This window comes from Oryzias latipes, chromosome 1 (assembly GCF_002234675.1).
Source record: "Oryzias latipes chromosome 1, ASM223467v1".
NCBI lineage: Eukaryota > Metazoa > Chordata > Actinopteri > Beloniformes > Adrianichthyidae > Oryzias > Oryzias latipes.
The window spans coordinates 8,607,328-8,679,416 of record NC_019859.2 but is presented as its reverse complement, the minus strand read 5'-3'; the positions used below and the strand labels follow the sequence as shown (position 1 = coordinate 8,679,416).

Below are 72,089 nucleotides of genomic sequence, written 5' to 3'. Positions count from 1 at the left end.
ACTCTGTCCACCCAACTATGTTTCCTCCCTCCAGGCACCTTCTTCCTTTATGTTGCCTTTATGTTACTTCTCTGCTGACAAAGACAGGAGACCGAGTTCCCTTCGGGGTGAGACGCAACACAAAAACAGAGAGTCAAAGACAGACAAAGTTGGGATGGAAGTAAAAGATGTGCATAAAGGGAGAAAAAAGAGGTGAAACAAAACCCCTGGAAATTATGGAACACAAATTGGGGTTACATGTGAAGAGAGCAACACCACAGAGAGGTTTTAAAGCCACAAAATCAACACAAAGACTGCAGGACAAAAAAAAAATGACTCAGCTCTAAGTATCACACACACAGTGTTGTGTTGGAGTTTGGATTAAATCAGTGGATGATTACAGATCATCCAAAAAAAGTTGCAGTTTCCAAGTCTTTTCCTAGTCTTGTAGACAGTTCCATTAATCGATCAGATTAACTGTTGGAAATAGTGTCCTAACTATATTGCAAATGTTAGGGACGTTTTAGCTGGAGGTCCATTTCCAAATGTCTTTTATTCATCGGTGTCCTGTAAAAATGTTCAAAAGACTGTTGGCCTTAGTCACGACTGCCCTTATGGATGGAGACAGGCAGTCTGTAGGCGAAAAATGGGCAAACCTGTATGTTGTAAAACGCTTGTTGAGCCCATAGAGCAAAATTGTTCATGAACAGTGATGAACAGTGCAGGTGAATTAAATATGTGGGCAAACAAATAAGTAAACAAGAATACATGTCAAATTCATTCACATTTAAGTTTCCTGAAGTTCAGCCCAGTTTTATTTCCACATCCAAATAATCTAAACGGAACATTATTAGAACATTCTACCACACTGGTCACATGTCTTTGCAAAATTCAAAGTGTTTCCACACATCGGACTGGAACGATGGCTTGATCTTTTTTCCTGCCATCCAATGTGTGCTGTCTTCTTTGATGCACTTTGTTTTTTTTTTTGTTTTTTTTTGTTTTTTGTTTTTTGTTTTTTTGTTTTTACGTTATAGTAACATAAACCTATGACGTCTTAATCCAAATAGTGTTTTCCAATATCGATTATTGATTTATCTCGTCTTGTAAGGATTTTTTTATGGTTTAGGTGGGTTTGATTTAATGCTGCCTCAGACAGATTGATCTGGTTGAATCTTGTGAATAGAAATTGATTTGTTGATTAATTATAATAATGGATTGGATTTATCTGCGCTTGTCCAGACGCTCAAAGTCCTCACAATGTGACTCCATTATTCATTTACTCCTCATTCATTTTTTGGTGATGGTAAGCTATTGATGTAGCCACAGCTGCCCTGGCTAACTACTTATTTTGATATTCCATTCCTGACTGAAACAGCAGAAAATGAAAACACCTGTGCATATTCTATATGATATGATGTGGAGCCATTACTAAAGCACAATAATTATCTCCATTTGTATCTTCAGTGTCTAAAGTAAAAAATTCTGCTGCATCTTGAACTCTAGTTGAAAGATTTGACACTTTATTTGGTCTTAGGAGTAAAGCTGTTGGACTTGACTTGTATTTTGCTTTCAAAATGCTGATATTTCGCTTCAACTGAACTTGACATGGTCTTCCCTGCTGTACGATTTTAAACTGGACTTCTGACTGAAGAGTCAAGACAAGTCTTGTACTTTTCCATCTGAGATCTGGCCTGGGATTCAGTTCTGAAAATTCTGGTTTCTGACCCGAGTATATCACGTCCCTCTTCAGTAAATCATTTTAAAGAAAAGTGTCATCATAAATAAGTCAACCTAATGTTTGTCCTCACATCTGCTGGCACACAGAACATGCTTTTCTTAAACCTTGATGGCTAAATGATGAGGAGCGGCCGTCTGCATCGGTCAGGGTTCAGGAGCTGAAGGAGAGCAGGTTAGGAACAAGAAATTAACCCTGTTTAATGGAGGCCAGGATGAAAAGAGGAACAGCAAACTGCTTGGTATAATGAATACATAAAGGCATCTTTTGGATCCCTGGCTGTCCGGGCTTTATGATGGCTGTGGTACGGCTTTGTTCTTTGCAGCTGAAGAGCGACGGTGAAAGCAATCTGTCCTGTAGCAGAGCTGCATCCAACAGCAGAGCGCTGATAAGGAGACCCCCCGGCCTCCCTGCTAGTGTCTGGTCCAGTGGGCTTAGCTATTCTAATCCCCCTTGGTGGAGAATAAACTGCTTTGATTATTTTTTAAACAAACCAGTAGAAGACGTTTGTTTCGCAGGTTATAAAGAAGGCTGGAGCTGCGATTGTCACATTTATTGGATGGCGTTTATCACTTTCTGTGATCTGTCTGTCCTCTATAGAATTGTGGAGAGATTTCTGCTTTTTGTGCGCCTCGTTTACCTTCACTTTCTCTTCTATCGGCGTAAAAACAACTACTTTGGGGTACAGAGAGCCTCTGAAAGAGGTTAATCTCGCCGCGTGGAGGGGCCTGGTTCAATGGGCCACGAGGTGCCACTCAGGCTGGGGAGGGCCATGATGGCAGCCACACTGTCCGGTCCAAATCTCAACTACAAAGGCCTAATTGCTGCGTACACCCATCCTGCCGAGTCCCACAAACCCCCTGCATAAACCCTTCACGATGCAAATGAAGCGCGTGGGTTTGGGTGAGATAGCAGCCACGCTTTAAGCTATGCAAAAATATTCTAAGCTAGAGAATGAAGAGAAAATAATAAGATATGAAAAGTAGGAGAGAAAAAAATTATATTTTGCTTTGCTGGTTGTATTTTTAGGCTGTCTGGAGTGTGCCGGGGATTTGTTACCGTCTATCACCTTTCCCTCCCGCCCCTTCCCTGCATCATCTCTCTCTAATTAAAGTGTTTGTTGTCACCCTCAGATCCAGGGTGTGAAATCAAGTTAGCAGTTTATGTAAGAGCCGTGGTGAAAATCAAACACTTGGTTCATCAGAAAGACAGCGACTTCAATCACTCAGAGCTGGGATATATGTTCCCATTGTTGACTTTGCTATCTGCATGCTAAGCCAATTTTCTACTTAGAGCTCCCAGCTTTTAAAAACGTTATTTGGTTCCCTATGTGGTCTTAATTCTTACCCCTCGCTGATAGCGCCGCTGTGGCGGGCCGGAAAAATATAGGGCCAATTACTGAGGACTTTAAATTCCAAATCATTCCAGGCTGAATGGAAAAATAACATTTTAATGAAAAAGTCAAGGAGATATATTCTGAAGTCCAACGGTCCATTTCAACAGGCTCAGCAGCCCCCCCTTCACTGCCAGAAGAGACCCAGTGCGGTCAAAATTCTCATACAAAAAGGCACAGGATGCACAGGGAGGCAAATAAAAAGTGAAATACCCAAATACCCCCACAACCTGGCCTTAAGCTTTTTGCTCTAAACTCTGATTTAGCTCCAAAATCTTTCAAAAGGATTGTTTTAAAACGCCTGTTTACACATCTGTTGGACAATTGGGCTATCTGGAAAAGCTGCATCTGCAACTGGATTCTTTAAGATCTAACATTTTATGTTTTTAAGCAAACATATTTATAGAAAAGTCTATTTAAAGTTTGCATGAGATACACTTTTGTTTTTGCCTCTCTGAACCTGTAAAGTTTATTTGTAATAAAGTTTTTTTTTCTCTCGCCTGCATCCGCAATCAACCGTTTGTTCTGTTTGTTCCAGGGGATGAGGTTCAAATCCACAGCACTGAAGGAACACTTGAAGAAACAACTGCTTCTTCCTCTTCTATCAGTCATTTCTGTTATTTCTCTTTCTGAGGTTATTTAGGTGGTTATCATGAATCTACACTAATCATCTAAGTCTGTAATCACTGGCTGTTCAAGTTCATCAAGGAGCTGCACGGGCTGCAGGAAAATGCTGGGTGGGGTGACAATGGAGGAAAAAACGGAATCCCCGTAAAGAAAAGTAGTCAAAAAATAGGAAAAGAACACTAAGAAAATCACTAGAAAAAAATTAAGTGAATAAATTATCTTTTTACTTATCAAGAAATCTTTAATAAGATACAAAAATCTATGAACAAGGAGTGAAACACAAGCATTTAAAAGAGAAAAAAAGGCTAAAAAAGCTCAGGCGGTTGAGCAGATCATCCAATGATCAACGGGTCGGCGGTTCAATCCCCGCTGCCCCAGTCAACTGTCCTTGGGCAAGACAATTCACCGTCTCTACCTCAAGTGTAGCTCCACTGGGGTGTGAATGTGCATGAATGTCCCGATGATGGTCAGAGGGACCATAGGCGCGAATCTAATCCATTATTGTTATTTTGTTTTTGAAATAATGACAATAGCAGATATAATAATGAGAGTCTAACTTTTTTGAACTTTAAAGTAACATCCTAAAGACCAAATAAAAAATTACAGTAATCTGAGTTTTTTAAATCCGAAATCACGTTTTTATACTGTCAAGAGTTTAGAGAGAAAAAAATTGTACACATTTTTGACCCAATTTCCTTAATTCTAGATCTTATTAAAGTGACGAAACATTCTCCAAATATTCTGATTTTGGCTGCTCTGATTTGTGACTGTTCGGATTTTGAGAAAAGCTTGGAAAAGTGTGAAGCAACTTAAAACAAACCAAAGAGTTTGCAGTGTGGTATGACAACCTTTGATGTCCTAAATGAAAATGTGCAGGGAAAAATGTTTCTTATTGTTCCATAAATTCACTTTGCAAATGATAAATAAAGAAAAAGATTCAGACTGGCTGCTTTTTAAAAAGATTTTGGCTTTAAAAGATGTTTTCTTGTCCACAATGTCTACGCCTCTTAAATTTGGGGTGCAGTCCTCTGAATTTCTCCTGTCATTGTGGAGACCCTAAACTAAGACAGACAAGACACAAACTGATGGAACACATTAAGTAACCTAAAACGGGACTTCAAAAAACCAAACATCTACTCAAACATGACTTAACCAATGACAAAAACGTGACTAGGAAAACCCAGAAACACTAAGATGACCGAGCAACAAGCAATGTGTGTGGGTGTGCTGGGTGGGGGCTTAGTAACCCTTGTGCTATCCTAGGCACCTTAACGTTGGGAGTAGGGTCATCTAGACCCACTAGACAGTGCTCTGAACCTTTTTTCTTCAATGATTTGTGATCTTCACTGGTGTCCATGGATTACATTACAAATCTTTCCACCTTTATCCACCTTTGTCATGGTAGAAATAACACGTCAATGCAAGGGTGGGGTCATCTAAGATAGCACAAGGGTTAAGTGAAACAGAAACATCTGCAATGATGAAGTCAATGGAACCGGAAGAAAGAACTGCAATAAAACGTAAAACCTAAAGCACCACACCAAAAATGCCTTGAACCGAAGGAAGAAAACAAAGGCCTGTGCTCACTTGCAGGTGAACCCTGCTGTGGTTTGCTGCAGCATGAATGAAGACAGACTGTATAGTGAACCAAACAGAGGAATTGACGTGAGAATCGTGTATTTTGAGTAAGAACGAAAACAGGCTGAACATGAGGTTAAACATCCAACTCGGATGAAAATCACGTTTTTTTACATGTTTAATTTTCTTATGACAGAGGACATATGTTGAGAAAATTTTGTTATTTATAGTTTTTATTAGTATTTCTTTATTCAAATTGTTGCGAATCAGGAGCAGACAAAAAAAGGCTGTTTGAAAAAGATCATATTTGCAACGTAGAAAACACGCAGGGCGAGCCACAAGCTCCTTGTGTTGAGCTCTTAGCAATGGGGAGGGAAGGGGGGTGGGATTGCTCCTCGCCAACAGTCCCATCCACAAATCAGAGGTGAATTTTTAATGAACTACAGCCACTCTGTAAAAACTATGTCCCAGAAAATGACACAGGTTTTGTGATTTTGCTAAAAACAGCATAATCATGGTTGAAAGACCAAGGGAAGCACTTCTACAATAAAAAAGATGATCGAAGTGGGACTTTGTTGATCAGTTTATAATAGTCAGAGTGCGAGAGAAGACAATTTTTCATCCTACTTTCTCACTTCTGTTTTTTCAGGCAAAACAGCCTACAAAATAATAACACCTAACACAGTTCGATCCAGTTCAGATTTTTGTTTTCTTTAAAGAATCTTGAAGCAGATTTTAAACTGAATCCACTGGAGTTTAATGACTCCTGAAACTGAGATGGCAACTCTTTATAGTCAGTCTGAAGCTACGTTGGCACCACCCTCGGCAAAGCGTGTTCAAGAAACCACTTCCTTTTTTTTTTTTTTTTTTTTTTTTAACTTGTCCTGTCCAACAGCTAGGCAAACAGATGAGAGCTGAGGGCCTCTTGTGTTGGACATATTTTATTCTAACAAGAGGGGTTATTCATCTTCAGACAAACCAAAGGTATGTCTGAATAAACCCCTTTTGTAATTGAGGCCAAACTTTATTAATTTCAATCATGTTTGAAAATCTTTGGTGTTGGACCGGACGGAAAAGGAAAGAGGGGAACAAGAGAGAGGGACGTTAGAGAGAGGGGGGGGTAGGAGGGTGATAATAGGAGGGGAAGGGGGGTAAGACCATGAAGCAGCATAGAGCAGGCAGGTTTACTGGTTGTTTATCGTTACGGTACGGTTCAAATGTAGTACAAAAAGGGCGGGGCCTGTTCACACACACTCAAATATTATCAACACACCTGCTAGCCGCAGAAATGTCCACATGTCAACATGCACACAAAACAGATAGTGTTCACGAACGCATACTTATGCCTTTAAACCAACTAGTGTGAAATCTTTCATTCATTCAATCATGCAAACTATTAGTGCAAAGGTGAGCTAACACCTGTGCTCAGGTGAGTGTTTATGTTCTTCTAAAATGGATGGTGGAATGTGAAAAGAAGGAGGAGGAGCGCCCAGCCACCCCCACACCCATACCCCCGCCGCAGCAGCAGCGGCAGCCGGAATTCCCCCAGCGCCACACGGGAACAGGCAGGGAACAACCGCCCCCCGGGCGACCAAGACCGCCACCCAGGCCAGGGCCAGCAGGACCGCCGCGAGGCCCCCAGAGCCAGAGAGCAGGGAGGCGCAGAGGGAAAGAGAGCGCCGCCCCAGCCCAGCCAGGAAAGCAGCCCCCCGCCGCGCCGGAAGAGCCCAACGCAGGGCCCCACCGGAGAGGGACGCCCACAGCCCCAGACGAGCACCCCACCACCACCCAGGAGTTCCGGGCATCCCCCCGCCCCGACCCCAGGTACGAGCCAGGACCCCCCAAGGGAGACCCGCTCCGCACTCCAGGCAGCCACCCACCCGGCCCACGGTTGGTCCTGGTAGGAGCAAGGCAGGGGCCCGCCGCCCCCGCCCAGGAGGGGGGAACCCCGGGGAAAAAAGGGCGGCCCATAAGGGATGTTATAAATATGGCCCGACCAGGCTCGGCCATGTTGGAAGTTTGGCGGGGCCCAGCGCCCAGGGGCAAGGACCAGGACCCACCCCCCAGGGACACGAACACCCCCGGCTCAGGTGTAATATGAACCCCCCCACCGTGCGGAGAGAGCACCGCCGGGCCCAGGGAGCCGGCACCCAAGGGACACGGCCGCCATCGCCAAGGGGCCCGCACCCCCCACCAGGGACGGGGTAGGGGACAGATGGACCCAGGTCCCACCTTCCTTGTAAAATGTGTGTGCGTGTATGGGTGTTTGAGAGGGTGTTTGTGTGCATGTGTGTGTTTTTATGTTTGAATGTATATATTGAAGGGGGAGGGGTGTGTGTACTAAGGGGGGTGCAGTTAAAATTGGCGAGTAGGGCACTAAGGGGACATCTCCTGATTACTCACAGTGATGTCCCCTCACCCTCCACACCAAGGGGCCCTAAATGTCTAAGGTGCGGTTAAAATTGGCGGGTAGGGTGCCAGGAGGACATCTGCTGCTTGCTGGCAGTGATGTCCAAGCACCCCCCCTACCAAGGACCCTACGTGTCTAAGGTGCAAATAAAACCGAAAGAGGGGGGGCCCACTCCATACGGCAACCATAGGAGGGGGGCCACTCCCAAGTAGCCCCCCCCCCAAGGCGCATCGCAGGCTAAACCCCCCACCCCCTCACCCTAATATGAGGTTATATAAGGAAGGGGGTAAGTTGGGGACAGCTGGTAGACTGTCCCCCGGTGGTCAAACAGCCGTCCCCCAGCCCACCCCCAGCAAAGGGGCCAGGGCCACCCAGCCCAGGGGCCCACCCCCGGAGGCGCCGACACCCCAGGCCCGGCACCACCCACCCCACACAGAGAGAGAGGAGCCAGAAAGCGTCGCCCCCCCCCGGAGCAAGCCCAGGCCCCCACCCCCAGACGCCGGCCCTAGAAGAGCTCTGGTCAGGCCTCGACGGGACCGAGGAGGCCAACCGGCCGAGGCAACCACTGATTGCCTCAGCGGAGACCCCGACCCGCTAGCCCCCCCGACCCGTACTAATAATGGGCCCCCCCCCTCCCCCCCAGAACGCCCCCCCACAGGACAGAGCCCCCCACCCCACCCCACCCCAGACCCCGCAGCCGAAGCGGGTGACACCCAGAGCGACCGGGGGCCCCGAGAGGGTTGTCCCGTCCCGTCCCAGAGCCAGGGAAGGGCCGATCCCAGCCCCAGGTGCAGATGGGCAGCCCATCCGGCGCCGCTGGGCCCCCCCCACCCGAGCAGGGCCCCCCGCCAACCCCCCCCAGCACAGGCAAAGGGACCACCCCCCCAAGCCAAGCCAGACCACCACCCCACCCCCCCACCACGCACCCCCACACCCAAGCCCAGAGGACCACGCAGCGCCCCAGCCCGCCCCACCCAGGCACCGGACCCGACCCCCCGACCAACGGAGCCCCCCACCGCCCCCGCCAGGCACCGGAAGCCCCGACCCCCACCCCAAACCACGGCAGAAGGGCAAGGAGCAGCGACGACCAAGCCCTCCACCCCCTAAGTCATGGAGTCAACCACAGGAGACCAGAGAGACTGAATTCTTTCAAAGTTACTTGAGCTTTGGGCTGACATTTTTTCCAAGCTGATATGATCAAACAGCAGATTTCTGTGTTGACTTATGTTTATATTTTTCTTGTTTTTCCAATTTATTAAAATAGTTTTTTTGGCAATACAAAGAGTTATGAAAATGATAGATGCTAATCCTTCTTCTATATCGATGGCACTCATGTCACCAAGCACACAAAGTGACGGTGAGGCAGTGATTGAAACCTTAAGCCAGACTGATAAATCGGCACATACCTGCTGCCAGAGAGCCCTGACAGGAGTGCAGAACCACAGTGCGTGCATGTAGCTGTCGGGTAGATTATTATCACAGTGCTCGCAAATGTCTGAGTTACTGAGACCCATCTTGAACATCCTCTGTCCAGTGTAGTAAATTCTGTGAAGAGTTTTGAGATGGATTAGCTGCAGATTTGGACTTTTTGTCAGTTTAAAGGTGTTTAGACAAAGTTCTGACCAGAAGCTTTCATCTGTGCTGATGCTCAAATCTGCATCCCATTTTTTTGTTGGAAGGGCAATATTGTTATCTAAATTACATAAAAGTTTGTATATTTTGGAGAGAGTTCTATTCATTGAAAAATTAATCAGAGTGGTAACTACATCTGGTAGCTTTAAATCGTCGTCTTTAATTTTATACTTTTTAGTAATACTTGATTTAAGTTGCTGATATTCCAAGAAGTTATTTATTCCATGTTTGTCTTGAAGTTCCTGGGGGGTTATGAATCTTCTATCAATAATTACGTGCTCTAGTTGTTTTATGCCCCCTGCTTGCCAAGCTGGGAAGTGAATCATTTTTTTGTTAATAAGGATGTCCGGGTTGTTCCAGATGGGTGTCATTTTGCACGGTTGAATTGATGATTTTGATATTTTGAGAAATTCCCACCAGGCTGTTAAGGTGGCATTTATATTAATGCTTTTGAAACAATCTTGTTTTTTAACTGTTTGGCTAATAAATGGTAGCTGTGACAGGTTGATCTTTCCACATAACACCTGTTCCAAGTCTAACCATGAGTTGGTTTCTGGATTATTTTTTAACCATTTTAAGATATATTGTAATCTATTTGCAAGAAAGTATTTGTGGAAATTAGGTAGTTCTAATCCTCCACAGCTTTTTGCAGATTTTAAAGTTTTTAGACTAATTCTTGCAGGTTTGTTGTTCCATAGAAAGCTTGATATGGATGAGTCTAATGTTTTGAACCATTTTAATGGCGGTTGTGTGGGAATCATTGAGAAGAGATAATTAACTTTGGGTAAGATTTTCATTTTAACCGTGGCTACCTTGCCCATAAGGGACAGAGGCAGGTTGGTCCAGCGTGTTAGATCGTCCTGTATGCTTTTCAGTAATGGGGTGTGGTTTAGCTGCACCAGTTCTGATAGTTTGGGGGAAAAGTAGATACCCAGATATTTGATATTTCCTGTTTTAACTGGAATTGTGAGTCTTTGTTCCATATTCCTGTTGAGTGGTAATAAAACAGACTTATTCCAATTAATGGAATAGTCTGATATGGAGGAGAATTCATTTATGATCATTGCTGTTTCATTTACAGAATGTAAATTCCTTAAAAACAGTAATATGTCATCCGCATAAAGACTAATTTTATGATGGCTGTGTTTGGTTTTTATTCCTATAATGCTCTCATTCTGTCTTATTGCTGCAGCTAAAGGCTCAATGAATATAGCAAAAAGAGAAGGAGAGAGTGGGCAGCCCTGTCTGGTTCCTCTTCCAAGAAAAAACCTGTTTGAAGTCTGTTTATTAGTTCTAACTGATGCATTGGGGTTGTGATATAATATTTTGATCCAATTGATGAATGCTTCTCCAAAACCAAACTTATGGAGGGCAGCAATAAGGAACTTCCAATTAACTCTGTCAAAGGCTTTTTCAGCATCCAGCGATAGTACCGTCATTTCCTGTTTTTTAATGGTGGCAAAGTCTATTATATTAACTAGTCTACGGACATTATCATCCGAGTGTCTGCCTTTGATGAATCCAGTCTGGTCGAAGTGAATTATGTGAGGAGTGATTTTTTCTATTCTCTGTGCTAGTGCTTTGCAGATAATTTTTACATCTGCATTGATTAAAGAAATGGGGCGATAGCTTGAAGGACTAGTGGGATCTTTGTCTGGTTTTAGAAGAAGAATTATGTTGGCTGAGTTCATGTTAGGTGGCATTGATTGGCTCTCATTAATAGATGTGACAGAAACCACTTCCAATGAAAAGTCCATGTAAGCACACGCATATTGGCATGTAAGGCTTCCACGTTCAAAACTCCCACATTCACGCATCGCTATGTACATTTTCAGAGCATTTTCAGGCTCTATGTACCAAAAAAGCAGCCGTTGAATGCGCATTAAAAGTTAAACCATGTCACACATAGGGAGCCTCTTTGTTATTTGCGGAACTGCCAACCGTAAGAAAATTCATTATGAAGGAGAAATTAATAATTGTGGTTTGTGCCCAGCTGGAATTCTATGACTTCAGGTCTTTTATTTATCGAAATGGAGCTGTGAAAAAAAAGCCTGGAGGAAGATTCACAATATTTGCACCGCTTCAACATTTTGCACCAAGCCTCTTCCAACTGTGAGTTTGCGCTGGTATCATGTAGCACATCCAGTGTGAACACTATATGCTAAATACACGTCAAGTAGCATGAACATGACACATATCCATCCTCGTAACCCACTGCATCCCTTTCAGGGGCACAGGGCTCCTGGAGCCAACCCAGCTACTGTTGGGGAAAGGTGAGGTACATCCTGAACAGGTTCAGTCATTCTGCAGGGCCACACAACCACATAGACTACCCTCACATTTGCACCTAGGGACAATTTAGAATCATCTATTAACCAATGAAGCATATTTTTGGATAGTCGGTGGAAACTGGAGTGACAGGAGAAAACCCATGCAGCAAGAACACAGCCAGGAGTTGAACCAGGGCCTTCTCGCTGTGATTGCCCCACCTTGACTTTTTATAATGCCTGACTGAATTGAATCTTCAGTTTTGTTCAAATACACGCATTTGTCTGAGGAGAGATGCACATTTTGACTTAACTCTGTCATTCCTATGGATGAATCTCAACATTAGACCTCAATTAGAAGCACTCTAATAGTTTCCATAGCATTAAGTTTTACCCGGCAGACTAATTTAATGGGAACCTTAGTAATTTTATATGTGTTTTGTTAATAATAACATTTTTTAATACTAAAAGAATAAACTTTGTCCTGGAGCCTTAATATTTTCAGATTACGTACATTTTTCTTTACATTTTCTGAAACTTTTTTTGTTTACCCATCATGCAGTGGAAGTATTATATTCCGCACCATGAGTTGTCCTCTGTTCCTTCATCACGCCGCCAGCTGAGGATGCTGGGAGATTTAAGATGATAAAGCCTCTAATGTCAGCTGTGTTACCATCCAGCTGGGTGGAGTCCTGCGAGCACATATAAGCCGGCGTGGCGTGGAGAAGAGCTCGACCCGTCCGGAGAGTCGTCACCCCCCCAGGCCGGCTGCAGCTGCTGCCCAGACACTGAGTCTGAAAGGGATGAAGGGGGGGGCAGTTGTGGCCTGATGTGGGCTCAGTGAGGTGACGGCAACCTGGCAGAAATCTAACCCCATCATACCACCTGTGTACCCCCCACTCCCCCACTTCCTTACTCCATCACCACTAACCACCCCACCCTTCCCCACAATCCCCTCGGGGGGAAACAGGATCTGGTCCAGAGGGATAACAGAAAAGGAAAAGAATCCAATTTCTTATCCGGCCTGGCAACCGACTTAATTCCATTTTGGCAGCCGGCGAGCAGACTGCTGCTGCTGCTGCTGCACCGCCTGCAGCCTCACCACGCTGAGGAAAGATGGAGGTGCCCAGGAACAGGGGGGGCAGGGGAGGAAAGGGGCAAAAAGGGAGAAATGTTCTTGAGAAACACTCAGTTGAAGTTAATCAAAGTAAAAAGATAGAAAACATGATTAAAAACTACACCCAGTTGAACACAAAAAAAGGGAGACATTACAGCCTTAGGCCATATGTTACCCATCAAACTATTTAATCTGGCCCACCAAGCTGGAATAAATAATATTGGTAACCTTTTATTTTTGTTTTGTGGCCCCAGAGATGCTGCTCTACAAATAAATTGACATTTGTTTAGGTGCAAAAAGTTATCCTGCATTTACGTGGTGCTGGAAAAGTTGTTGTTTTTTTACGTTCATGTGTGTTTTCTGAGTTGGACACGTATTTTTCTGATCATCTAACACCACTTGAATGTAACTTTCCACCAAGTTTGCATTTCTGTCCTGCAGGACATCGACCAATTGGTGCAATTAGCACTAAAATGAGAAGCAAAGCCACAGTTCTAAATTGACAACTCCAAAATGTACTGTTTTAAAATATGTACATTCATTTTCAATCAAAATTAAAGCACATTTTCATCTAGATTCCATGATATTTCTTTCCCACAAAAGGTGGATTACCAAAACATGCCACTGATCTACTTTTGGTTTTTATTATTAAAAAAAGGCATTTGGTGAATCCCAACACTTTAAATTAAACTTTTAATTTTTCTCAAAACAGATTTATAAATCTGTGGAAGAGCAGTTGCAGATTGCTAAATGTTTTATTCAAAAGTTTGTCTTCATACAAAGACCTCAGGTCCAAAGTTTTGTCTTTTTTTCACTTACATTGAAGTGAATAAAAAAAAAAGTCTTAGGAAGAACAAACTAAAATTAAAAATGCATCTTTTAATCAATTTCTGCAACTAAGTTATCTTTTTATTTTTTTGTCAGGAAAATGCAATTAATCCTTGGTCTATCCTAGGCACTTTAACATTGGGAGTTGGGTCATCTAGACCCACTTTACAATGCGCTGAAGCTTTTTTTCTTCAATGATTTATGATCTTCACTGGTGTCCATGGATTACATGAAATCTTTCCACCTTTATCCACCTTTGTCATGATAGGGAGAACACGTCAAAGTGAGGGTGGGGTCATCTAAAATAGCATAAGGGTTACACCAGAAATGTAGAAGAATTTACAAACTAAGTATAAAACTGTCATAAGCAAACTTACCGGTAATAAAATAATGCACACAAGCTCATAATGATCACATCTCTAACTATATGAAATATATGTAATTTTATTGAAGTTAAAATTACTCAAAGAGAGAGTAAAATATCTTTTATGCCAGTTATTATTATTTTTTGTAGTTTCATTTTTGTCTAATTTTCTATATAAAAAGTATTTTTATCTTGAAACAAAATATTTTTGCATGTATGAGATAGTAACATATTTGCTCTAAAATAAACTAAAAATTGAATGTTTAAAAAAATGTAATGCAATAAACTGAACTAATGCATGATATATACAAAAAAGTCTGTAAAAAAATTGATTAAAGAATTAAATAATAAAGAAAAATGTCACTTTTGTGGAGAAAAATGCTTAATTGAATGGTAAACCCAAAATTAGCAGCCTATAGGAGGCTTTTTGTTTCAAATATAAATCAGAGAAAGACAGATTTATGATTACAAAAAATGCAAATATTTGAATCATAGAATCAAAATCCATTGAGAAAATAATAAACGTCAAGAAAAGTCAGAAAAACAAAAAGCGATTGAATCATTTGCTTTTGAAAGTTTTGACAGTAAAGCAGGTTTAAAAGTTCAGATTAAAGATCTGAAGTAAAGAAGGAGGATGGAAGAGGGGAGAAACTCTGTGACAAGGAAGACTGGAAGAAGGTAAGATGGAGGTAAAATGAAGGGAAAAAAAGAAAGGGTGGATGAGGCACTTGCTCACCTCTTCCCGCCCCGCCCCCCTGCCCCCCACATGAGAGAGCAGCAACAGTTCCAGTCTGTTTGTCCTGTGAGAGTCGACCGCTGAGCGGAGCAGATTGAAAAGGAGGAGCCGGGGCCGTGGAGCATGAAAGAGGATAGAAGAAGAAGACAACAGGACAAGAGGGAATGAGAAGAAAGGGAAAGAAGGAGGAGGGAGACACCAGAAACAAGAGGGGCTGGTTGGTCTTCAAACAGCCCCCCCACCCTCTCCCCATCACTTAAGAGACACTCTGGGGTGGGGTCAAATTATTAACACCCCTGCGACCACTTTAAAGATGACAAAGGAGAGAGTGTGTGGAGAGGCACTGATGTTTCACCCAGTCACTCACTCCACTTTAATTAGTCAGTGAATTGACCTTCCACAGTCACAAACAGTTTCCATGATTTCAATGTCATACAAAGTTCCTCCAACTGAAGCTCTGGACCCGCTCAGACCGAATGAAGCACTGAAGCGCCACAGAGTGAGCAGAACTTGGTCCGACCTACTCAAAACATCTCCTTCAGGAGCCACATTCAGCACTTTTTACACCTGAGTGAATACTTGATTCTGATTGGCTGCAGAGTCTCTATTAAAAAGTCATAATGGACACCTAAGAATGAAGTTCTGGCTACATAACCTGAAAGTTTTATAATATGGCACTGGCCTAAATGCCAGTTGGTAGAAATAAACTTGGAACATTGGTGGACATTTACTATATTACCAAAAGCATTGGCTCAACTGCGATGAGTCACATGAAATGCAGTGCCATCCCATTCTCAACCTAGTTTAATATGATGTCGGTCCACCTTTTGCAGCTTTTACAGCTTCAACTCTTCTGGGAAGGCTGTTAAAAAAGTTGATGAGTGTGTTTATAGGAATTGTTGACCATTCTTCCAGAAGCGAATTGATGAGGCCACACACTGATGTTGGTGGAGAAGGCCTGGCTCTCAGTCTCTGCTCTAACTCATCTCAAATGTTTTCTATTGGGTTCAGGTCAGGACTTTGTGCAGGTGAGTCAAGTTCATCCATACCAGACTCCGTCATCCATGTCTACATGGACCTTGCTTTGTGCTCTGGCGCAGAGTCATGTTGGAAGAGGAAGAGGCCCGCTCCAAGCTGTTGCCACAAGGCTGGGAGCATGGAATTGTCCAAATGTTTTGGTATCCTGAAGCATTCAGAGTTCCTTTCACTGGAACTAAGGGGCCAAGCTCAAAACCTAAAAAAGAACCCCACACCATATTTCCTCCTCCACCACATTTCGCACTCGGCACAATGCGGTCCCAAATGTACTGTCCTCCTGGCAACCTCAAAACCCAGACTTGTCCATCAGATTGCCAGATGGAAAAGAGTGAATCATCACTCCAGGCGTCTCCACTGCTCCAGAGTCCAGTGGCTCTAGAATCCGACGTTTTTCCATTGCACTTGGTGATGTTCCAACACAACAGTAAGACAGTAGAAAAGATATCTGTCCTTCAAATGGCTCTGTTATGGACATGCCAGGATCAAATTTGACCATCATCGACAACATTGCCTTCATCATCAGAAAAAGGCTACAAGAACATAGTAAAAACACAGTGGACATCTTTTGCACTAAAAGCGATCTAGGAAACTACTTGTGGAATCAGTTTGTTTGACACAAATGTTTGCTTCATCATCAGGCCAAAAACAAATGGTAACAGGTGAACTTTCCCTCTGAAAAGGTGCTTTGTACCACTTTATCATGACATTTAGCATGTACACCATTTGCTCTGCTGGTTAGTTTTTATACATCAGCTGCAGCAGAACAAGATCAATGCAGGCTTGGCAGCTGTTACCATAACAAGGCGTCAGACCACATAACAAATAAACCATTTCTTATACAAAATGACTTAAACGTAAGTTATAACAAGATTAAAGTATTAATATTTGATTTAAAATGTATTTCTTTGGTGAGTGATCATGCGGGATAATGCCCTTTGAGGTGTATGATAATAGCAGCCTTGTCTGGCATCATTCATTACTTAACCTCCATATATCCATCTTCTGAACCCACTGAATCCCTTTCCAGGTCACATGGTTGCTGTAGCCAACCAAGATACTGTTGGCCAAAGGCGGGGTTCACTCTAAACAAGTTGACAGTCTGTTGCAGGACCACACACACACACACACACACACACTCACACACACACACACACACACACACACACACACACACACACACTCACACCTAGAGTCAATTTAGAGTCACCAATTAACCTATGAAGCACATCTTTGGACTGTGAGAGGAAATTGGAAAAAACTCACACATGAATGAGGAAAACATGCAAACTCCACACCGAAAGAACCCAGCTGGGATTTGAACCAAGGCCTTTAACTATGAGATGAAAGCACTAACCACCATGCCCCACTTTTTAATCTACTTTTAAAATATTTCAGTAGTTATCAATCTGAACTGCAGTCTCTCAATCAAAATATTTCGTTTATATATATGTATATATATATATATATATATACATATATATAAACGAAATATTTTATATATATATATATATATATATATATATATATATATATATATATATATATATATATATATATATATATATATATATATATATATATTTTTTTTAATTTTTTTTTATGCGCATCACTTAACGTTACAAACATACCTATTGGCTCCAATAATGTTCACATAAAAACAGGTAAACATGGACATAATGCAACTAACGTGCACACATGCATCTATTCTTATTCATCATTTAGTTCCCTCTGTTTGGTGCAGTGCGATTCCCTCCTGGGGAGTGGGAGTGCTTCCAGATTCCAGTTGGCTCCTGTACCTGACCGTGTACCTCGTCTCTGCTCCTTCTCCTAGACCTGGCTTTGGATCCTGTCTCTGGCTCGACTCTGCTCTGTACCTGACCGTGTACCTCGTCTCTGCTCCTACTTCTACACCTGGCTGTGGATCCTGTCTCAGGCTAGACTCGCGCCCCCGACTGTCCCCCCAACTCCGTCTGGATGAAGCTCGTCTGCTGGACTTTTAATATGTAGTTGTAGTGTTAGATAAGTTAAGTCTTCTCTATGAGTTCTGGTAATCGCCGTCCGTCCTGGGGGGAGGATCCCTCCTTCACGTGGGCACCCCTGAGGTTTCTTAGTTTTTTCCAGAATCCGTTTCTTTTAGGAGTTTTTTGTGCCCCTTTTTTTGTCCTTACCGCGAAGGGGGGTCTAAGGGCAGGGATGTCCAGTTTAGTTTAGTCTGTTTAGTTCAATATAGTATTTTCCTATTGAATTCTATGTATTCATGATCCTTTTGAGTTCATGTTTAACTTTTTCAATTACCAATACGAAGCCCATCAAGACGACTGTTGTTGATAATTTGGGCTATACAGATAAAATTGAATTGAATGCATTCTTATGCTTTTAGACCAACACGTAAAACATTTCAGTCACGCAAACTATTTGTACAAAGGTGAGCTAACACCTGTGCCTGAGTGAGTGTTTGTGTTCTTCTCAGGTGAATGATGGAATTTAAAAAGGAGTGAGAGTGCCCAGTGCTCCCCACACCACGACCCCCGCCATAGCAGCGGCAGCCAGGACCCCCTTTCCCACCCAACACCCACATGGTAGCAGATAGGGTCGAGCAATCACATCCGCCACCCAGGCCAGGGCCAGTAGGACAGCCACAGGGGCCCCCCACGCCAGAGAGCAGGGAGGCATGGGGGGACAGAGAGTGCAAGCTCCAGCCCCCCCTCCCCCCGCCGCGCCCGGAGGGCTCAACGTGGGGCCCCGCCCCAGGAGAGCACTCCCAGCCCCAGACGAGCAGCCCCCCACCACCCAGGAGTTCTGAGCATCCCCTCTGCCCAGGCATGAGTAAGGGCCCCCCAAGGGAGACCCGCCCCACGCTCCAGGCAGCCACCCACCCAACCCACAGTTGGTCCAGGAGAGAGCAAGGAGAGGGCAAGGCCAGAACTGGCCCATAGGCGTTTTTTTTTCATCTGTTGATGTTAAAATTGTCTACCTGAAAAGCAAAAATCAACAAGTAAAAACAACTATCTAAAATATTAATAAAAATCCTAAAAATTAAACATGCACATCAGGTAGGTGCTCACAAACTTTTTTCTCCAAGTTTGTGGGAGAAGTAGAAGTTTTTCTTTCTTGATCTATTAACACCAACACCCACCCATCGAGAGGCCAAATTGATTTCATTTAACTGAGATCTCATCTAGATTGGTTCTCAGAACTTAATTCTTTGTTTTATAATTTGCTCTTAATCGCCTTCCCGCTCAGCTAATGATAAGGCTGCGGCTTTGCCGCGAATAAAGCTCCTCATTGTGAGCTGCTAAAGCTCTTAAATAAATAAGATTAGGGCATATCCCTTGTTACATTTGAGAATAAGATGAGTGCTATCAGATCTGTTTCATCCCCTTTTGTGCCCGTTCTTCTTTTGCTGCCCATTCATCATCTGTCTATGAATGGAAGCTGTTTTAGATGGACAGATAAAACTTTTTCATTTCAAACAAAACAACCTGTTATTTGAAGAACTCTAATCTGCTTTTGATTTATTCATCTGTAAATTAAAGTCCGGTTCCTGTGATCACACAGGCGCTCAGACACAGGAGTCTAATGTGACTCCAACTCCAAAGGTGACATTTTGCCTGTGCCGAAAAATAAAAATAAACTTTTTTGTTTTTCAAATAATAAATTTGTACAAAAATACATATATATATATATATATATATATATATATATACATGTATTTTTCAAGAAACCCAGGAGTCATGAAATTATGTTCTAATTTTTAAATTTGCCTAAAAGAAATGTATCCGATCATCCCGCCACAAGGATTAACAACACTGTTTGACCTTGTGGTCTTCAAAGTTTGATACATTTTTCAGTTCTTAAATTTATTATCTCAATCTCATAGTCCTTTCAGAATTAACGGCCACCAACCTGGAGCTTAAAGTTTGAAGTTAGGTGAAAAGCTGGCGATATCTTTATTTAGGTTGTCCTAAACGTTCTTAGTTCAATAAACATAGTTAGACCAATAAATAAGCAGAACAGTCAATGAGATATGTTTTTTATATTTGAAAATATTCATACGTTAAAGAGGCTTTATTGAAAAGCTCCTGGCATCTTTTAGTGCAGAGCATCTGCCGCCGATTTTTTCAGGCTAAACTCCAGATCTGTTTGACCAAATAACCAAATACAATTTATGAAGGAAAACGTCAGTAGATGAAATCAGAAATCATTTCATTCTAATAGGTCTGTGGGACTCCTTTCATGTGTCCCTTTCTACCCAACTGTTCCCAAAATCCTCTGTGCTTGTTTACGCTCGGCCGGCTTTAATCCCGGCGCTCTTGTGTTGCACAGACCCGTCAGTCAAAGCGGTGACAGCAGCACCGAAGGGCACCTTAAACCACCGTGCACATGCTCAGACTCGTCAGCAGAAAGCACCAAAAACAAAGTTAGCTGCAAACAAACAGAAAAATCCTTCAATGGATAAAGATCAGTAAACAAAACACCTTCAAAATTATCAGGTTTCGTTAAACATGTTTGAAAATTCTTTACGTTTGTCTTTTCCTTCATAGTTGGTTGATTTAAAATGACGGACAAAACTCCCAGAATAAACGTTATTTGCTTTTCGGTGTTTTATAATAGTCACATTTGACTGTTTTTATACTCATTGTGCACTCATTTTAGCAAAGATAAGTGATGACTGAAGTCCATGATATCAGAGTTAAAATTTGGGGCTGAAATAAAACCAGGAGAAAGCTGCAAGAATCCTTTTTTTCCTTCACAAATTCTTTTTAATCCCCCTTGGGCTAGGTTTTACCTCTGGCAACAATTTCCCATCATTCCAAATAACTAAAATCATATTTAAGCTGAGTTTCTTGCTTTTCTATCCATTCCCTTTGAGTCAAAAAAACATTTCCCTTTAGAATTTTCCACAAAAAAAACAACTCATCCTTTAATCTTCTTGGTCATAAATTGATCCTCATAGAAAAGCAGAATTTAATTATATTCATTATTTTTAAACTCAAATCATCAAAAACAAATTATGTAAGGGTTGATGGCCGACGATGCATTGACAGAAATCCCATGCTCATTATTGACCTCTGCCTGCCTGACCCTGATTTAGCTTTGTGGACTTTTAGCTGAGTCAATAAACCTGCTGCAATTGGAACCAGCCGTCTACCTGTTTTGTGACAACTACAAGAGTTTGACTTTTTTTTTCTTCAGAAAATTGCTTCTCTTTTACCACCTAAGGATACAGGAATGATTTCTGTTGAGGAGAAGATTTCCATAGTTTATTGGACAGGAAATGAAACTGACTTCCTAGTGAAATGAGGTCCAAGCTTCAACAGATCACAACAAAACAGGTATGATAAAGAAACTTTGGTCTTAGTGTATGATTCTCTCTTCACCTAAAGCTATGTTCACAAGCCCTCAGCAACATCACCAGCTCAGTGGCATTGTGGTTAGAGTGTCCGCCCTGAGATGTGGGTTCAAACCCATACCGAGTCATACCAAAGACTTTAACCAAAGACTTTAAAAATGGGACCCAATGTCTCCCTGCTTGACACTCAGCATTAAGGGGTTGGATTGGGGGGTTAAATCCACCAAATGGTCCCCGAGTACGGCTGTGTCTGCAGCTCACCACTCCCCCTGGGGATGGGTCAAATGCGGAGAACAAATTTCACACACCTAGGTGTGTGACAGATGGTGTTATTTAATTTCATTTAAGCGGCCACTTCCAATAAAAGGTCTATGTTAATGCGCGTATATGTGCATTCAGGCTAACGTATTGAAACGCCATTGAAACCATGTTGAAATTCAACCCCATTGAGCATTGACTAATCAGGGACTAACATTTGGTATTGAGCTGTGGATGACGTTCTTTGTATTCACGGGAATTCCAACCGTATGAAAATTAATCATAAAGGAGAAGTTACTAATTGCGGTTTGTGCCTGGCCAGAATTTAATGACACAAAGTCTTTAAGAAATTGGAAAAGAGTTGTGAGAGAAAAAGTCACGAAATTATCACCGTTTTGATATTTTGCACCAAGCCTCTTCCAACTGTAGGTGACAGACACGGGCTAATAAACTACAAAAAGGAGAAGAAGCCCTTCCCTGCTTGTCCGGTGTGAACACCATATGCTGAAACACGTTAGAGAATCCATCCAGTGTGAATGTAGCTTAAGATATTCAGATTTTACTTAGTGTCAAATACATGAGGCATGCTCAAGAATAGACCCTGCTTTCTCTCTTCACTCTCTTCAGCAACTCAGTGACCCCTTACAGGAGTGTAACAGGTTTGGAAGATGGATGGATATTCAATAATGGATATTTTTGCGAGTGTAAAAATGTATGTATGTGTGAGAATGTGTGTATGTGTGAATAAAAATGTACGTATGCGAGCGTGAGAATTTTATGTATGTGTGAGTGACAACGTGGTAAATCTAAACTACAGGAATCTGGATTAGAACATTTATTGGATAACAATCTCAGATCATACATCAGTCATTCTACATATGTGTCTGAGATACTAAAGGCTTACTGTCTCCTTACTGACAAACCCTAACGAGTCTGAATAGATACAGGCTGATTAGGCTGAATATTTGAGCTTGAACGACAAGGAGTGTCTCCCCCTGAGGCGGTAATACGAGGGCAGATAACAGGCCTCTCCTGTAGATTACACAAACATGAACAACACAGATTGATTAGATAAGAAATTAGATTAGAAAATTAGCACAAAAACAACAAAATTCTCAAATTATTTCAGGAAACAAAACAGAATTTGAGTTTGCAGCTTACATACAAGACGGAGGGTCTCGAGCAGAGAATAATCTAAAACGTCTTCTGGCATGCAAAAGTTCAGTCCAAACAGATTAACTTAATCAAACCAGTTGTAAATTAGAAGTATTATTTCAATCCTTAAAAGCCTCAAAATCTTAAAATCTGAAAAAATATACAGAACTTTTTGAAGTTGCTAATTGACAAAGTAACTGTTGAAGAGGCGGCGGACTCTACTGAGTCAATGCAAAAATAGAGAAATAAATCAAGTGGGAATCATGCAACCACAGCAAAGTACAATCCATAGCAGAGTACAACAGAAATTTGTGTTACAAAAGAGCATTTGATGTGAAACCCAAGCCAAATCAAAAATGCAAATCATAATTTCATACTGGCCTGGTTGGGAGCAGGTTTGAGCTGCTTTATCTGCTGCTGTATCATGGTGTAGATGGAAAGAAGAAGAAAAAAGGAAATATTCTGAAGAAGGAGTTTGCTGTGAATGTTCTGGAGATGAAGAGATGGCCAGACAGTCGGAAGCTGGAAGTAGAAGGTGTGATGTTGAATGTTATCAGTGGTTATGCCCCTTAGGTAGGATGTGTGCTAGAGGAGAAGGAGAAATTCTGGAGAGAGATGGGTAAGGAGAGCCAGGGTTTCCTTATAGTGGAGAAAGTGATGATTGGGGCAGACTGACATGTGGGCGCCTTTTCCTCCCCTTTTCAGGAAAAGAGGGGAGCATTTAGTGTTCTATAAGAGTGAAGAAAGGAGCGCACAAGTTGATTTTATCAGCAGACAGCATAAGAATGGTGGTGTGAGGATGTATCTGGTGATGAGGAAGATGAAGAGGAGATGGGCAGATCAGAAAACGAAATGATGGAAGTTGAAAGAGGAAGTGGCTTTAAGGGAGGAGTTGAAAAAAGGCTGCAAGGCCCACTCCAATCATCATTTGATCTGCTGTGGAAGTGTTCCCAGTGGTTGTCTGATTATGATTGTACTGTTTATAAGCAAAATAAAATATAAAAAAACCTATTATTTTCAAGGACGAAGTTTCTGCAGAGCGGCAGTTCATTCGAAATTTGCCCCTGTGATGTGGGCAGAACTATTGCAGCAGAGTAAGACCGTCCCAATTTCCCATCATCCATCTGTTCACACATCTCCCGCTAGATTACACAACTCCACTCACAACACCCCACCCTAACATTACCAGTGCAACAGAAATGGTGAGCAATAATGTTATCCTGATGCACGGTTCTGATCCAGATACCATCTCAGACAGGGAAAAAAAACGTTGATGAACAAGTTGAGCGCAAGAAATGTTCATAGGATAAGTCCACCAGATTGACATATGGAGGTGTAGGTGTATATGCCTCCTACCGCCCAGTTTAATCAGCCTGTATCTATTCAGCTTGGGTTCAGGGCCTTAAGTTAAGGCAGAGCAGCGTCCAGCCCCGGTAACTACTTCTTATAATGGAAGAGGACATTAACAGTGAAACACAAATTTCAGCAAATAAACAACTAAAGTTTAAAAAAAAGAGGACTCTAAATCCAGCATAATTAATACATTCAGTGAATGTAAACCAGTAAAAAGGTACATCAATACCCATGCATCAGTGGCAACACGTCAGCATCCATTGTGCACACAAACAAAAAAACACCATATACCCGTTTAACCAGACGAGCCCAGCTAACACCAGCACCAGCTGATCTGTCTGGACACATGACTGATGGCCGAATAGCTACAGCTAAAGTGATCGGAGACCGCATTCAGAGGATTTGAAAATGACAAAACTCCCATTTTTAAAAATTAAGCTCTTTCTGAATATTTCTGAAATTTGTCAGGGAAGCACAAAAATAGTACATTTGCAAAAGCCAAGCGTTTAGGCAGTTTTTGTCATTCTAATTCCTCTTTGAGCCTATTTTGATGTATAAACATTGCAGACAAAATGATAACAGTTGGAGAAAAGGCCTGAAAGTCAGAGGAAAGCAAATAAAATCCCAGCAGTTAGTGATGAAACGGGTCTGGATCACAGCTCAGTAGAAGCACATTCCACTCTGCCACTCCGAGACCCGACTTAATGGGGATTCCCTGGAAGGCATCGACTCTCTTTTTTCCTCCCTTCTTTCTCTTTCTGCTGCTTCTCTAAGTGTTAATCCTTGGAAAACTTCCACCCGTAGCGGCCCGTTTGAAGCGAGCCAGTGGCCATCCGCTAAGTATGGCCCCCAGTCATCTGAATCATTAGATTAGGCTTAGGCGAGGCCCTGACAAAGAGATTCCCTATCGCCATTTGTTTCAAGAAGAGGCCCGCTTCAGTCAGAGCGGCTTCAGAAAGGAGAGGCACTTAGAAGGCTTCAAAGGTAGGAAGCTGAAACACAGATGGACTTCACATCTCAACATTTTTTTCATTAAAAGCAAAGACATCATGGTATGTACATTAAACATAAAAGAACATAAACACTTGAACATTTAATTACAAATACATGTAATGCTAGATTATAAGGAGAAATGTGAAGAAACTGAGGATGACTCAAAGTAAAGGCCTTTGATTTTGATTGTGCCTTTTGTAGCTCCTGTCTTGTATTAATAGTGGTTGTGTGATGGTGGTTGTCTCAATGTATTGACTCCAGCACAATACATTACACACACGGTTCATCTTCACGATGTTTTAAATGTTCTTTGTATTGTTTATTCATAACTCGTGTGGTTTAACGTGGTTCATCCGTGATACATCTTTGAATATTTCTCGTAAAGAAACACAACTTTTCTCACTTTTTCCACAATATATGACCAATTTTCATCCATACAACATGCACAAAATATACTGTACATGGTGGCTGTGTGACATGGTCTTTAACCCACTTCATCCTAATTGGGGCTGATGGAGACTCTCAGTTATGGTAAATGGTCTGTTCGGATGCTTTCTACCTTCCTCAAAGGCCCAAAGCGCTTTACAGTCGCAAACCCTTTCACCCATTCTCCGCTGCCCAACGCTGGCACCAACCTTCCACCAGGGGCAAGGTGGGGTTCAGTGTCTTGCCCAAGGACCCTTCGACACATGGGCGGGCAAGGTTGGAATCGAACCTGCAATCTTACGATTAGAGGTCGAGTGCCCTACAGCTGCACCAAGGCCGCCTTATCATAGGCCAGAGACAGAATACACCCAGAACAGGTTCCCTGGAGTCAAACTATTATTTGATGCGGTAATCAGGCCACCATGCAGATACATCAATAGAATCAATAAATATTAGCTATAGCATCAGGCCTTGTCCAGCCTCCCGAATAGTCAATTATTTGGCTAATTGTGGTTGTTGCATCTGTTTGGATGCTGATAGCTGTTAGTCTCAAAAAATGTATACGCAGGCTCTGTCCGAATTCCCTTTGTACTCCAACTACTTAAACTACTCTAACTACTGAAAAACAATATAGTGCGAGACTGTCTGGTGCCTTGGAATTTAAAAGCGATTCGGACACCATGCTAACTACTTTTTTTATTTTCAAATGCCAAATATACTGAGCATTTCATGAAGACTATTTTTGCTCATTTCTTTTGCTAAAATAGTTCAAACGCAATGCATTGTGGTCTATAGTCCTCAATCCAGTGAGCATTGATGCACACTGGTTTTTCCCAGACTTCTAGGAATATTTTAGGGCACTCGATTTTGAAAGTGTAGATTCAGACAGCACTACCAATTGACGAATGCACTATCTTGTGCACTAAGTAGTGAGTAGTGAAGGAATTCTGACACAACCTGGGTCACCATTATGAGATGTATGTTTCCCAAAAATTAGCAGTAAATGTAAAAGTAGAAAATGGTGCAATCAGAACTGTGAGACCAATGTTGGCAGAGCTCATAAAGTTCTGGAGTAAGACCAACTAACCATTGGTGCCTAAAGATCAGGAAATCTCAGCACAATTTGCAACAGCTTAACTTTTTTAAAAAGTGCAATAGGCCTAATGTCAAAAGTGTTTTGAAATTAAATATTTTTGATGTATAGTTTTGCTTTTTAAAGCTGTGGACACAGTTATACTTATTTTTTAAAACAACGTTCATGTATTGACAATTCGTAATTTTTTTGTGTAGCTCAAAAAATGTCAATTTTTCTCTGAAAGTAATCTTGTTTAAAACGCAATTTTAAAAAATGTTTTTTTTAAGAAGATGAAGTCACAAAACCTATAAAAACTTGCATTAAATGTATTTTGTTTACGCCAAGTTATCACTAAAAAGTTATCACTAAAGAAATATTTTGTTTCCAATGTGGGTCAACTAACAAAATAGAAAGTGTTTCTTTCCTTACTTTATATTTATTAAGCTATTACTTAAATATAGGTTCAATGTGGTATTTTACCCTAATTTCTATAAACAATAAAAGTGTAAGTGGACAAACCTTCATGCAAAGGACAAAAGGTCCTTACAAAGTGACTCAGAAGCAAAAACTGAATACCACATGGTTTGTTTGATGCGAAAGTGTTTGAATTCTAGCAGAAGTTTTCAAAACTCCAACAGTTATTGTTGTGCGTTTAAGTTGCTGGAACGCGACCTAAAATCACTTCAAAGAGTCTGCTTTTGTCTGGTGAAGCATCTAATCTCGCCCCTTTGAAGACGAACGTCATTGTCTTTCCCGTCGCTGACAGGCCTGATAGGAATATTCATGCGGGTGGAGGAGGTGGTGGTGTTAGACGATGTGCGTGCGCCTCACTAGATTGGCTTCTTAAACAGCCGAGGAGCCATTTTGTGCAGGAAGATTCCCGGACATGTCAGGGCTGTTGACAGTCTGCGCTCGGGATTAGCGGGCCAGCGGCGAGGCATTCCCTAATCCCTCACTGTTTCCTAATCTATTTACCCGCCGTGCTAAAGCAATTTCCATATGAAACTGTACACACAGAGATGCAGGAGGTGTTTATAATCATAACTCATCGTTTGTTTTTTATCCACTGCTTTCTCAAACCTTCCAACGACTTACTGTACCTGTGTGAAAAAAGTGAAAATCCACAGAATTAAAACTTTGTCCCATTAACAAAAATTCTGATGAAAAAAATCAGTGGATCAGACGTACACTTCCGTGTTAACCCGCTAAACTTTCAATAAAATTGTGAATTAAAGCTGCAATTTTATTCATTAAAAGTTAGATACTTTAGTTTAAAAGTAAAAAAAAAGAATGGGATCCATCTTAAAATCAGATTTCTGCCTTAGAACTTTTTAACAGGCGCCACTTGCATTATCAGAAAACTCTTGCACAGTGTGAACAAGAAAATATTGACAAGATCATTACTAATTACTGAAACCTGCAGTGAGAGCAAAGAAAACCAGTGAGCAAAGCATCTAAACATGGAATCGGGCAGAGATCTGCAACCTCTAACACTAAACCGCAAAATCCATCGAGAGCCACAAAACCCCACTTCATCATTTCGATTTTAAGCATTTGCAATAAATGAATTATAACAGGGTTATATTTTTCTATATGCATTTGTTATATAGTTTCTTTAAATATACATTCTATGTAAAAAAAAAACTAACTAATCTATTGTGCTTTTTTTTAAAGCATTTTCATTTTTTTAAGCCAAAGCACTACAATGGGGGGATAAACAGGCTGCCTGGTTGCAGACCCCTGGACTAGGTGCATAAGTGACATGAATTTCTGTGTTTTGCCCCAAAGTATACTTTGTTTGGCTGCAGTGATGGCTCCGTTCTGTGCTCCGGCATGATTAGGTAGTTCATGCTAGTTTACAGTTACATCCGCTCACAGTTACAGCCGTTACAGCCGCAGTTACAGGCGAAACTTGGTTTAGAGGACTTTGGCTAGTTTCCAATCTAATTTAGATATGTCCCAAGGATCCTTAGCAAAAAGTAATACACTTGAAGTTTATTTTATTAAGTATACTGGAATATAAGTATAGCAAGTCTACCATGTATGGGTAGTTTAGACTCAATTCTACCATGTTAATTTTAACAATACATTTCATCTAAAAAGTAAACTTCAAGTTTATGTAGTACATAAAAAAAGAAACTGCTTAGTGAAGATATGTTTCATGAAAATAAAATAGAATTTTTGGATTTTCTACTATACTCTATCTTTTAACATACAACACTGTTTGCAGGTTGGTTTAATATTTCTAATTAGATCTATTTGCACTAATGCTGTCCCAGCTTTTGCTCCCCTTAGCAAGATAGTCCATTTAAATGAAACATATCTTTACTAAGCAGTTTCTTCTTTTATAGATGAAAATAGTACACACTGAGATCTTAAATGATGGCTGAGAAACAGGAGCCTCCACCAGGCCCTGATAGTTATGAGCAGTGTGGGCACGACAACATTGAAGCTGGACTAAAGGGGAAATATTGGATGACAATTCTTATAGCACAGGCTGGTATGGGAAACAAATGAGCCACTTTTTACAATAAAAATAAAACACAAAGCAGGTGGCAAACCAGTCAGCTGGAGAATAAAAACCCCAGTAGCCCTTAAATCTTGGGGGAAAAAAATACATTTAACCCCGTTTATGCCTGATTTCACTTAAAAAATATATATTTTCTAAAAGTCTTTTACACCAGAGTTTTAGCTCCAGTGTTTACATTCATTCAACTATCATAACTCTTCAACAGTTTACGCAATTAACGTAATTCTACTGGATTCTGAAGCGGAGAAAAGCAGATTTGTGCTGATATGCAACACTTTACAGTAGTGAAGTGTTTACGCAATCAAATCAGTAAATCAGCTGATTCTGGCGTGGAGAAAAGCAGTCTTGCGCAGTTATGCAACGTGAGTGAAGAGTTGCGTGTGAGCCTGCCTTTGCACTAACTTAAAGTGTTGCATAACGGGACAAAGCCAATTTAAAAAGCTCTCCACGTCAGAAGCAGCTGAACCATGTCGATAGCGTAAATGATTGGAGATTTACCGTATGCCAAACATGAGCCAGAGAGCGTGTGTATTTAAGTGTCAACGGTCACATCCCAGTGTTAAAGCGTTAATACTGGAAAAAAATAAATACATGAAAAATAAACTCAATTCTATTAATTCTTCAGACTCTTGCTTTGTGCACTTTATTTTTTCATAGGTGCAACAAAAGAAGCTAACATTTCTCACTCTTTTGGTTTCCAGTCAGCCCATCCATGTTCACACTGTAGTGAACCGAAGAAGAGTTCACTTGCAAGTGAACCATAATCTGAGACTTTTTTTTTTTTTGGTCCACCTTAGTAGTTTGTACTACGGGTCAATACAAAAGAAAACTAAAAAAAAAATTTAAAAGCAGTGTAAATTGTCCATAGGTGTGAATGTGTGTGTGCTTGGGTGTGTGATTGTGGCCCTGCGACAGACTGGCGACCTGTCCAGGGCGCACCCTACCATGGCCCAATAGTTGCCATGTTAGGCTCCGACGGCCTCGTGACCCCGCAAGAAATAAAACAGGTTCAGAAAATGAATGAATGGATAGATGGATGTTTGTGACGTATTTCAATGTGAAAAAAAAAAAAATTCTTCCTCATATTGTTTGAAATAAATGAAAAAATAACATATATTCCTATATGTTTCATTCAAATAAGTATGTTTTCAAGTAAATAAACTTTTAAATAAATTTAGTTTAAAACATGAAAATGGAAGTGTTACTAACGTAAAGTTAGCCAAAAAGTAATTTTTCTTGGGACAAATTTGTCTTAACAGTTTTTACCATTAACAGAGAAGAAAAAGTTTTATCTAACTTTCACTACTAACTAGCATCGTGAACATTGTTTACAGTCCATTCAGGAAGTTTCCTTTCAATCTCTGCTGCTTTCATTTTTGTGAAGTCATTTGAAGCTAAGTCAGTAGAAGTCAGACAGTCCGCAAAAACTCAAAGACCAGTTTTTTTTAGCTTTCTTGGTCTCCTCAAAGCCAAGGAATGCCCTGAGGGGGAAGCAGCGGAATAATCAGACACGTCAAACAGCTGTTCAGGGAGGTTTGTCCTTTCTCCAAAACAAGCCTCAGATATTGCCTGAACATGGCCTGCGGATTAGTTTGTCTTAATGTGGTAAATCCGGACTCGTGTTTACACGAGGCAGCGGTCCTCACTGGCAAAGCCCGGCTGGACACAGAGCGGGCAAACACACGGCACTGACTGACGCCATGTTTACCAAAAACTGTTTGTCCAGCTGCTGAAGGGACACAGCGAGGAAGCGGGATGGCTGTTAATTAAAATCGTGATTCGTCCCTTTTTCCCCTGGATCAAACGAGTCGAACATTATAGACGACACGACCAAACAAACAGCAGGGATGCCAGTCGACATGTTTGCTAACCTGCATGGTTTGCCACCCTCGGAAGGGAAAAGTAGTTCAAAATTTTTGCTGCGCTTGACGAATATTTAGCACAGCAGACAGTGCTCACCTTGGACACTCATATAGCATCTGAAAAGATGATAAACCTATGTTTGTTTGTTTTTTTGCCTAAAAAGTTTATATGTTAAATTTGACAGCTGGTTCAATAGCAGAAATTAACACGACAAATATTGACATTGACATTAATCTTTCTGCTGACTGTTTGATCTAGATTTTCCTATTTTTTTATGTTGTCCTTGCAACTTTGGAGCACACATTTCAATGTTTACCATCAAATTATTTATTGGCTGTCCGGGCAGAACTTTGGTCACACGTTTGCTTAAAAACAATGACATAATGTATTTCTATAAATGCCCCAGAATGAAAAGTTTTGATTGCTTAAATAAATTATTTTGGGAATGCCATAAGGCAAATATTTTGGGACCTTCTTCCATCATAGGTCAAATTTCATATTAAAATGCTAATATTAAACTATAAGATAAATAAATAAAGAAAAATGTAGTGATTAGTGGTCCTTGCCAGTCCACTCATATAAAAAAGCCTGCATTAAGGATTTAGTTCAAAGATAACATTTTTTCACATTTAGGTCTCAAAGTTGGTGTTACTACTACGAAAAGCATTGAAACTTTTTAACCACTGTTAACATTTGTATTCTGCACATTTCCCACTACATAACAATAAATGAAAAGTTTTGAGTTTTAAATCACATTTCAATTCTACGCAGTTTCGTGTTGATCATTATTTTTTGTGAGTTTTCAGGGTATTTGGAGACACATGTCACGCTCACATAAGGCTCTAAATTACGCGTTAATATGACAAGCTTTTTTTTTTGTAATTTTCTTTTCGACAGATGTAAACGATCCACCGGCTCCACTGACCTTCTGATGCCACGGCCATGCTGTCGTGAAGTTGCTGTCAGGAGTTGAAATCCAATTTGCCCCCAGCCTAAGAAGTGTACCAAATATGAAGGATTGGTTAAACATGGTTAATAAATGCAGCTATTTAATACAATCACAAAGATAACAGAACAAATGAATGTTTGAATCAGGCTCAATTAAACGAATACACCCGATTTGCAAAGTAATGCAGTGTTTTGTGTCAAATAGTGCGCTGGTGCTAAAGATGGCTTGGATTTTATAGGTGGAGCTTCATATTTCCATTTTTAAACATTAAACCTTCCCAAATTAGTTTATGTGTCTGTAGAGTACATAGATGCACAAATAAAACCTCATTTCCAACTATAGTAAGTGACGTGTTTCACAAACTGAGTCACTGAGTTTGCAGCTGTTTTAATTAATCCTTTAAACATTATGACTGCATGTAAGCCTCTTTGTCAAGCAGTAAATGATCCAGTCCTTTCAAGTTTTTTTAACCTTTTTTTTTAAAACCGGGATGATAATGAAAATACCTCAACTATGTGATCAGATGTTCAAAAATGCATTTTTCTTTTTAATTACCCCTTGACACCTTTATTTCCAGGTATAAATAAAACATTTGCTTGCATGCATATGCTAAATTAAGGTAATTTTGGAGCCAAATTGGTTTAGTGCATCAATAGGTGTCAAGGGGTTAATTTGCTAAATTAAAAAGATTTGTTTTCCATGTAAAACTTTATGAATTTGAAAAAAGGAGGTATGAAGGGCAACAAATATCAACTTACAAAAGAGAAAGTGGAGCACAGTGTAGCAGTAGGGATGTATTGTAAAAATAGATCAAATGTCGTGTAAATAGCTGCGTTTTGTGATTTTAAAAAAGTGCTTTAGTTTACATTTCTGCAGAAACAAAGAAAACGTATAAGCGACCGAAGCCACGCCCAGTTTCTACTTTTTAGTACAAGAAATAAATGTTTTAATCCCTGCTTATCGTGTAATTTTGTTTTGTCTTCAGTTATAGCAATAATTTAGAAATTTGTGATATATTCAGTTATTTAAATACAAGGTTTCTGGGAAACTAACCTGAAACAATGTCTGTCAAAACCATATTTCTGACTTTTTGCGAAAGTTTTGTCTTTTCTTTGATCATGTTTATAGTTTACAAAGTACTATGAGTTGAACAGAATAAGAGCCCTGCTTCTGTTTAGCATCAACCTGTGGACTAAAGCCAGAAACACAGGTGTGGTTTGGGGTTAAACACCAGAGGAGAGAGTGGGCATGGCTTCTTATTACAAAGAATATGAGGGAACGTCTGCTTATTTTTTAAGGATGAAAACAACAGAATTTCCTAAAAAAAATAATATTTACACTTTATCAAGCAGAAGAACTTCGTACACATCTCTAGAAACTAAGAATGCATGTTATTTAGTGCCAAATTAAGTTTGAACTGTTTGGTACATTTCACTTCTGTAATGAAGCGCATTAATTAAGCACACTATTTTATTAGGTAATTCTAAAAAAAAAAATTTTTATTTCATGCTTTCACTGCTACTCCTTTTCTGTCAATATTTTTATTTAGATAAATTATCTTTTCTTTTTTCAGCCCTCATAAATAAGAACACCTTTATATTTGGTTTAAATTGCAGGAATATAGAGGGTTGCATAATCTTCAACAAACTTTTATTCCTGGAGGAAGAACAAACATTAGATTACTGTATTCAAGGTCCCTGTTGCAAAAAGTGTCAAGATGAAAGTCTTTTAAGTTAACAAAAAGTTTTAACAAAACTTTATGTTACAAATTATGTTATTTCAACCACCTTTTGGTAAGAACGAGTTTAAACAACTGTGAAACTGGGATTTCAGCCAATACAGTTGAACTTTCTCTAAATTCATAAAAACTAAATCTTTGTGTAGCTTTCATGAGCACCATCAAACTTTGCTGTTTAATTTTGAAGCGTCTTCGCAAAAAAATGTTTCTCTGGAACGGTTGAATTTCAATACGAGTTTATTATAACGACACGAATGTACATCTTTCGAGCTTCAATGCAACGCAGACATCATGTGTCCAGTTCACATTTGTATTTTTTCTCTGCAAAGAACAAATAGGAAAATCTGTCCCTGTATAAACAAGTGCCGCATTTCAGTCTCCATAACTGACAGCCGCAGGCCGGGAGGGGATTCTGCTCCAGATCCAGATTAAAGACCAAAGGATTTTTTATCACAGTGTGACCCGTTTTATCGCACCGTTCTGTTTCTTTCAAGAAAAGCCCAATCAGAAGTCCGCTGACGGCTCTTTTCTCCAGTCTGTGTTTCTCAGAGTTTGTGGTCCAAGAGTTCCTCACAGGTTCTGCTGATCTTTTACTGGTAAAGGCCTTGGAGTTAAAAACTGGGTCAGTTTTTCTTGAGTAGAAAAATAATCACCATGCTCACGGTTTCAGTGCATCCTCAAACATTATGGAAAGCAGTTCTAAGGTTCTACCAGTGTGAAGAATCTCCAAAATAAACCAAGTTGCATTCAAAGAAGTGGAGTCACAGCACTTGGAAACGCCATGAGGCCTGGTCTTTGTAGTCCAAACAGTCTGAGGCGTTGAAGTTGAGCTTCCAGGCCGAAGCCGCCGCCTGCTCTTTGTAATCCAGACAGTCCGTGGAGTTGAAAGCGAGGCCCGGCGCGCTATACGCCTGGTGGTGATGTGTGGGGTGGTGGTGATGGTGGTGGTGGCCTGATGTTTGGCTGATGTGGTGGTGGGGGTGTCCTGACATGGAGCCACCTGTCATGGCGTTGAGCTGGTGCGGATGGTGGTGGGAGTGCATCGGTGCCAGGTAGGAGCCGCATTCCATGCCGCCGAAGTAGGAACCCGAAGCCGAGGCGGGGTAGCCCTGGCTGTAAGCTGCCTGGCTGTAGGACACCGGGTAGGACGGCGTTGATCCAGCAGTTGAGGAAGATGCAGAGCGCTGCATGCAGGAGGCGCTGGCAGGGACCGCTGAGTCTGGCAGATTGGCCGGCGCCGGGGCCGGAGAGATTGGCGCCGGGCTCCAGATGGACGAGACTGGAGCAGTAACGGAGGTAGAGGTGGCAATCAGGCCCAAACCAGAGGAGACGGAGGAGGAAGAAGAGGAGGTGGATGAAGAAGAGGTGGAGGAGGAGCTAGGCACAGGCGGTGGTGTGAACTGTCCACTGCTCTCTGACCCGGTGCTCTCTCTGGTCGGAGATGGCTTCTTCTTCATAGGCTTGACCTTGGCGCTGTTGGTGCTCTGCTGCTGCTGGCGACACTTTGCTCGTCTGTTCTTAAACCAGACCTGAGGTAGAAGCAGAACAGAGAAGGTCACCGTCACACGCCAGATGGGTCGCAGAACCGCCACGCCTCTTCCACCTGATCCCATTGAGTAGCTGCAGCTCTGACCTCTGACCTAACTCCTCTGCTGCCACATTTACTGCACTTCTGTTTGATGGTTTTATGCAGATTTTGTCAACAAAACCGACATTTAGATAAATATTTTATTAATTAGACTGGATCAGAAGACATTTTGCTGCTGCTTTTAAGCCGTTGAGGTAAAGAAACACAAATATCTGCAGATCTTCTAGAAAAGCCCCTTTTTTTCTCCAAAACTGCTCTTCCTGTATTTCAGGTTTCATATACATTTCATTGCGGTGGCATTTAAGAAGATAACTGATTAACTTTTTAAGTTTCAGCAAGGTCAAACTAAAAAAATTGCAAATTTTTACTCAATACTTGAAGTATTTGGTAACTTAAGAAGAATGAGACATTGCCATAGGACAGCTTTCATCACTGCTTAGAACTAAGAAAACAGCAAAAACTTCATTTTTCTATAATAATCTATTAACAACCCTTTGTAATTTTCCGTCTTAAATATATAATTTGTAAAGTGAGTTTTATAAAAATTAAAAATTGAATTTCTATTTGCCTTTTTACTTGAACTACAGGCTTGAAAGAAAACAATTAACTCAAAGTCTTTCTTTTCTTAAATTTGATCAATCTGAAGTTGATGTTTTACATAAAAGCAAAGTTTTCGGACGCCCAAAAACCTCCAGAATAGACGTTTTCCTTTGTACTATTCAGATATTTTTGTTTTAATATTTTGAAATAACTGAGTTTTAAATTTTGTTTTATTATTTATTTGAGCCAGTGAGGACAGGTGTGCGAGTATTACACTCTCATTATGAGCATTGCATAAAGCAATACGGTTGGTTGCAGAAAATAACATTTTTTTTTTGTTTTTCCTGTTCTGTTAAATGAACAGTTGCTATTATACACATAAAGATCAAACCAGATTTAAGAAAAAACTATATATTAAACTGTCTCTATATTATCTCTGTACAGTAAAGCCATTTTTACAGATTTTTTAAAAGTTTATCAACAAGGAAAAATGCTTCAACTTTTTGTAGTCTTTGGAAAAAAAGATTCTGCTAAACATAAATGATAATAACACAAGAATAAATGAGAAAGATCTGATTTATTTGCAGCAGTTTCTTTATTAAAATCCTTCCTCAGTTCTGCTAACTTTGTAAGAACCTGTTGCATATCACCTTTTCTTCTTTTTGGCCTAAACATTTCACATTATATGTGCAGTTTCAAGGTTTTTTTTGGAATCTACATTAAAAATAAGGACATTTATTTGTTGAGAGAAAAAAGGTGACTAAAATATTTTGCTCACTTTTATTTATTTTAAGTTTTTTGTATGTATTCGTAATTTACTTCTATTTTAAATTAGATGTTCAGCTTTTATTTTTTTTAATAAACTAAAGACAAGCCAGAACTTAACATCAGTTTTAAAAAGGTTTTGATTCTTTTTTCCCCCAGAAAGGTTTTGATTCTTACGTTACAAGGACCAAACTGTTGTGTAAAACTTTAAGGTTGACATGATGAGCGCGTGACCTCGGAAAGTCGCGGTTAAATCGGCGGTTTTGTTTCAGTTAAAACAGCTTTATTCCTCGCGCTCGCAGTACAGAATAAAAAGCTTTTTTTCTATACATCAAAGAAATGATCGCGCTGCCAAACTCTCCTTTTTCATGAAAGACTTGTCTCTACTGGATCTATGAGAACTCCCTTTCCTTTGGTTGATGATCAGACTTGGGGAAGTGGAGGAGTGGAACAGTCAAATTTTTTGAGGTGTTTTTACAACTGCTTCTGCCGCAGTTTTCTATCTATCCTCGCACCTGACGGCGTCTCACCTGCACTCGGGACTCCGGCAGGTTGATCTTCAGCGCCACCTCCTCCCTCATGAAGATGTCGGGGTAGCGCGTCTTTGCGAACAGAGACTCGAGGATGTCGAGCTGCGTGCGGGTGAAGGTGGTGCGCTCCCGCCGCTGCTTCCGTGGGTTGGCTGCGAGAAAAAAGAAAAGAAAACAAGTTTAAAAAAACTGCCTGAAATTAAAACAAACTACTCATGGAATAAAAAATACAACTTTTAAGAGTGTGCACATTGGATGCGTGAAATAACTTTTACGCATCAAAAATGCGTAAAAGTTAGTTTTTAACAGAAACGTTATTAAGCCACAAAAACCGCAAGTTTATTAAAGTTTATAATCTTCTAATTCATATACCTCTAATTTATGTGAACAAATCAGATAAATTATTAAACATCAAAAGCGCCAGAGCGGCCCTTAAAAAGGAGCTTCTGAGCGCGTGCTCGCGGACTCGCGGCCGTACCCGGGTATCCCACGGACGGGTGCAGCAGGTCCATGGCGGCTCCGCTCAGGCCCAGTCCGTTCATCCCGTACGGGGCCTGTTTGAGATAAGACATCATGCTAAAGCGGGGCGGGGGGAAAGGCGGTCTGCGGGGACGGAGCAGGTGCGGGGCCCCGGCGGTTTGGAAGCGCTGCGGGATCCTGCACAAGATAAGGGTCCGAGAGTCAAAAAGGCAGCTTTATAACAACTTTTAAAAAAAATCCACAATAAAAACTTTTTTTTAACAATTCAAGTTTATAGTAAATAAGAGCAGAAAATATCATTTATTTAGGATTTTATTGGTTTATTAGAAATGTTTTGAACTACTCCTTGGGGCTTCTTCTTATATAATAGATCAACGACGATTTTTTTTTTATAAATTATACATGCAGGAAGCACTCTTAATAGTATTTTACTTAGTTTTAGATTTTCTTAAGTATCCTTATAAGAGTAAAAGTTATTATTAAGAGAAAAACACATTCTCGCCTTATTTCCAGGGAATTGCTTCTTAAAGTTTTGTTTCCAGTCCATATTTTTAAGATAATATTTATTTTTAAAAAAAGAAAATAGTCTTAGTAGATGTTTGAGAAAATCTAACGTTTAGAAAAAAATTCTTTGTGGTTTTCAGATTCAATTAGGGCTTTGATTTCCATTCCACCTTTTTTTAATTTAATAACTCATAATTAAATCGGCCTGCGGAGACTCAAGCTTACTGACTTCTTCACAGCTTCCAACTTCACTGCACAGTTTGTCCTGTTTGTGTTAGTCTTTTTTTGTTTGTTAATTTCTTAAAAGTGATTTGGCTTAAAAAACGTGACTCTGGCGCACGTCCTGAAACTCCTGCAGCAGGACTTGCTGTTTCTTCTGATTCTTCTTCTTAAAAGCTAAATTTTTGTTTAAAATGTTTTTTTTAAATTACCATCTGAAATGAACAAACTTTAGTCAGCAAAATAACTTTCATGTCTGCATGAATTGTGTCATTCTCCTCGTGCGTCTCTGCTGTATTTCGATGGACATTTCCATAATCCACTGGGGTCCGTTTAGCTGAGATTGCAGCCCCGGGTCCCCTGAAAACTGCCCCGGGCCTCACAGCGCAGCAGCCTCATTTCCATAACCGCAGGAAGGAGCTGAATTACGCAATGTAAATGCGCCAAAACTGTGTGCAAATGAACTCCATTACAATTTAGATTAGATCTGCTGCGCCACAATTAGCGGAGAGCTCTTATCGCTGCGGCCGGGGCTGCAGATCAACAAACCAGCCCTCTCCAAAAACACACCTGAATACAGTTTAGTGGTTTCACCCACAACAAATATGCTCTTTTTAAAAGATAACTAATAAATGTGTAATTATTATTTCTATTTATTTGTAAGAAAGAAACAAGAAAATAAGGAAAAAGCATAAGAGACCATTAAAAAATATTTTATGTCACGTTATAGACGGATTTTACTTTTCAGATTTTGAAAAGTTACTTTAAATGAGAGAAACAATTTATTTAAAAAACGGCCTAAATCAATTAATTTCACAGAAGATTATTAGGTAAAAACACTCACCTTGTCAGTATTTATTTCTAAATTCCCGTTAAAAAGCAGTGAGATCCAGAGTTTTTTAGGAAATAGATCCAGGTGGAGGAGCTTTGATTTCTACAGAGGGTAAAGCGGCGGAGCTCCGCGGGCATCGCACGAATGTCTGCGAACGAAAAAGCGACCGAGTTGATCCGAAAATTGCTCCACCGACGAGCGCTGCGAGGGTCTGCGGCGCGGCTGCTCTCTCGGACGGACGGAGGTTGACGGAATCCTCCGAGGCCGGAGCTCGTCTATGAATCAACGAAGCCGCGCGGTTTTTACTGACGCCAGCCAATCAGGACGACCGGAGCCGAAGGAGTGACCAATTAGCTCTCGAGTTGGACTTCAAGATCCCGCCCATTTCGAACAGAACGTGGATCACGTGACGTGGAGTGTTTCAAAAAGTTGCAGAGAAAAATACAAAACGCGACCTTATCAAGGCCACACACACAAAGAAAAATAACCGGATAAAACTATATGTTGAGGATTAAAAAAAAAAATTCTATTTAAAGTCTTTTTTTTTGCTTTTAAATCAACAGAAACAGTTGCCGAATATGGATTTGTCAAGGCCGAAACGGTACAGAGTGCTTTAAAAAAAACACAGCAACATTGATATGAAAATTTAAGCTCAGGTATTTTTTTTTATTGTTAAAGCATAGAAAACATAAACAAGAAGACATAAATCTTCAATTATTTTCATTAAAGACATCCATATTTAATTAGTTGATAACTGGGGGGGGGGGGGATCCACTTCTATATTTACCCAAAAATGTTGTAAAAGTAAATTTTTTTGAGAAGCAGAAAAGGCTGGTGCACTAAAGCTGCTATAAATCATTGATCTCAATTTACTATGTTATTACTAAAACAGATGAGTTTAAATACATGGTCAAAAATCACTTCGATTTTTTAAAGTTGTTTTTTTATATTCATTTAGTTAAGAGCCATATTTGAAGGATATGAATGTATCCAGTTTTTAAAATAATAGGAAATGTGCATTCTCTGTCATCAGGCGGGCCGTGATTGATGACAAGTATCAAGATATCAAATGAACGGAGTCATTGTTGTTGTGGCGGATTTGGGGGCTTTAATCCCAAATTGCAGGAGTATTTTCTTAATACTAAACCCTTAAATCCAGGGATCAACTGCAGCCTGTGAGATGGAGGGGGGGTCTGGTTTGCAGAGGCTTCTCGCTAGTGTTGTTGGCAGTTATTAAAAGCATGATGCATAAGGTTGTCAGACAGGCAGGAAGGATGTAGGAATGCAGAGGGCTGCAAAACTGTTTGTCTGCGGCTGAAACGACAGAACGGGGAAAAAGATTTCTGCTCCTTTGAGGCTACCAGGTGAGAAAACTGTCACTTTTTATCGTTTTTGTAATAAAAAGTTTAATTTGCGGTCTTGTGCAGAAACTGAAGAAAAGAAATGCTTAAAATTGTCACCTTCAACACAGAAAAGGGAGGTGTGAACCTTAAAGTTAGTAACATGACTAATATAATTATTGACATCCTGCACAACTATTTTTTTATAGCTTTTTGTTTTTTGACAAAATACATTTTCAACTCAAGAAGACTTTAAGCTTGAGGGCTCTTTCTTTTTTTTTTTCAGAAATAAATAATTTACCTTAAAAGAAATGTCAACGTTTTGCTTATGAGAGATGTGCTTCATAATCTGCTCATTTTAGGGAATTGATTTTGAGAGCAGATATTTACAGTGGAGAGCGGAGTCACTTGACCTCTCAGTGGCGACCTCTCATCAGAAATTATGAAAGGCAGAGCCTTTAACAGCTCTAACCTGACTGCCATCTCTGAAGAGGCACAGATTAAAGGCACCAAACGCAGATTAGCTGCTTTAATCTGCACGTGTGGTTATACTATAAATGAAATGTGGAAATCTGTGCTTCTGCTCCATAACAACCTCAACCTCCACCCTCCCACTCAGCGCTGCTTCTATGTGCGCTCATGAACGGCACTTTGCAGAAACACTTGCATCAGCTCTGGAGAGGCCTGTGATTATGCAGCGGGACAGCTGGCTCAGAGCGAAAACCCCGTCAGCAGATGGTCTGAGCCGGAGCTCAACATGTGGAGACGGTCTGAACAGCCAGGAAGAGACAGAAGAAACAGCCTAAATGATGATAATGCAAACAGATCCCTTTTACTTTTACTGGAGAGATTTTTCTTAAATGTTTAAGGCTGAGCATCAGGATACCATCCAAATTTAATTTTTTTTGGCAGCAGAGAGCAGTACAAGCAACATTTCCCACATTGAAAAGGATAAGAAAAGTAAAAATTTGGCTACCAGGAGATGAAAAAGAAAATGGAATCAAGCTTACGCATAAATGAAAGGCTACCTCAAGTGAATATAGTCATAAAGTCATTTCTTTGCTATGTCAACATTTTTCAGAGCGCACTGAGCCTTCTGCCTGTTGTTCATTTTGTTTGATATAAGCTCTAAAAACCAGCCCCTCCCAGTGTCCATGACAGCAACTGCCCCAGATTGTTGAACATTTTTAGTCATGAGGTCCCGCTTTAGTCTGCACCCAAAAATAGCAAGAAAGAAAACTGGATAGAAGGATGGATCATGTTTGTAAACCTGCTTACCCTGCGCCTCTTTTTCTGCCTGTTTCTATTCAGGTTAAGAGGTTAATCTGGTGGAGGGGTGTTAGAAAGAGTAACTTCAAAGCTCAAAAACCCTTTCTAACTCCTAACCAAGTTGTATTGTAGCACGAATATCAAAACCTACGTGTTTTTCATTGAGCTGTGGTCAACTTTAAAGCTCTTGGGGTGAGAATCAGCACCTCCAAGTTTGAGCTTACAGCTAGGAAAAAGGGACATGCCCTCGTTGGGTTAGAAGTTGGTCGCTACTCCAAATGTAGACATCTAAGCATCCTGGAGTTTTGTTCACAAACAAGCAAGGAAGAGAGTTTGAGGTCAACAAAGAAATATGGCATATCTGTATTTCAGTCTTTTGTATTTCAGTCTTTTGAACCTATAAGTTAATGACAATAAACATCAATTCTATTGAGTTATCTCTACTCGACAGTCAGCTTTCTACTTTATGAGTCTAAAAATATTAGTTGCTAAGGAAGTCACACCAGTGAGATTATATATCTCTCATTGAACACCTGGGCATCTTTCTGAAAGAGGAAGAGCTGGATTGTCCATTTGCTTATGACTGTTTTACACTGAAAGGGTGTTTGAGTTACAGCAGAGTCCAACCGCTGTGTTTCTTCTGATTAAAATAAAGATCTTAGATGCTTTCAACAACAGAGAGATCAAGTAAAGCAAAAGTATAGCCTGAAAGCCCCCTTATTTGCCTACTCAAGCTGAAGTGGATGGATGGATGGAAAGATGGATGAATGTGTGGGATGGATTGATGGAAGGGGGGTGAATGAGTACGCAGCTGTGACGTCTTATAAAACCAGAATTAACCCGCGCACACCAGAGCTTTTCTTTGACAACCATAACCCTTTAACTGTTTACCAAATTAGAGTAATTACAGCAGATACAGTCACTGAGAAAAGTGGCTCTGTACCGGAATGCAACACTTTGAGTTAGTATTGTGCTGCATATCGGTGCAAAGCTGATATAAAAAGCCACTTTACTCTACATTAAATCAGCTGATTGATCGAAAACAATTACAAACTAGAAGGAGCTGCATTTCCAGAAGAAAATGCAGGGTTGAATGCTGTACTGCTGAATGAAAGCTAAATTTGCTGAAGAAATGTCTGAACTGTACTGGAAAAACCTTGAAAAGTTAAATGATCAAAAGTCCTAGTAGGAATAAGCTGAAAAAGGTGAACATTGTAATAGTAGAATGTCTAAAATAGGTCAAAATTTGTAGAAGGAGTTAAGCATTAAAGCTGAAATTGTTGAAAAAATGGCTGAACTGTTGAAAATTTGAAGATGTTGCTAAAATGGCTAAAATGGCTAGCATTGGAATCAGCATCATCAACCGACTCAAAAAAACACATTGTTTGAGAGTATTATATTGGTAAAAGCTACATGTCTAAGTTGATAGAAAATCCACTTTTTTCAAAATGGCGGCTTTTCTATTAATTCTATCTCCATAGCAACCATTTTATGTTTGGGTCGCCTGGGGATGACGAACCAATCGACGTCAGTTTCAGACAAATCAGAAAAAGTAAACCTTTGGACGTCCATAGCAACGAAGTTTGTTTGCTAACCACGCCCACATTCCTTATATGTCCAGATCCAGTGAATTTCAATATGTTCAGTTCCAGCCATGGATGAAGTTAAATGCAATATTTGCTTCAGATTTGGTCAAAAAATGGCCACCAAACAGTAGGTTGTGTCGACATCCCGTAATGATTTCTAAACCTATTTTATAGTCCAAAGCCTTGTGAGCATTTCAATGTTTGAACGGTGCCTCTAGCTGAAAGCATGTTAAAGTTATAATGCTTGAAAGCAACAAAGGTTTTCAAGGATTCTCCATGTATTTAAATGAAGCAAAAATCTTGGAAAATCCTGGAAAATCTTGGAATATCTTGAAAAGTTCAAAGATTTGAAAGACTAAAAGTCGTAGCTGAATGGAATAAGCTGAAAGGGTTGAACATTGTAATAGTAGAATGGTAAAAATAGGTGAAAGTTTGAAGAAGTTTAAAATTGCCTCACATTTTGGCACAAAATGGCCGCCAAACTGTAGGTGGTGTTGCCATCCCATAATAATTTTGAACCTTATGTTGAAGTCCAAAACCTTGTGAACATTTCAATATTTGAACGGTGTCTCTAGCCAAAAGAATGTTAAAGTTACAATTGTTTAAAGAAGCAAAGGTGTGGCCAATGGAGCAAAAAGATTGGAAAATCTGGGAATATCCGGGAATATCTGGAAAAGTTCAAGGATTTGAAGGACCAAATGTCATAGCTGAAAGGAATAAGCTGAAAGAGTTGAACATTGTAATAGTAGAATGGTAAAAATAGGTGAAAGTTTGAAGAAGTATAAAATTGCCTCACATTTTGGCACAAAATGGCCGCCAAACTGTAGGTGGTGTTGCCATCCCATAATAATTTTGAGCCTTATGTTGAAGTCCAAAGCCTTTTGAACATTTAAATGTTTGAACGGTGTCTCTACCTGAAAGCATGTTGACGTTACAATGGTTTAAAGAAGCAAAGGTGTGGTCAATGGAGCAAAATAATTGGAAAATCCGGGAATATCCGGGAATATCTGGAAAAGTTCAAGGATTTGAAGAACAAAATGCCATAGCTAGAATAAGATGAAAGAGCTGAACATTTTCATAGTCGAACGGTTAAAATAGGTGAAAAATTGTAGAAGGAGTTTAACTGTGAACTTCTGCACGAAAAATTCTCCATGTATTTCAATGGAGCAAAAATTCCCGGAAAACCTGGAATATCTTAAAAAGTAAAAGGATTTGAAAAACCAAAAGTCATAGCACAAATAAGCAGAAAGAGCTGAACATTTTAAAAGTTGAATGGTTACAATCGGTTAAAAATTGTAGAAGGAGTTAAGCGGCGAAAAACGGCGGAAGATAGGCGTAAAGAATAATAAATAAAGAGAAACAGGAAAACAAAGGGTTGAATGCTTTACAGCATTCAACAAATTTACAATACGTCAAAGAGCATGTGTTATTTAGTAGTCACATGTCCAGTGTTAAAGGGTTAAAGGCACGGCTTATGAGAGCAGTTCATTTTAAGTAAAAAGCTGGCTTTACCTCACTTTTCAACATCAATAGATGAACTTTAGACAAAGCTGAGTGGACAGATGGTCTAGCTTGTGTTCCTGTGCTGTTTTTGTCATATTTTGATATGTAGATCTCAAGTTTCCTGCTAATCGAAGGTATTTGTATAAAATTGTTCACTTTAAGAATGGATTTCAAACATGTTTATCGGCTGAAAGGTTCCTTTGTGAAGCATGGATAGAGTCTGATAAGGTGATGAGACAATTGAGACTCAGCTTTATTTCTGTGTTTAACTTCTTTTTTCATTGCTGTCCAAACAAACAAATATTTGGGGTCTAGTCCGGGATTGAAACCCACTCCATCATTAGCGAATGAATCTGTGGAAATGTTTTTACAACATATCCACAATTTTTGTTTGTTAGCCTCTGGTACCAACACTGTATAACTCAAAAATAAAAACAAAAAAATATTTGCAAATGAAACAGCTTATTCTTTTCATATATTTAACATTTGTATCTTTCTTTTCAAACTGACCTTCACTGTATTGCACTGGGCACTAAAACAAGCTAACAGCTCTTTAATAAGGATTTAAAAGGTTATTAAAAAAAAAACAAGTGGAGAGGCTTCTGGCTTTTCACGTGAAAATTTCCCCCATACAATTTGAGTTTGAGGGCCGGTCTTTTTAGGTTTTATATTTGCTTGTTTGTGTTTTTTGTTTGTGTGGCTCAGAGCGGCTGTTCCTCATATGAGACCCTGACAGACTAACAGACACCCGGGGAGCCGGAGCAGAAATACGAGCTGCCCTGAGTACAGTAGAGATGGCAGCAAGTCCTGACAGAAACACAGTGGAGAAAGCTGAGAGAGGAGCATGCAGCTGTCAATCAGAGCCCAGAGGCCCTGCCCCTCTCATTAAGAAGGCAAACAATGACAAAGTGGGGGGGTGGAGGATGGAGAAATCAGACACCAGAATCCAACTGACCCCATCCAGTACCCATCACCCCCTAAGACACAGGGAGGGTGTGTGAAAGGAATTACTCAGATGCATGTGTGTGTGTTTGGGGGGGTGGACTTCAATCCTTTTAGGATTATGCCCCCCCTCCCTCCTTTCCTCTCCTCTCTCTGGCTGTGTTCTTCACTCTTTTACTCTGCTGCCCCTCGGGCAATCACCTTCAAACTTGCACGACCGGTGCTCATTCAGATATCTCCAACAATGCGTAGCAGCGGTAACCATGTGAGCGCCGGCGAGGCACGCAGGAATGCACAGATTCAGATCCCTGACACCCTCCCCGAAAGGAAAAAAAAATTATAATAATAACTTCCCAAGATGTCTAAAAGAAAATGAAAGCTTATTATAGAAAAAAAGAACTTTCTGTGACTTTCCGTCATATAAAAAGGTTTTTTAGATGAGGTCACTTTACCTTTGAAATTGTAATCCAACTTCAGAGTGATCAAGATATTTCAGAGTGATCAAGATTTTTAAATATGGCAGAGACCCGAGTAAACATAAAATGTACAATTCTGAAACATGACTTTTTTTTTTAAAGGTAATAAACAAGTTAAAGTCTTGAAACTTTTCGAGGTTTATCAGTTTGTCTTCGAGTCTCACACTGCTGGAATTTCAAAAACATCTCCAGAAAAAGTCATTAGTTTCTCAAAATAGTCCTAGACAGTTCGTCTATCCTAAACTATTCTTGATTAAAAGCAAAAAGATCAAGAAAAGTGAAAAAACATTTGAACTCTTAATGTGTCTGATCTTTTGGGCTCATAAATGATCGATTTTACTCACATTTCCATTCATAAATGAAAACGTCAGGCTCCAAATTTAATCAGGAATGTTTACGACATTCGTTCATTGCTAATTTATTGCTGAGTGGTGCCAGGTTTGGGATAAAAATTTTAACAAACTGAATGAATAGGTCAAGAGAATGGACACAGAAACAAACTGGCATTCACAAAAAGTGGATCAGAACAGAGATAAATAAACGTGTCAAGATAGCAACAAGACAAATAGATGAAGTAGATAAAGTAGACTTGTCTCAAGTGACAAACAATTCTTCCCCAGGAGAAGGAAACAGAATATTTTAAAAGGTTTACAATACTCAAACACGGTGGCGGTACTGTGATGATGTGGTGCTGGAATCGATAAAATCCATTTTCCTAGATGAATATAGGGACGTGGAATGTTGTAGATCATTTCATGGGATCAATTGGCTTCTGCAGGGGGAAAAAGGATCCAAACAAAGTAGCAGGTTCACATGCAAATGAATCTAAGAGCTCAGAAAGAGATGAAGACTAGTTCTTTTGGGCATGCAGAGAAAAGAAGTATGATCGATCCTGTTAGGGTTTTGTGTCACCAACGGACAACTCAAAAGCCCAGACACACCCATTAATCATCCATCCGTCCATCCATTTTCCATACCCACTAATTTCTGTGTGGGGTCAGAAGGATCCTTCAGCCTACCAAACTACTTCCAGCCAAAGGTGGGGTACACCCTGGACCCGGAGCTGGTAACCTCAAGAGTATCAACTCTGCCTGTATTCCAGCTCTTCCTGTCCAGGGATCCTAATGAGCTGACTCATGGGATTTCACATCCTAACAGACTAAATACAGCTGATTTAGGTAGTCAGCATCACGCAGTCCAGGGAGACAAATGGGCAGGGTTGTTGTGAGGACCGGCATTGGTCAGTCCTGCCCTGGACAACTCAACAGTCCAGAACATGCAAACTCCACACAGAAAGGGCGCAGTTGCCATTTGAACCGGTCTCTTCTCGCTGTAAGACGAGAGTTCTGACCACTACACCATTCTTCAGCCCCCCCTATATAATGTAGGTTCTCCATTATACAGTTTTGCTCTGTATGCGACGAGAAATACTGCAATGTGTTTTCGCTCAAGACAAATTTCAATTAGCTTAAAATCCAACTTCAAAGTGAGCAGGCAGCCCAAAACTCTGCGGATGTCCTCGTGTGTGCGGGAACTTTGTCTTGTGTAATCACAAAAAAGGAAAAAAATCGAGGCAACAGTCTAATTTTTCCAGCTTCCAATAAAGCATTGAAATCATAATGTTTCAAACCCACAACGACCGTGGAGCTTGTGTCTGGGTATATTATAAAGCTTTTAGAGAAAAAAAATGTCAAAGAAATATCCAGAGTTGCCCTTCTCTAGTCTGTAAACATCAGACGTGTCCTCAGTCTCCAGTGACTTGACCATTACCACAGCATTAAGGGTTTGAAAAAAACGCCACTAAAGGGAAATTCATAAGAAACCTTTTGGCTAATTTAGAGCCAATTTAATTTAGAAATTGCTGTTTTGACCGGAAACGATTACATCAAATCTCCTTCGTTCTGAAAATATGGAACAAAGTTGCATCTGTTTTGTAAAAAAAAAAAAAAGGCAACAACCTTTAATGAAATGAAACTAAGCATATGACCTAAATTTTAGTAAAATGAAAAATAATTAAAACAATATTTATTTAATGATTTTTTCGTCTAGAATTTTTGAAAAGGAATAAACATGAATGCCAAAAACAATGATCCATCAGAATAGCACACCAGTTGTGCTTACTGTCACTTTTCTTTGACCCCTTTAACTTCAAGCGGGTCTCTTTCAATAAAGCCTTCAGTTTTATGTCTTAAAATGTGAGCGTCCACCTTCCACCTCATCCTGTTTGGAGCCACACAGGAGCAAAGGGCAATAACAATTGCCGCCTTCTTACCCCCCAGTTCGGACAAGCAACGGAATTGCCATCCGTCCTTATCTGGAAGTCCAGTCAACTCTAGGCTGCCAGAGAGTTTGCTCCATCATCAGAGACGGCCATTTGATAGGATTCTGCTGCTGCAGCTAATCAATCTGTGGCACAGAGCTGCCAGAAGACCTGTAACAAAGCTCAAAGAGCCTCACAAATGGCCCGGTCCTGCGGATAAGCCTCTGCACAGGATTACATATTGATTTTGAACGTCTGAAAAAGCTTATCATCTGAAACCGCAGCAGACTACAGAAGCAGCGAAGTCTATGCATGAATCCGCCTTTCAGAGAAGAGCATCAACTTTCAAATACAGAGACCCAAAGCATGAACCAAAACAGAAATAAATGCCGGAGAAATCAATGGTACAGCAGCACGTTGTTAACATCCCAACTCCACCAAGGGGGGTGGGGAGCGTCTTTACCATTGTTACCCATTAAGTAAATTTATTCAAATACTTTTGCAAAGTTGTCATTTAAAAACTTTAATAAAATTTTGCTTTTGGTCAAGTAGCAGTCAACAAAAATCAGGTTTATCTTTAAAGCGACTGAAAGTTTTTGATTTTAGAAAAACCTTCACATGTAAAGTCTAGCACTTGAGACAAAGGTTTCTTTGTGGTTTTTACAGGAGAAGGTAAGCGAGCCCCTTAACACACAGGGAGAGGCAGATCCTCCGGGGTAAGATTTTTTGACTCAACATTTCTGCCCCTGCAACTTCCCATATCCAGGTGAAAGGAGAGCAGTATGAATATTTGATCTGAAATCTTATGAACATTGAAAAAGAGGTCTGTTTGTCCAAAACACTCAACATTCAACAACAACTCAAGACTTAACATTTTGAACCCACACAAACACAGGAGCTTTCACAGGAGTGAAAGCGAAAGTGGATCACAGATAAACAATTTATTACAATTCATTTATTTTATATTGAGCAGATAGGAAGTCTCTGAGGTAGAAAGAATGATAAAGGGATTAATTGTAAGAAAATATACTGGAATAAAAAAAAAAAACAGCAGGCAGACTCCTTGCTGTTAACTTATAATCTTGTGAGGTTTGCAGTTCGGGCAGCGTTTTAGAGTCCCACTCGGATCATCATTTGAATTATTTTAAAAATCTAGTGTTCCCAGTGGACTTTTAATTATGATGATATCGTTTTTAACCAAAACTAAAAAACTTGTGTCATTTTCTAAGACATAGTTTCTGCAGAGCAGCAGGACTTCTTTGAAATTCACTTCTGACCGTTGGCGTGGAGCAATCCCACCCCCCCCCTTTCCCTCCCCGTTGCTGAGGGCTCGATGCGAGAAGCTTCTGGCCGCCTGGCCTATTTTGTAGGTCAAAATATGTTTGTTTTTCAAACAGCATTTGTCGTCTATACATCTAATTCACAACCATTTGAATAAAAACAATATTCAGAAGTTGAATTTTGAGCTTCATTTTCTTCAAACATGTCCTCCATCATTAAAAAAATGCCTCAAGAACATGTAAAAAACACCAAAAACATAATTTTAGTCAGAGTGGGTCTTTAAGGCGCTGCACCTTTTTGCAAACAAAGAAATGATCCACGCATGATATGTATAGTGAGTCTGGCAGGCGTGCTGGGACTTTAGAGAAAATGTCAACAGCACCAAACTGAAACCAGAAATAACCGCACCTCTTGATATGCCTCCCAAGAGTCCGAAAGGACCACTGACAATGAAGACAAATGCAGATAAACATCCAATTGCAGCCATTCAAGTCCTCAGTTTCAGTTTTTACATGATTAACCCAGAGAGAAAACATGACTTTTCAAATATTCTTCCTCATAATTGCCAACTGTCATTAAAGCTTTCTCATGAGAAAAATAAAAGGTGTCCAAAATTCATTCATTCATTCATTCATTCATTCATTCATTCATTCATTCATTCATTCATTCATTCATTCATTCATTCATTCAGCACCTTCCACCACCAGCCAAGGAGGCCCAAAGTGCTGTACACAGGAAGAACAAACACAGAACATTGCACAATCATAAAACATACAACAATAAAAAGCACAAAACTAATTTAAAACAGAAATTCAAACCAGCATAATCACAGGCTGATGCTAAAGCACTGAATGGAGAAACAAATATTTTTTTAAATTCTGTAAGAGTGTGACCTCTCCAATTGTCTGTGGCAACTGAGTCCAAAGTTTAGGAGCCAAAACAACACTTGTACAGCTTAGGTTTGGTCCTGGAAACCATCACCACAAACTGGTCGGCAGAGAGTATGAATATTTTAAGACCAGACTGGAGAGGTAAGAAGGGTGTCGTACCTGCCAGGGACTTAAAAGTGAAAAGAATTCCCTCTAAAATGAGCTGAGAGGAAACTAATGTCTCTCCACCTTGATGTGCAGAGCAGTCACAGGTTCAGAAGGGTTTTCCATCAATATTCCTCACTAATAATCAGGAGATTACCTGATACCAGCTAAGCAGATGACTGATGAATGAATGACAGGAAAGCAGCCCCTGCACTCCTTCTTAGTCCTTGCAAACACAAAACTAATGAGAATTGATTTATTTTGGATCGGTCGTCTTATCAGGTGTCAGAGGGAATTATGACGCAGGGAGTTGGGCCGCAGTGAGCTGCTGCACAGTTTCTGACCGACAAATATAAACCCCAGACTTAAACTTTCACTGGAAATGTGAGGGAGAAAAATGTATCCTAAATCCTTCTGAGGAAAACTTGCTTTCCTAAAAGCATCACCACCTTCCTCAGAGGAAACCCACTCTTCCTCTTCCTCTGCCTCGTCACCTCAGCGGCTCAGTTTCTCTCCCCGAACAACTTTACAAACTTCATCAATATGTTAATGACCTAATCTTTAAACACTTAAAGAAACCATTAATAAACATCGATTTGAACACTGACTCACATTAATCCAGTGCAAACAGCTGAAACATGCAACAGAGAGCAATTTGGGGAGGATTACCCGGGCAAATTCTAGGAGCGACAACTTTGCACTTCCTGCAGCCGAGACGAACATCAGACAACAGCTCAGCCTTCTTCTTCTTCTTTTTTGTTTTCTTCTTGAGTCACTGAGGTCAACAAGCAAAAAACACCACACTTTTTTAAACAAAGTAAGCTTATTTAAAAAATGATGCCAGCTTATTAAAATAAGATGCCAGCTAATTAAGATAATAGGTAACGTAGGAACTAATAATGATTAAAAAACAAGAAAAGTATAAAAAAGACAAAAGCAAGTGAACTGACATCAAGTCAGTAACGGGATTTGATGTAAAAGTGAAGATAGACAGGTTCTCCAATCTGTCAGAAAATGCTAAAATATTGTGAGATAATTTTAAAATTAACAAATTATTAGCATTAAACATCAAATTTTAACATTAAACTTCAAAGGTTTTGTAAGTCAACAATGCAGAACGCAGAGAAACTGGAGAAATCTCTGTCTGCTTGGGACCAGCACCTGCATCATTTACTGACATGTTTATGTCAAAGAAATTTCTATGAAATTCTTCAAAGAGCCACAACTGGTATGCTATTCTGCTATAAATGAATTACTGGTGATATACAGATGTTTAAATTTTATTCAAACATGGCTTCCATTATTTATGTTCTCGGATTAGTAAACTCTCATTAACACATATGCAATAAAAAAAAGAGCACAATTCATTTATCGGCATACATTTGCTATTGATGTTTCACTTTAAACTCTTAAAAATTATTACTAAGCTCAAACAGGTTGTGTACAGAGAATATTAGGGCCTGCAAGCTAAAATGAACAGTCATGTACTTTAAAATCTTCCACTACCCCAAATTTTCTTGAAAAGTCAAGTTTTATAAATTCCTTAAATGAGTATTGGCTTCTTCTTTGGAAAAAAGCTTGATGAAGTTATTTTAAAGAAATGAATGAGTAGGTAAAATGTATAGCTTTGATATAAACATTTTCCAAAAAGTTCTTTGGAAGAAATCAATAGAATAAATCTGTAGTTAGATTGCACTTTTAGTTCTTTAATTTACTAAAGCACTGTGTTTATTAACAGATTTGTGAGAAAACTAAAAATCATTCCTATAAAGACAACAGTCAGGCATCAGGCCGTCAGATTTAGCAATCCCAGATTATACGGTCATCAGACCTTTTAGGTGTAAAACAAAGAAAACTGGGAAAACAGAACTGATTCTGGATCATAAATTCTCTATAAGCAAGTAAAAATATACATGTCAATAGCAGAAGTTGATTAACTTAATTTTTATATCACAATTTTCCACATCTTTACTTTATTTAACGATCTTCTTTTATTATGAAAAAAATATTGAGATATTTGCAAAGAGAGCATCATTTTTGCCCTCTTGCTGAGTGGCTTGAAGGGTTTTCTCTCCCGTGGATAATGAATATCTCAGGGATAACACACTGAAATCTCCACAGATACATTTAAAGCCGTGTTCTTGCACTACATTTTTTCCTGTTTGCTTTAGATAACAAATCTTCGGTTGACCCCGAGGGTTAGAGGAGCATTACAAATTAATCCCAGTTTTAATAAGCCTGTTTTAAGCCTGGGATCTTTCCTCCAAAAGAAAGAAAGAAAGAAAAAAGGGGGGAGGGAAAGAATAAAGGGATCTGAGAGGAAAAGAAATATATTAAACCCTGTGATCACAGGCAGCTTTTCTTGTTTGTTATCCCTCCGTTTTACCTTTAATCCAATACTTGCTAATCCAATTTGTCTTTCGGGCTCCGACCCGAACTTTTCCTCTTCCGTTTGGTTTTTTGTTTTTTTAATTCTCGAGCTTCAAGAGGAAGTCAGCGCTCCTGAGAGTCCTGATGAAGCACAGCATCGATTTGAGGGTATTGGTGGCAAAATTAAAGGAAAATTGCGTGAAATTGTTGTGTTTTGACTGTTGAGCTTTAAAAACGAGAAGTTGTTCTTGACAAGTTTAGTCTGAATATGCATGAAGAGCCAAAATCAGATCTGGCGCAGTCACTGAAGGGGAATATCGGTGAGCACAAAGGGATTGATTTAATTACTTGGAGTGGGCCTGTGCTCTGGAGCTGCCTTGTTAGGAGCCAGTGAAAAGGATGGCGGTATCCTTGTGCTATTTTTGTGAAAAGAGGAGGGTTGAGGGGGGGGTGCTGTTGCAGATGGTGGGGCCATGGAGGTAGTCTAGCTTCTTAAGTCACCAAAACTAATCCCGAGTATAAAGCTCTCGGGACTGAAAAGGCATGCATTGATTGCGAAAAACGGAGGGACAGCATTTAACGTCAATCTGGCAAATATTGGTCCTTTCCTTCGCTCGAAGGCAAAACGCTCCAATCCATTATTTCTTTTATCAAAAAAGACTAGTAGAAGGTTAATGCTTTCACAAGTGCAATTAACATTTTTGCTATTTGTCTTTGTCGGGAGACAATGACAGATTGAAGGGTCTTTAGGGAAAAACAAAACACTTCAGGTGTTGTGAAGAGGGTGCAGATGTTAGGCTCCACTGCAGACTTCACCTGATGGATCCCTCAGAGGTGTTTTCACCAAAAGGGCTGCTATCTTCAACGCAGACTTGGACAAAAAGCCAGTCAGAGTGGATTGTAGTGCCTTGTGCTTTACAGGCAGCGGTGACAACGAAGCCCTTAATCATCTCATGACAAAAGCCAAAAGGCATCATCCTATTAAGCAGTGTGCTTCACTGCTAATATGAGCTACTGCCCAGGAGCCTTTCATAGAGCGCTGTGCTATTAAAGTGCTTCTGAACCAGCCAGCGGGAACCTAGGCCCATTCACCTTTCATCTGGGGGCCTGTTGTTTGCCGGCTATAGCGGGGGCCGGCTCAAGATGTTAGTGATCTCATTACAGCGGTTGTGAGAAAAAGCATCTGAATTTGAGCATCTCCAGTCCCATTCTGTCTGGTGCTTTTCAATTTTCCCAACCGGCAATTCTTTCAAAGGCTTCGCCCTTGTGTGGCCATAAATTGATTACTGCTCCCGGTTCACAAATATGTTCCCTTTCCTGAAAAATTTACTCATCCGCACCCCCTGCAGCAGCCTCTTTCTTATCTTCTCTCCTTTAGGGAGGTGTGCTGAAAGGATGGGCAGGTTGAAAAGCAAGAAGGGCCCCCAGTGTCACAAAAAACGTTCAGATTTCTCATTTAGTTGTCTTTATGCTGTTAGCGCCATGTGGTCCTTGAAGGTGTTAAAAACATGGGAAGCACCGGAGGGATCAGAGCAATCTCATTAACATTCGCTCGGAATTGGAGTGGCCCGGCTGTGTGCCGAGTTCTCTGTCGGGCGGCCCGAGGCGGCCGGCGCTGGGCCCTCCGCCTCTTTGTGCCTTTGTGTCCTTTCAAGATTTTCCTTTTTCCATGTCAGGTTGCTTTTTCCTGGTGGGACCTTGCAAAGAGGATCATGGGAAAAAGGTAAATACTTTGGACATGGTACAAGAATTACAGTCAAGCCTGATCAAAGAGCACCTTTACTGAAAAACCTATAGATGGGCTGAACTTTAGTAACGTGGAGATGTCACCACCTAAAGTTTTAAAATTCTGTTTATTTTAACATTGGAGTCTAGAAAAAAAACTTGGAAGTGTCTTTCAGATACAAAAGGTACATGAATTGGACTCAGAGCTGCCAATTCACTGCACTAATAGCTTTGGGCTTAGAACATATGAGAACTGGACCAAGTGAGAATGACGTCATGCATCAAAAAGGTTTTTCTTCCGACTCCAACAAAATGAAGGCAATTCAGTTGACACTTTTGACAGCGCAGATGCCACAATGTTGGAGCCAGATGAGGTCAGTTAGTAGTGACTGGATCTGAGTAGGCCTAAGTCTTCATTTCAAGCCAACCTCTCTCATCAATCAGGAATGCGCTTGTTAGAAGTCCACACCCCGACCATTGGAAGGCGGGCTCAGGAGAATGTCAATCAAATGTTTTGAACGTGAGACCGCATACTTTTACTGAGGCATTTGATTGGCCAGTTTATAACCTACACTACAGGGGGGAAAAATATGAAAAAAAATAGGATTAACAAGAACATGTTAGAAGAGGTAACAGTGCAGGAATGGTTATTCTGACAAATATAATGTCTGAGTGACAGCTGTGTATTTCTTCATGGAAGTCAATGGGATATTGGCTTCTTGGAGCCATTGGGTACTTCTTTGAACGGTGAAGGGGTGGGAGTCACTCAGTCTATTTCTCTTACAAATATGTAGTCAATGAATCGGACTCAGAAAATTTCGAGAAATTACCCAAGTTTTAATTTTTCTTGGATTTATACTAAAATGGTTTTGCATAAACAAGATAGTGTATGTGCACAACAAATGCCAAACTATCTGTTTTATAAGTTTATTGAAATTAAAAAGTAGCACATAGACATAATTGTCTGATCTTCTTCATAACGGAGCCGGTTAGGTTTCTATTTCAGACAAATTTTGCATTTTGTAGCATGGGCATCAAATTCGGAATGGATGTACTCTAGGATCCATTCTTTCAGAAATGAACGTCAGAACATTTGTAAAGATAGCAGCCATACACTCAATTGTTACAAAAATATTTAACGTCTGTTTTCCCCAGTCTCAAAATATTGGCTGATGAATTGGTCGTCCCACGTTTTTGTGATCTGCTTTTTTCAAGTTTCTGCATCAGATTTAAGCTGAGATTTCACAAAGTGCATAGCTCCGTAAGTATTCAATGGAAATGCAAAAAAAGGTTCATGAAGTGCTTTTTGAAACAGTTTTACATTTGTGAATTGCTTAACTTTGCCTTTGTCTTTGGAAAGTTTTGTTTACTTTAGTAAAGCCATCGTCAATAGTGGTAAATTCTAACTCCTAAACACAATGCCTAGCTGACATTTTGAAAAAGTAAGTAGGAAAATCAGGAGGTTTGAAGTTGGTCAATGTGGCAAAAGCAGAAGCTTAAAGTTCCTTGAAAAGTCATCAAAGTTTTAACAGTTAAAAGAACTGTGTTGTGTTGTGTTGTCTGAGTGAACACAACAGCATTGACAGCTTTGTAAAATAAATAATTTGATGGATTTCTGGTTATTATAAAAGCAAACTGCTCCTGAACTAGCTTCACTTTGTAAAAAAGGACAGAAGATCTAAACCGCTTCTTGGCTTTTATTTTGTACGTTTTTTGCGTGCAGATCTTTTGAGTCTGATTTTGCCACAGCATTGAAGAGGTTGGATTTGATTCCCCTCTTGAGTGGCCCTCAGTGAGAGGCATTCATCAGGGGTGGTTCTACTTACAGCCCCCCTGTCTTAACACTTAACATGTAGAAATTTCCTTGATGGATGACATGTGACTACCCTATGTACTGGAAGAGGGAAAATGAGCTTCTGGGTTCTGGAAGATGTAGTATTGGGCTTGTTCAGGGATTTCCTGGAAGGTCTTAAATAAAGCTGCACATCTAAATGAAGCATTTTAAGTTTGGACATCTTCTCAAAGTCTTATTTTTCTTTAGTAATTCCAACAAAGGTACTTTTCTGACTACAGGAGGAAGCATCAAAGCAGACCAAGGACCTTCAAAACAGTTATATGAGAAGCTGCAAAAGCTTTTTAACCCTTTAAACAACGATGGCTTAAGTTTCAGTATTGACATCATCAAAGGGGCACCCGTGGTGCAATGGTAGGTAGTTGACCTCCAATCATAAGATTGTGGGTTTGATTCCCGTCTTGCCCGCCCATGTGTCGAAGTGTCCTTGGGCAAGACACTGAACCCCACCTTGACTCCAGTGGAAGGTTTGCGCCAGTGTTCGGCAGCGGAGCCTCCACCAGTGTGTGAATGGGTGAATGGATCTGTGACTGTAAAGCACTTTGGGCCTTCGAGTAAGGTAGAAAAGCGCTATACAAGTACACGCCATTTACCATTACCATAATTTCTCACTACCATAAATTTCTTCAACAATTTATGCAATTGATGTAATTCCAGTGGATTTTGAAGTATAGAAAAGCGACTTTGGATTGTTATGCAACACTTTACAATAGTAATGTGTTACGCATTGATGCAAAGCCTACATAAAAAGCCGCCTTTCTCCACGTCAAAATCAGCTGATTGATCTTGTAAACAGTCGAAGAGTTACGGTACGTCAAAGAGCGTGTGATTTCCACTCGTCCGTTTGTGGTGCATAACTGTTGCGTTGTGTGGAGAGTTTGTCTCATGACAATCAGTTAGTTTTCATTGTCTCCAATGCGTCTTTGGTCCCCCCCCGCCCAATTCCCACGATTTGGACTGCTTCGATATTTTGCACCAAGCCTCTTCAAACTGTAGGTGTCGGACATGCGCTAGTAAATAGTGGAAAAAGAAGAAGCCCCTCCCTGCTCGTCCAGTGTGCACGCCATGGGCTAAACACGTGTTCAGGAACGCACATCAAATCCTCAGTGTGAATGTAACTCAAAAGGTTGAGGAGATGTGGGTTAGCAGATGAAAAGCTGCTTCATCTGCCTTTAATGATAACTTATTAATCTTATCCAAAGCAGTTACTCTAGCCTTGAGATTTGAACAAACCTTGTTTAAAGAAAGTACAGATTCTACAGGGGATTTCTTGAAAACAAGCTTTTTGTTGTTCATGATTTGAGGTATTGTTTTGGTTTTTTTTTTATTTCCCCAGGGAAGGAGGTCTGAGGCTGTATATTTCCATCTTGGCTGCAGTTACCCACAGTGACATCACAGACCTGCCGGGCCCCAATGAGTCTTCAAGGTCACCTCCTTGAAACATCATCTCTCCTTTGTCCTCTTCCTCCGTCAGGAAGCCCATCACATAGCCAGTCCAGCTGGACTTGGATACTTTGCCTCATTTAATACAAACTGTGCAAATGTTGCCAACCTGTCTCTAGTACAATATGGGATTAAACCAGGCAATATAAAGTGGCTAACTGATGTAGTGAAATGTGTAATGGGTGTAGGTCTCAGCGGAGGGGGTTTATCTTCTAAATCCCAGCAGTTGGCCCTGCTATCATGGACAATGACCCAAAATAATGTCAACAGCTCATTTCCACCAGAGCCGGGCTTATGTGTGGGGGAGTGTGTATGTGTGTGTGTCCTGGGGACACAGAGGTATACAGTACATAAGCTTCTGGCAGTGATACTGGCTCAACAGCAGGCTGATGTGATTGATATGAGTTTTGCTCTGCTCACCACTTTTAGGGTCAAAGAATCCATAAGAGGTTAAATTTAAAGGTGCTGAGTCAAAGAATTGCTGATTTAATTCAAGTTATCACTCGAAGGTTTGTTGCTTTTGTTTGAAGTTATGTACAGAAAAGAAATCTCCAACTATTCAATAAATAAATGTTGGAAAAGTTCTACTTTCCTGCTATGGTGTTTTTCTTTTTTATTTATTTCTGCTGGGAAAACATAAATGAGAAATTTTAGCCATGTAACCTAAGCGAAATGAATATTAATTTTAACCTTTAAAGCCCCACTGATGAAAATATTTTCTGATAATGGAGGATATATATTTTAGGAAAAATAAGATTAGAGTTATATTTCTAAGTATTTCTTTATTCAAATCTGTGTGAATCGGGAGATAACAAAAAAAAGCTGTTTGAAAAAGAGCCTATTTGTTACGTAGAAAATAAAATGGTCGGGCCGCAAGCTTCCTGCTCTGCTCCATTCTGATGCATCTACTTGTAAACAAATAGATCCATGTCTGTCTGTGTTTTCCTCGTCTGAGCTGGAATCTGGCTCAAAACTGTACGGCTGGATAGCTCCAATATTGCGCGCCATTTTTGTTGCACCAGTAATGTTAGGGTTGGAGGTGGAAGCTAGCCGAAAAGCATGTAAACGGAGAGCTCTCAGCAATAGGGATAGGAAGGGGAGGAGGGGGTCGCTCTGTGCAAACAGTCCTACCCGTAACTCAAAGGGGAATTTCTGATGAACACCTGTCGCTCCGCAGAAATTATGTCACATAATTTTTTGATTTTGGGTTAAAAACAAGGCATAATCATAATTAAAAGACCACCAGGAAAGCTTTCACAACAGATGAAAAGATGATTCGTGGGGATCTTTTTTCCTGTCACAAATTAGTTCCCTCAAAATATTCATTTCTGGCTTTTCAATTTAATTTCTGTGAGTCAGAAGATCCAAGAAACCTTAAAACTATGTGTGGAAATGAAAGTATTTGTTTATATGAGAAGTAGGTCAAACCCAGCAGAATATAGACCCTTCAATATGTAAGCCAGAACACTCCGTCCATCAGTCACTGGAGAATATTACCAGGTAATGTCAGGTTAAAATTGTTGCTTTTTTGTGTATTTCCTCTGAATACTTTTTCTTAAAATATATATATATTAAATTTTAAATGAGAAAAAGTATTTTACAAAATACAAATCTTAACCTTAACATAAACTCTTTTTGTTGCTGTGTCAAAACCAGAAAATGGCCTCATTGCCAAGCAGAATTTAAAATAAATTAGCTTCACTTGTTGGTGCTTTAATCTTGTTTATTTTGTGATTGGCGAAACATAGCGTGACAGTTGATTCGTACAACAGTTTTCCCTTAAATCCCCTCAGTGTGGCTTGGTTTCCCAACCACGTGCTCGTTTTAGAGGCTGTCACGAAGAAGACGGGGCGCTGAGCAAATCCAAAACACTTCAGAAATTCATCATTAGTGGGGTGCTACGTTCTTTCATTACCGAGTTTATCAGAGCAACCAGGCGCTGGTTCATGCACCCCTGAGCACAAAGACTCAAGTTGTTCTACATTTACAGAATCATTTAACTTCTTTAATTATTCTTTAAATTACAATTGCAAATAAAGGCGCTGCCCGTGGTGGATATGCATGGCCTGCAAAAAGAGCAACATTTTTAATGATTACTTTTCACATCGTACCAAACTAATCTCCCATGGACAAGAAATGAATGAAAAAGGGAAAATTTTCTCTCCCATTCTGCTTTAATGGAGGGTGCATCCGTCATCAGGCGCAGTGACTGTTCTGGACCAGATGTTGCAGAACTCACCAACAATTGGGCTGAAAATAGAAAAGGAGCAGGGGCACGGAGGTTGGAATAAATTAATTGCTAATTTCGCCGTCTTTGATGGAATTAGGCTCACTTCTTTTTCCCTATGTGCTGTGAGAATGTCCATGCGTTAAACGTTTTTTCTTCTCTCGCCAACCCCTCTCCCCTCTTCGCTTTCCCGATGGTTAAGGGCCACCCAGAGGAGAGCGAGTGATGCAAAACCAAGAAGTAATCCCTCTGTTTATCTCGGCTTCGAGGCTCGGCCCCAACCTCTGCTTCTATTATCCTGAGGATTTAAGGCAAACTTTCATTTATTGGTCGGCCTCCCTTCTCTATCCCGGCTCCTGAGCTCAGGATACCCCCTTCCCGAGCCTGTGTCCCAGTGTGAACGGATTTGCATAGAGCAACAAAGCATGTTGCCAAGGCAGTGGCCAGTCAGCAGTGGGACGAGCCCGCTGTGGAGCACAGTTTGCTCAGGCTGCACATGGTAATAGAAGAATGTGGCCTTCGGAGGGGGGGGGGGGGGGGGGGGGGGCAACGAGCACCTGCACAGCGTGGCCGCCAGGCCCAACGCCACCGAAAGCAGCAGATGTACGGCAATATGGAGCCTGACTTCCCCCTCTTTTTATTCCTCCTTCACACAAATGAACAAGCAGGGCAGGAAGTAGATTCACAGATGGGCATTTGGAGGGGAACGGAGAGATGAAGGTTCAACCGCTAAAGTCAAAAACATTCACCTCAAACACCAAGAAGCTTTGTGACTTTGACGGTTGGTTGAAAACTAAAAACATCAAAAATCTCTTTTCTTTTAATGCAACCCCTTTCTTTTAGCAAACCAAAGAACTATTTTTCTGTGAAACAAGATTGTACTTTTATATTAATGTGAGCATTTATATTAGTTCTTTATTATTGAAAAATGTCTAAGAATCCAAAACAAGATCTGGAAATCAAATCCACATTGGATCTACGCATAGCTGACAGTGAACCATGTGAAGACAATGGATGTTTGTTTCTACGAAGTGAAAAATATGTCCTCTTCGTTTTTGAGTACATTAAGACGCTTTCCAAGCAGAGGTACATCATTTTCTTTTAAAAGTACCTTCATTAAATGTGGTTTGTTCGGACATGGCAACAACTTCAACAGCGAAATAAATAAGCTGACACACAAGTGAAAATTCCTAAAAATGTAAAATCTGAACCAAATCCAAAACAAAAGTTGCAAACCAGAGGACTAAAGATGTGACAGGAAGTCATCAAAGCAGTGGGCTTATTTACACTGAAGAAGAACGATCAGAAGCAGTAGCAGCTGCCCTGATGACAAACTCAAAGCTGGTGTGAACTGGGAAGCAAAAAGAAACAGAACCTAAATGAATTAACAAGAAAAACAATCACAAAATCAAACAAATATAAATAAAACCCTAAAAACAAAACCATAGTAAAAGCACATTTATCCTCCTGACACAAACTATACATGTATGTCAGTGATCAAGACAAAGAGCTGATTCTGGGCATCATGTTGACTGAAGCTTCAGCAACAACTACCGTCCTGTTAACATCAACGGTGTCAGCAGGCAGTTATTCATTAGATTTTTGTACTTATAGCCAGAAATTTTAATTTTTAAATTTAATTTTAAGTTTAAACAAGCAAACGATTCTTTAGTTGGTCAAATTTCATTTGCATGACACTGACCTGCAGGTTTTCTTGCTGAGAAAATGTGAAAAAGTTAGAAAATATTGACAGAAGGAATCATTTAATTTCATAAACTCTATATGGAGGGGTAAAGAGTAATAAAACTGTCTAGAAAAAACGCCTTCATTTTTTTTCTTTTTATGTGTTTTGTTAAAAAAGAAAATCTAAATAACAACAAATCCCACCTATCTTATTCTGAACAAGTGGTAATAAAACATTCAGTGTCTTCCATAGGATGTCCTATAATTCAGGATAGGATGGATAGGATAAAAAAAAGAATGTTGTAGAATTGGTGATGTCAACTTCAGAGAAAATAAATGAAACCTACTTACAGAACAAAAGTATTCAGCTGGATGATTATGTGCATAATTGAAAACACTAACATTTTTTATTTTAGTATATTTTTTTAACCCCCTGGAACAGAAAAAAAATTAAATCTCACACACTATTACATTTTGTTTTTATGAGTACTGCTATTTTGCAATTGGTTTTATAGATAGATGACACCAAAAATAATTTAAATATATAATAATTATTTGCAGACTTTAATAACATTTTTTTCCAATCCCCATGCACTATTTTGTAATTTTACCAAAATAAAGGATACCTTATTACATTATTTAGATTAGGGTTACACAACAAGGAAAGTCATGACACTGGAAAAACATTTTGCTTTGGCTGTAACTGAAAACATGGAGCACTGGGTTTTTGTAAACTGCTGCGCTAATTATTCCTAGTATTATTTACCACGAAGAAAGACGGTTCACTGACCAAAAAATGAATCAAGGCCATCCTAAAACCTAACTTTACTGGTTATTGGACAAATGGTTCTCTTTTTAATGCATCATTTTGTCCTAGAATATCTTTGGTATCTCAAAAAGTTATTGGAATCAAATGCAAATCAAAGCAATAGTCAGTTAATAGCTGCGGTTTCTAGGCTACTTAACCGTTAGAACTTAACATCTCCTTTTAAAAAAAAAAAATCAACTTTTAACAACCTCACGTACATTTTGCTGTTATATAGAAAACCAAATAAAGCAAAGAAAGCAATTTTAGACATCAGTTGTATCAAACCTTTCAGGATGATTTGAGAAATGACAGCAGAGAAGAACATCTTCAAAGCGGAAGCATAGTCTTCCCGCCAGACTTTGAGCTCATTTCACCACATTTCTATGGCTGCCTTTGTGAGGGTCTGCATGAGGAGCAGGGCCAGATGTTTCTCAGGATCTTGTTCGGTTTTTGGGATGACTGTTGACAAAGCCGTGGGGGGACACAATGTATAGAAGTAGCCTGCAGGGAGCTAAAACCCCCTTCAGCTACAGGTAAATAAAGACCACCCAGCCCCACATTCAGAGCAACGGGCCTTATCTCCACCCAAAGCATCCACTGCTTCTCTCCCCGCAGAAGATAAAACCATGAGAGAGGGCCTACACGAAGGTCGTTTCCATTCCTAGTGTCAACCAGCTCTCCTGACAAACGAATCATCTCAGTGATCGTATCAGTAAAGTGTCTTTATGTTCAAAACTCCTCTCATGTCTTCCTAGTCAGTTAATAGGAAATGACCACAAGCTATTGGCATGGAGATCTCCACCAACTGCTCAGTTAAACTAAAGATCACGTGTATTTTCAAAGTGTTTCCATAGATCTAATCTGTAGATCACATTTGTAGACAATTAATAAATCACAGTTACGACACCCTTTTATGATTTTATGTCTTTTTTTGTTTGATGTTTTTAATTACTCCTGGATACAGATTTTTGGTAGGGTAGTGTTTTGGCAAGAGTCTGGCGGTACGATATGTATCATAATATACATGTCAGATATACACAGAGATGATACAACCACTTTTATAATGTTTAAAGTTTGAAAACCTTTGTCTAAATAAAACTTTTATATGAACATAATTGTATAAAATAAATTTTATATAATTTTTTTGAGCATTAAAGGACCTATATCATGGTTTTCTTAAGACTCTCAGAGCAAACTTTATACTCATATATGATAATATATTACCTGTAGCACTCTAAAGAATTTTTTTTAGTGAAATGTTAGTTCTTTTGCTACACAGAAGTAAGACGACTTGATCTCTGAGGTACCGGTTGTCGCTCCATATGGGTGCCGCCTATTTCGTGATGTCAACCTAGAGCCGGACTCAGTGTTTCGTCCATGACAACAAACAAAATCCAAACTTTTGTAAAGATGGTTGTGCATGTTGTACATATAAAATTAAAGCGTCTTTTTAGCCCATCACCGCTAGCTCTGTTGAGAAAGTGTGTGTGTGTTAGCCTGGGGCAGAGCTGACAGTGCAGACTCTTCCTGGAAGGGGCGGTTCTCACTGCTATACATCACTATGTGAGAACCCGCTTGTTTTTGTGGGTAACTCAGAAACAGACCAAAATACCGCTTTGGGGTCGTTTACACCGAGGAATGAACATTGTAATACATTTAAAAGCACAAAAAAATGATTTTTCATAATATAGGCCCTTTAAGCATTACAACTGTATCTCAAGTTTTACCAAGGCAAATTCCATGTGATTTAAAAAAAAACAAAAAAACGGAATACATGTTTTATCACTAAACGTTCTCTGGTTGACATTACAAGATATATTTTGGTATTAAAAAACGAAACTCAAATATGCCAAAACTAATAAGGTTCCTTGTGTATGATTAAGAAATTAGGTGCCAAGTCTTTCCAACACTGCTTAAATGCATTTTATGATGTAGCAAATAGCTGCTGGATTACAAAAAAAGTGAACCATCTCCAACTCAGAAATCTGTCTATTTCCATTAAATCTGTCTTTGAGCTGTGTAACAACAAGACAAATAAGCAAACATTTAACGCAAGATTGTTCTCTTGTTGTTTTAACGTGGTGTGCTGCCAACTAGTGGTCTGGTTTTCCATTAGAACACAAAGTTAACATGCTGAACTAAATGCTCGCTTATTCTAACTAAATTTTTCTTAATCCAGATTCAAAAAATCATGTGCAAAATTTCAAATTCAATGTTTAAGGTTTCCAGTGTTTAGCATCTCCATGTAGTCGCCTTGGACATCTGATGTGAAAAACATCAAACTAACCCTTTATTATAATGTCCACTTATATTTGTAGTTAAATCTTGCTCCACATTAGCTGTAATTGTATGTCTGGAACATTCCCAGAGTTTAAAGTTTGCATCTGTTAATTCTGCGCTCAACCGTTTCCAGGATTTCCCAGCCTCCTCTCCTTCCGTCATTCGTTTTCATATTGGAGGAAGGCTGTGAGTTTGTTGTGTCAGAGGAGGCTGGGCCGCCTGATAGCACACAGAGCTGATATGGCCCTGATATCTGTTGACAGTCAGCTCCTCTCTGCATAATTGACTCCTCCTCCCCCATTAGCAACGGCTCTGTTTGGCTCCCCGGGGCATGTGTTAGAACAAATTTGAGGAGTGTCATATTGCACGCATTTCAACAGGGCCAACAGGGTTAGACTCACATTAGCGTAATGAATCAATCTGCTTGGCTAATGGCTGAACTAACTCCATTAGGACAAGGAGGCATTTGAGGCGAAAGATTCCACTGGGGAGGAGGCAATCCAGCTCATCATCGGTACAATCAACTGACGATTTATTACAAACAAAAATGTGAAAAATATAGTGAAGTCAAATCAAGAAGAGTTAAAGCAAAATAAGGATCTAATCCCCACTTAAAAACTCTATTAGAAACAAAGTCACTCAAATAAAGAACATTCGGTTAAGAATATTTGTATATTCTGTAAGCAGCAGCTCAACAGCAGCATCACAATTTCTGGCATGTGGATGTTTTGTCACCAAGATGCATTAAGGACAAAAGGAAATAACAACTAAGGTATGGTGACTTTAGCACGTGAATGGAGGTGGATTATTGGAGGGGGGTGCCTCAAGGGGGGCTAATTACCTGATGAGCATCTGAATTGGAAAATGTAACAGACTGCTGATAAAAAGCTGATAACCACCTGCTGATCCGTCAGGCCAGAAAAAACTAAACCTCAAGCAGGTGATCAATTAGTCAGATCTGCTTTAAAAAAAAAAAAAAGGGACAGTCTGCAGTAAACTATGTTATTACAGCTGATCTATGAGAGTTTTCTTTTTAACAAAATTTGTTTACGGTGGCTAAAAGATTTCACTTGGGATTTTCAAAATAAAACCAAACATGCATTTTGCACTGTTTAATCTTTAACAGTTTTTAACTGAGTAATTTTCTGCTTTATCATGCAAAACATGATGCTTTGGACACGTATATTAGAGAATGGGAGGTAGATATGTTAGTGAAAGGATGTTGATAATCACACTGCCTAAAAGGAGAAGAATCTTAGAAGAAGACCAAAGAAGTTGTAGTGGAGGACATGAGGGTGGCTGATATAAGCAAAGAAGATGCAGAGGAAAGGATTTGATGGAGGCAGATGATTTACTGTGGTGACACCTAAAGGAAGCAGCAAAAAAGGCTGTTGCTCCTCGTCTTTGGAACTCCCTCTCGTCTTTGGAACTCCCTCTCGTCAGATTGACTCCGTTGAGTCTTTTAAATCTCAGATCAAGACAGTTTTATTCCGAAGAGCTTTTAGTTGGTTTTATTCCTTGCTCTACTACGTTTTACTGTGTTTTGTTTTATTATTATTATTGTATTTTATTACTTCTTTGTGTTTTGATCTGATTTTATGCTCCTTTTGTGAAGCACTTTGTGATTCGTTCTGGTAAAAGTGCTATATAAAGATATTCTATTATTCTATTCTAATGACATTTGTTTTTTGAATAAGTCAATAACAAATGTCATATATCTGTCAAACAAACTGACTGAATCATATCTATGGTATCTCCTGGTATTAATGTTTGCTTGTTCAATGTTTGATTGTATGTTTGAACATTGTCAATAACCCATTAGATTTTGTAAACAGTTGCAACTATTATTAAACAAAAGTGTTGTAAATTTCATGTTTTTCAGATTATTTAAGATAAAAGATATGTATACAAATCAAAACAACCCCGCAAAAACATGCAAACATAGTTGTCATGAATAGGAATTAAAGTTATACGCATTTAAAAAAACTTGAAAGTAGCACTTTGAGATTTTTCCTCAAAATGTAAAGCGCATTTTAAATGTATTATTATTATTATTAGCATTTCCATGTGTTTATTTTTGGTGTAAACCCTGATTTTTTTAGGGTATGTGTCAATAGGAAATTTCTACCAACTGCAACCTGCCTCTAGTAGCTTTTGGTGGAACTGCAACGTGGAACCGAAGGTGCGGTCAAAACAGACGATCCAATACATCTTTAAACTTGAATATGTCCTTCAGAAATTAAGTAATTTTGCATTTTCTCATGAAATCAATAGAATAAAATTTTTTATGGTTAAAAAAAAAATCTAAAATCTGAAAACAAAAACCCTGCTTGCAAGTTCTGATAAGTGGCAGTCTTTATCTTTAGAGCAGGGGTGTCAAACTCATTTTCACTGAGGGCCACATCAGCATAGTGGCTGTCCTCAAAGGGCCAGACAAAACTTATACATGTAACTAAATGTAATGATAAATAATGTAACTACTCCTTCATGTTAAATAACTCATTATTTATTTATTATGACTTTTTAAAGTGACAATTACAGTTGCATAGAAAACATATGTTTGATTGTTACTCTATCATAAATAATTTTAAATTTAATTCTGACAGGTTAGGTTATATAGACAGTGCCCAATAGTTGCCCAATCCGATATTTCAAGTCCAATTCCCCCTAGATATGAATAAAAACACACCAATCTTATTTTTTATTTTAAGAAATTAAAAACTTGTATGCTCTCGCAGGCCTCATAAAATGACATGGCGGGCCACATTTGGCCCGCGGGCCTCGAGTTTGACACATGTGCTGCAGATGGTTGGTCTGTAGTTGTAGAATCGTTTTGTTTGGTTTAGTGGAAAAAAGTTGTAAGCACGGAGAAAACAAGCTAACAACCACAGTAACTGATGATCTTTACATTCAGTGGAGGAGCAGCTGTGGTTCAAGCACTTAGAGCAGCTAATGGTATAAAAAGCACATTTTTAAAAATAAAGAAAGTTTGATGTAATGTAATTTAATTTATTTCAATTTGATTTCGAAGTCTTCACCTATCCAGCAGAGACACATTCACTCCAAAATGTTCTATCAATCAGGTTTGCTGATGATAAAGTCATTTTCCACAACATGATCAATATGCTTCACATTTAGGGATGAAAAAGGTCAAGGAAAAAATCCTGGTACAAAATATGTCTTCAGAAAAGATTAAGAAAATAGCATTCGTACCTTCATCTCCTGCAGGTTGGATTACTGTCACTGTCTTTAAATATTTAAAAAACCTTCGTTTTGGACCAAAACAACTGATTGACAACCCTCTATGTCCTCAAATGTGGACTTAAATGCACAGCTATATGAATGGTCAGGGGCCTAAATTTATGATCCCTGATGTTGCATACAACCAGCAGAGTACAAAGAAGCAATGGTAGAACCAAACAATTAGCTTAAGTGATCCAACTGTATCCACATCACCATATATGATCATGGGAATTTCAGGATAATAACTGCACACATAAGAGCAAATGGCTGTATATTTACTGTTTGTTCCTGTAAAATATTTATTAACTTAATAAGAAGAATTTTTTCTCGTTTTTTACTTTACAATTTTCACTTTTACTATTTTTAACCACAGAAATTGAAGTTTCTTTCATTTTAGATTTGAATCTTAATTTTCCCTTTAAAATAAATTTCACTGGAAAAAGACGTTTTACTTATAATTCTCCCTACTGGCACAAATGGAAGAAAGGTACAGTGTGAAAATGAAACCAAACAAAGTAATTTGGGAAAGAAAATGTGACATTTATTTAAAAGAAAATCTAACAAATGGTTGAAAGAGAACTTTTACACACAAACAGTAATCTTGTTAGTCGGGAAACATGAGTGAATCTGTTGATCAGGAATTTTGGTTTATGGAGTAACTAGATTTCTAAAGGACTTCGCCAAATATCTCAAACCCAGCACAGCCACCTGCCTCCAGTCCGTATAGGCTCCACCCCCTTCCCTTTTGAGCATCCCTGCCCCCCATCCCACCAAAACGAACCCAAACCGATGCCTTTTTTTTATCTGCAGATTGTCAGACAATGCCTAGAGGATCCCGTAGCCTAATCTCCCCCAATCCCTCCCGTCGCCTTTATCCCACTGTTAAAGAATGTTTGAAAGGGCGACAGAAAGCTGAAAAAAAGAATCAAAAAGGAAAAAAAGAATAGCGGGATCTTGGGGTGTGGGGGGGGAGTAACATCTGGGATGGTATATGAGCTAAAAGGGGGTTTGGGGGGGGCTTAGAACCATGGCTGAAAGGACAATAAATGACATTAAAGAAGATATCAAAGACCGAATTTGTGAAGAATTTGCGTTGTAGTGTGAACAAAAGCAAAAATAACATTTTAGATCATTCTTTTATTCAAATATTAGACATATTTAAGTGAATAAGCTGAAATTAAAAAGTCTAATATATTAAATTATCTCAAAATGGCATTTCATGAAATGCAATTTCATGATTTTGGACATCTTTTTCAAAAAAGATTGAAATGTCATCATGTTTGTGCCATCTTTACATAAAAAACAGAATCAAAGCCGAGAAAAAACAAAGAAGCCGGAAAAATCAAGGTTGACTTTAAACCAAAATTTCACAGAGCACCACTTGAGTGTCACGCAGGCCCACTCAGAGTTTAGAAGGGTATTATGTTTGAAAGACTTTATTCCTCCCATTCCTGTGAAAGATTATACCAGTTATCCCATCAAAGTTGAGTAAAAACTCCATTCTTGTGTCTTTAAGCTCTTGCAATGGAGGTCAATAAGACTGCGCCTCTGCTTACAAGGCTGGGCCGGGTGTAATCTCGCTGAAGTTACATTAATTAAATGGTAAGCTTCTTTAGCAATACGTTGCTAAAAGAACTTGGCTGATAATGCACTTATAGCGTTTGCCGGCTGCTTGTTTCAAAGCCAGCAGACGTTTAACCATGCGGCTCACGTACGGCGGCTTAAAACCTTCCACCCGAACCACAATGAGCCAGCGCAGCCTGGCACCAGAAGTGAAATTCAACTTATCAAAGGAAAACATATTTGCTGCAGCATGTTTGTTTTGCACATTAAGAGTCAGAGCTGAAACCTGAAATATTGGAACATGTGCAACAACTTTGTTGATCATTTGGACTTTTGACGCTGGAAAAGGAAGACATTTTATGGGTCAAGTTTGTGAGCATTTCTAAAAACTGAACATTTAAGGGTTTTCTGAGACCTGGATTTCTTGAAGTTAACAGAATTTTACGCCATTATATCACCAAAAGACAAAATGATTCTAAGAGGTATAAATTAACGCTTAATATGATGTTGTTTCTAATTAAAGGGTACTCAAAACCATGCATTGTATACCCATTTCTGTTGTTTAAATGTAATAATCCTCAAAATATATAGGAGTACATGAATTTATTATACGAACCAACAATCATAGAATCAATTCTATAAACTTCATCATTGCTACAATGAAAAAAATACACTTTTCTGGGGTTTTTTTTCCTCTTTTGATCATAAGTTTTTAGTTGTTTCGCAATCTAAGGGGTTGTTTCAATTTGGTTTTGAATTCTTTCAAATTTCTAGTTTTTGCAAAAAGTTAAAAATCTTTCAAACTGTACTAAAGCTAAACTTTTTTTTTAAGAGTGCAAAAAAACCTGGCTCACAGTGACCACATTGAACTAGGGCTACGGATTATTGTTTTTTTTGTTTATTTATCTATTATTAATAATTTAAATGGTACTTCTGGCTCTTATAAGTGCTAATTTACCAATCCTATTAATGACACTGGGTTCACAATTTTATTCCACTGTGAAAGAAGGAAAAACAGACTTAAGTTATAAACAAAAAACATTACAGATTTTTAAAGTGTGTCTGTGAGTGTGAAAACTAAAAAAAAAAAAAAACAGTCAAAAAATGGAACAAGATGAGTCAGTTACAATACTTTTCTTGGTACAATTGTCCTGGAAAGTAAAAAAAAATTCAGATTAATGCACTTTTGGTAGTTTTTCATGGTTAGTTCAGATAATTGTGTGCTTGGATTTTAATTTTTTTTAATGTAAAAACTGGATTTAATTGGTTTTCATAAAAACTCTCAAAGGGATCCACAGCTTAGCTCAGGTGTTGCTATACTTTTCTAAAGAAACTTTGAATGCATGAAGTATCAGAAAACTCAGAAACTGTATGTTGGTAAAAAAAAAAAAAAAAAAAAAGAAGAAAAAGGTTCAGGGAATGAGAGATAAAGCATATTAAAAGAAGGACCTTTTTTTAAAAAAACAAAAAAAAACAAATACACCCTTTTTTGTGTTTTAATTTGTGATAATCATAACAAAAGTGCAAGTGACACTAGATGGTGTATTTTTCTGCACATAAAACCCAATACTGCTGGACCCCTGCTGGCAGCCCTGGCCTCCACCATTGATCAAATATCCTTCACAAATCAATTTTACACTTGATCGCAACCCGCACGCCCCCCTACCCAGATCCCCTCCTCTCCAATTAAGCACCCGCATTAGCATATATATGTGTGATATCAGTGGAAAACATCAGTTGGCTGGTGATTCACCAACGCTCCTGGACAAAAGGAGGGTTGAACACCTATTAACCCCGAAGCAGCAACACTGAAACCAGCTGAGAAACTCCCCAACCTTCTACCATTGGACGAAAAGAGGAGGCGGAGAGAATGAAAGGCTTTGATGATAAAGGAGAGGAATGGTGCAATCATATCTGCGATAACTGCTTTAATGAGTCAATTCTCAATAACAACCTGGATTAAAAACGGAAAGAGAAGCTGATTGATAAATCTGTTAGAATGTCAATTGTGATTTTGGATTTTAAGGTTTTATTTCGTCAATTGTGATGCTTAAAAACAAACAGACAATCTATTATGCGAAATTGAAAGAATCTTATTACAGAGGGTCTAGTAGTATAATGACAGCTTGTTGTGTAATCACACTGCACTTTTGGGAAAGGAGCTATTGCACTGTTTCTGGTCAGTAAATATGTGGCCACATGCCTTCTTGGTTCAATAAACTTAAATAGCCCTGGAAAACCGGAGCTATAGCTCCAGTATTTACATTCTTTCGACTACCGTAATTCTTCAACTGTTTGCGAAATTAACACAAATCCAGCGGACTCTGAAGCGGGAAAACGCAGCTT

At 39.6% G+C, this 72,089-nt stretch overlaps 1 protein-coding gene and 1 long non-coding RNA gene across 2 annotated transcripts; one reads left to right on the top strand and one right to left on the bottom strand.

Annotated features, from left to right (window-relative positions):
- Window positions 1-33,619: 33,619 nt before the first annotated feature.
- On the bottom strand, window positions 33,620-39,121 carry LOC101169019 (homeobox protein OTX1 B). Its single transcript, XM_004065671.3, has 4 exons — window positions 38,871-39,121; window positions 37,302-37,480; window positions 36,824-36,975; window positions 33,620-34,929 (listed from the first exon to the last, which is right to left on the bottom strand). Exons 2-4 carry the CDS (start codon window positions 37,396-37,398, stop codon window positions 34,162-34,164), a joined length of 1,017 nt encoding a protein of 338 aa, XP_004065719.1. The 5' UTR covers window positions 37,399-37,480; window positions 38,871-39,121; the 3' UTR covers window positions 33,620-34,161.
- A 692-nt stretch (window positions 39,122-39,813) lies between these two features.
- On the top strand, window positions 39,814-58,526 carry LOC110017631. The gene is made up of 2 exons (XR_002293090.2): window positions 39,814-40,222; window positions 57,833-58,526. It is a non-coding gene; the product is annotated as an uncharacterized LOC110017631 (long non-coding RNA).
- The last annotated feature ends 13,563 nt before the right edge of the window (window positions 58,527-72,089 follow it).

Coding starts and splice junctions, on each gene's coding strand:
- LOC101169019 (XM_004065671.3), bottom strand. CDS start 37,398: ATGATGTCTTATCTCAAACAGGCCCCGTACGGGATGAACGGACTGGGC. Junction 36,976..37,301: donor CCCGTCCGTGGGATACCCGG/GTACGGCCGCGA, acceptor TTTTTCTCGCAG/CCAACCCACGGAAGCAGCGG. Junction 34,930..36,823: donor TGCCGGAGTCCCGAGTGCAG/GTGAGACGCCGT, acceptor CTTCTACCTCAG/GTCTGGTTTAAGAACAGACG.